Source organism: Gossypium raimondii, chromosome 8 (assembly GCF_025698545.1).
Source record: "Gossypium raimondii isolate GPD5lz chromosome 8, ASM2569854v1, whole genome shotgun sequence".
Taxonomy (NCBI): domain Eukaryota; kingdom Viridiplantae; phylum Streptophyta; class Magnoliopsida; order Malvales; family Malvaceae; genus Gossypium; species Gossypium raimondii.
In genome coordinates, this window is record NC_068572.1 from 22,446,008 (window position 1) to 22,518,096 (window position 72,089).

Genomic DNA, 72,089 nt, shown 5'->3' on the forward strand with positions numbered 1-72,089 from the left:
TTCAATCCATTTGTGCACACTTTCAAGGGACCTAAACACCATTCAAACTTGCATAAACATACCATTTCCAGTATCCTAAATTACCTAATTAATATGCCATTAAAAGGAACCACAAATATACCAAAATATAACATGCTAAAAACAAGTCAGCATTACCTTATTTCTAGCATCATAACCTAGTTCGATTACTTACCAAAACATACCACAAATTTACCATTATCAACCATTCTAAACATACCATAAATAGCCTTAATTACAAGCATTAGCAAGTAACTAAAAATGACAAACTTTGGTAAACACTAAAGTGCACCAACCAAACATAAATTTTCAAGTCATAAACATATCATAGAACCATTATAAAACATCCTATACATGCCATTATCAACCTTGGCCAAAATATACAAAAACTACCAAATAGATTTCTGGATAGTTTGATAAATCTCTGACGAGTTTCCAAACTAATCGAGCTTCTGATAATCTACAAAAAAGAAAAGAAAAGAAACTACGTAAGCAATGAGTGGTTAGTGAGCTCGTATAATCCTTAAAAATAACTTACCATTTTAAAAATGCAATACATAGATTAAACACAATTCAAAACCAATGCCATAAGCTTAGCAAAGCCTAATCAACATCACCAACTCACAAGTTAGTATATCTATCCATATAAATGAAATCAACTATAAGATATGTAAATTTCCATGTGTACAATATCATTGAGTTCATCAATCCTTTCATTAAGTCATGATTCAATCCATTTACATACTTACCATTTCATTCCCTTTTCTTACTCGTTGAACTATCTAGAATTACATCGGATACACAAGAAAGCTCATGCGAAGTGTGCCTTTACATATAACCGTAACCTTTCCTTTACATCAATGCTCACACGAGCTGCAAAATGGGCCTGCTCACAGAGCTATGGGTCAATGTAAGCTACACAGTGTTGCTCAAACAAACTGTGGATAATCCACAAGAAGTGTAGGACCTCGACCATCGGTAGGACATTCAAGACCAACTCTCGAAACATGAAATCCCTAATGACATGTTATTTGTATCCTAAGAATTCCTAAGGTTCAACTGGAACTCGGTATTCATCAATTTATCATAGCATTGATACATTAGTATATCGATTCATTTATATCAAAACAACATAATAAACATTCAATTTAAACAACGTTTAAGCGATTACAGTTCATAGGAACTTACCTCAATAACTAGGGGGTAGTAGTTAGATTGAACTAATCCAAAGCTTTAGCTTTTCCTCAATCTAAGTTTGAACGTGGTTTATCTTGATCTAAATAGGTAATTTCAATAAACTAAATACTTCGAGTATTCAATTTAATCCACATTTCATATTTATATGAAATTACCCATTTACCCCTAATATTTTAACTTTTCGCAGTTTAGTCTTTAAGCTCATAACTTAAAATCTAACCATTTTAACCTAAATCATTATTAATCAAAGATGCAAATAACCTATATTGACCATCATTTCACAATAAAACCCTAGAATTATACCTTTAACAAATTAATCCCTATTTCCAAAATTCATCAAAAAATCACTTAACAAAACTTGTTTATTTTTCAACAAAGATTCATAATCTACAAATTAACATAAAAAAATCATTCAAAAGCATTCATGGTAAGTCCCTCAACCTTTAATATTTTTACAAATTAACCCGCAGGCTAGCTAGATTATGCTAAAACAGACTAAAAAACATAAAAATAATTAAAAACGAGATCGAAATCACTTACCATGCAAGCAATTAAAGTGGTCGAACCTTAGAACCCTAAAATGGCTATTCTTTCTTTCAAAATATGTGGAGAGACTAAGTGAAGATGATGATACAAATTTTATTTTATTTAGTTTAGGTTAATTTATCAATTTACTATTTTAACCTTGATTAATAACTAAACAAAACATCAAATACACACACATATTTGTCCACTAATTCCTAAATGGTCTAATTACCATTCAAGTCCCTTAATTTAAGATTTCATAGTTATTAGACCCTTTTAGCAAATAAAACTCAACTTTTACACTTTTTATGATTTAGTCCTTTTCACTTAATTAACTAATTAAATATAAAAATTTCTTAACGAAACTTTAATTTGACCTTAATATATTCCCGTAAACATTAAAATTACAATAAAGTAATAACTTTCTTGTCGAAATTGTAGTCCCGAAACCATTGTTTCTGATGTCACTGAATGCGGGCTGTTATAATCCCATCATAGACATGTTTATTCACATTACCTTATCACTTCACTTTTTTTGATGAAGAGGCATTGAGCTTATTTTATTCATGCTTGCAGTATCTTATTTATTATGCGAAAGCAAAATATTAACTAAGAAAGAAATATAAATTCCTAAAAGTAAATAAATCCTAAGAAAAGAAATTTCTCTCCTTTTTATTCATGTCTCGAAAATATGATCTGGGAACTCAGGAGGAACAAAAGTGTTAGAGATATTCTTAAAAATATTTCGTATGGAATCATCTCTAATTTTTATATATCTCCAATAAGCTTGTTATTGGTTGTGCATGAATTTCCACATATCCATCATAGTTGAAAATTTTGACTTTTTCATAGTGTTTGAAGAAGATGGCATTGGAATGGTCAACTTAGGATTAAAACTCAGCTCCACTAGTTCAGCAGCATTTGGGTTCACCCTCGGCTCAAAGCTTTTTGGTTACTCTTCAGTTTCTATTTCTTCTATGGAATTTGTTAAGTCAGCTTCCGGTTAAGACTTAGTTGATGACTCATCAAATTCTGGTTCGTTTGATTCATTTGGCTCCACTTGGTTCAATAGTCCAACATTTTCTACTAACCTCTCAAGATCATGCCTTGTTATGAAACCTTGAACATGTTGACCCTTCAAGTTTGCTTTTGGTCTTACTTGGACCCTCAAGCAAAGCGAAGTAATCAGTGGTGAAAAGTAGGCACTTTCTGCCTTCTTCTTTGCTTAGTCTTAAATCTCCTTGAGAATAATTCTGCCAAAATTGATAGACCTTTTTGTCATAATCGTATACAACAAAAGCATTCGTTCCATCGAGATAGTGGAACTATGTGAGATAGGCATGAAACTATATTGAATAAAGTAGAACCATACCTTAGCCATTGGATTTAAATATTCCCTTCGGCAATAATGACTACCATACTTTTTTATAATCTATTGGGATCCTAAATCTATAACCGCATTAAGAACTTGTTGAAGAAAATCCCAATTGATATTTGTCATAATGGTAGAGTACTCATCTTCTTCATCATCAGGTAAGTTTAACAAATCATTAATGGATTTAGAAGTAAGGGGTACCTTCTTCTTATGAATAAGAACTTTATTAGCATCTGGCATGGTCAATTTGGCATAGAACTCTAGCACTAAATCTTCATTCAGAATTGATCGTGCATCACAGAATTGTTCCCAATTTAAAGCGTTAATCATCTTTCGAATTGACAATAGCATAACCATCTTGTCAATGCTCTCCAAATTGAAACCTTTTTCTGGCTTCATGGTTTGATTCTTGAAGATAGAATCAAATCTTTCCCTTACTTCCTCATCTTAAATCACAATTGGATTCTCGACAGAAGTCTTGGAAGATCTAGTTCTTTTGCGAGACATGGTGATTTTTCCCGAAAAATAGGCAAAGTTTCAACAAAAGGAAAAGAAATTGGCAATGTGTGGTGGCTGAAGGTTGTGGCGGCGATGGAATTATAGCAGCGATAAGAGTGTAGTAGCGTCAGGATTGTGGTGGTGAAAGCATTGCTCCGGTAAGAAGATTGTGGCGGCAATAGGAGGGTTTTGTGACAATAAGGGAGATTTTGGGGAGGTTCTTCAAGATTTGATACTAACGGGAAGAAAAAAGAAATAAATGGCTAGGGTTTGAAGCTAATTACTTTGAATGGTGTGAGGAATATGATGGTATAGCGAGGTTTATATAGTGATGGATTAGGAGAAATTTGTAGAAAAAGTTTAGCTACAAATAATTACTTGTGCAGCAAGGTAAGGAGGGAAGGGAAAAATGGTGGCAAAAGTAGGGTTTTTAGAGACCATATGGATGACAATGATGGGTAATTTCCTCTTTTTTGCTGTTTTAGGCCTCAAGCCCAACTACAATTATTTGTTGTACTGAGAAATTAAATTGAACTAGAAAAAAAAATTAATTAGTACTTGGGCCAAATTGACCCTCTTATTAAGCATGAACAAAAAAATTGCAAATAAAAATTAAAATTAAAATTTATTTTGGCTTACTTAGAAAATTTCTTCTCGAAAAATTACATTAAATTAATATCCCAGGAAAGGTTGGAGGGGTCATAAATGGTCCCACTTAAGTTCCAATCTCCTTAGACAGATTTAATTTAATGTATTAATTCAAGAAACATAATTTCTAAATATGTTATTTATTAAAAATAAAAATATGAAAAATCAAGGGTCTTCTAAATAGAACGAAGGTTCAACTTTCTCAACTTTACCATCCCAATAGTGTTTGAGACGTTGACCATTAACTTTAAACGTACCGCCGTTGTTGTTGTACAATTCTACGGCTCTGTATGGATAAACATTATGAATGAAAAAAGGTCCAGTCAATCTAGATTTGAGCTTCTTAGGAAATAACCTTAGACTCGAATTAAACAATAATACTTTCTGTCCTTATTTGAATTCTCGACGTTGTATACAATTGTCATGCTATCTCTCAATATTTTCTTTATACATCTTGACATTCTCGTATAAAAATAACTTCAACTCCTCAAGCTCATCAAGTTGTAACATCCTTCTCTCGTTGGCTTGCTTAAGATCCAAATTTAATTGTTTCAAAGCCCAGTGAGTTTTATTTTCCAACTCAAGCGGCAAATGACATGCATTTCCAAAGACTAACCAATAAGGAGTCGTTCCTAATGGTGTCTTAAAAGGTGTTCGGTAGGCCTATAGAGCATCATCAAGCCTCTGAGACCAATCTTTTCTATTAGGTTGCACCACCTTCTCAGGGATTCCTCTGATCTCTCGGTTTACCTGTTCAACTTGCCCATTTGACTATGGATGATATGCAGTGGCAATTTTGTGTTTCACATCGTACTTGTCAAGCAACAACTTAAGCTATTTGTTTACAAAGTGCGATCCTTCATCGCTAATTATAGCTCTAGGAGTTCCAAACCGTGTAAATACATGCTTATGTATGAATTGCATGACTACCTTAGCTTCATTCGTTGGGTATGCTTTAGCTTCAACCAACTTGGATACGTAGTCGACGGCCACGAGGATATACATGTTACATAAGAAGAAGGAAATAAGCCTAGAAAATTAATGCCCCATACATCAAATAATTCTACCTCTAAAATGCTTGTCAATGGCATCTGGGTCCTCCTTGATATGCTTCCGGTCCTCTGGCATCTATAACAAATTTTCACAAATGCATACGTATCCTTGAGCACTGTAGGCCAAAAGAATCCTACTTGTAAGATCTTCGCTGCTATGCAGGAACCAGTAAAATGTCCCTCACTTGGAGATGAATGGTAGTGGTACAAGATCTCATCAATTTCACTTTCAGCTACATACTTCCTAATTATGTTATCTGCACATTATTTAAACAAAAATGGATCCTCCCAAAAATAATTCTGACTATCATGAAGGAATTTCTTCCTTTGTTGGTATGTCATTTCTCAAGGAATTACTCCACATGATAAATAATTCACATAATCAGCAAACCAAGGTATTTCATGAATTTGGTTTAATATGCACAACAATTATAATACAGACTCTATTGAATTAAATGAAACAAAATTGACTGAAAAATATGGAGAATTGATAGAAATTCAGCAATCTGGAAGTACTTAAAAATATCTAAGAAAGCTTTAGAATGATCAATTGTGGATATCAAATGAATTAGCCAGCAATTTGCATGCACAAAATAAAACTTGAAGATTGCCATGGCAAATTGAACAGCAAAGGAACTGAATCCTCTCATGAAGGAAGTAGTTAAAAAAGATATTATCAAATGGTTGGGTGCTGGAATTATATACCCAATTTTTGACAGCTCTTAGGTGAGCCCTATTCAGTGTGTACCCAAGAAAGGAGGGGTCACCATATTCAGTAATGATAACAATGAACTCGTTCCCACACGTACTGTCACAGGTTGGAGAGCTTGTATGAATTATCGACAGCTCAAAAAATCAAAGAAGAAGGACTATTTCCCTCTGCCTTTTATAGATCAAATGTTGGACAGACTAGCAAGGAAAGCCTTTTACTATTTTTTAGATGGCTACTCAAGGTACAACCAAATTGCCATATCTCCTACTGATTAAGAAAAGATTACATTCACCTATCCTTATGGAACATTTGCTTTCAGAAAATGCCATTTGGGTTATGTAACGCCCTTGCAACATTCCAGCATTGCATGATGGCAATATTTTCTGACATGGTGGAGAAATTCCTTGAAGTATTCATGGATGATTTCTAGGTGTTTGGCGACACTTTTAAAGATAGTTTGAAAAATTTGGAGTTAGTACTTTGTCGATGTCAAGAAACAAATCTTGTGTTGAATTGGGAAAAATGCCACTTCATGGTTTATGAAGGCATTGTTTTGGGCCACAAGATTTCACAGCAAGTAATTGCCGTCGACAAAGCAAAAATAGAAGTCATTGAAAAGTTGCCACCACTCACTTCAGTAAAAGGAATCAGAAGCTTCCTTGGTCATGTTGGGTTTTACTGTCGCTTTAATAAGGATTTCTTTAAGACATCCAAACCTCTATGTCAATTTTTGGAACAAAACAGACCATTTCATTTTGATAAGTTATGTTTAAACCAGACTGGACTTTACCGTTCAAACTGATGTGTGATGCAAGTGACTTTACAGTAGGAGTAGTTTTGGGGCAAAAAAAAGCCAAGATGTTTCATGCTATATATTATACCAGCCGTACGTTGATAGATTCATAGCTCAATTATACCAACACTGAGAAAGAATTATTAGCGGTGGTATTTGCCTTTGAAAAATTCAGAGCTTATTTAGTGGGCACCAAAGTCATAGTTTATACAGACTGTTCTGCCATTAAATACTTGGCGACAAAAAAAGAGGCCATGCCCAGACTCATTAGATGGATATTGTTGATGCAGGAATTTGATTTGGAGATCAAATATAGGAAAGGCACTGAAAATCATGTGGCTAGTCACTTGTAATGCTAGAAGCTGGGAATAATTATGGTGATAGTCAAATGATTAAGGACGAATTTCTTGATGAGTAGTTATTTTTGGCTATGGCGTTGCCATGGAAAAAGGAAATTCCTTCACGATGTCAAGCAATATTACTAGGATGAGCCATTTCTATTCAAGCAATGTGCAGATCAAGTAATTCAGAGATGTATTATGGATGAGGAAATTCGAAGTATCTTGCATCACTGTCATTCTGTACCTTATGGCGGACATTTTGGAAGCATACAAACTACTACAAAGGTTTTCCAATCTGTTTTTTATTGGCCCACAATGTTTAAAGATGCTTATGAGTTCTGTCAAAGCTGTGATCTTTGTCAAAGAACTGGTAACTTATCAATGAGAAACGAAATGTCGTTGCAAAATATTTTAGAGGTGGAATTATTTGATGTATGGGGAATTGATTTCATAGGTCCATTTCCACAATCCTAGGGTAATATCTAATTCTTTTTACTGTGGATTATGTCTCCAAATGGGTTGAAGCTATGGCTTTACGAGCCATCTTGATACGAGTCACAAAGACCTTAGATGAGTATACGAAGGAAAAAAAAATCAAGATTCACTTTCTTATTTTCAAGAAAATCAAGAAACCGAATCTTGGTCCAATTTTGCTGTTTTGAGCGATTTCAAGAATCAAGAAAATCAAGATTTCAAATCTTGGAAATCTTGGTCCAAGAAATTGAATCTTGCAACTAAGGTGCATTGGATCTCAGTTATGAGCATTAACAAGCCAATTTTTGGAGAGAACGGATTACAAGCCTAAGTTCTTGAAGACACGTCCCAATAAGATGTTCCAAGCCCAATCCTAAAATTTAAATCAGACTTAGTTGAAAATCAAACCAAATTGTCAAAGTGGCCCAATTTGTAAAATTTTAATTCTTTAAATACTTAGTTTTAATTTTTAGACTTTATAAATAAATTTCTATGTAAAAATTCAGCCCAAAGAGGCTCATTAAAGGCCTTGGACGAAATTCCCTTGAAAGTAAAAAAAATTAGGTTTTTTTTTTTTTAGTTTTCCTATTAGGACTAGGAAAATAGTTAGAAGGCCTATATGTATGGCTTGGCCAGCCACCCTTATACACATTATACACTACAATTACATTGAAAATTTTAGATTTGTTTTGAGTGAAAATTCTCTTTGAGTTCTTCAAGAATTTTCTCTTGAGTTTTCTTTAGAAGTAGTTTTAACAATCTTTTTGATTGTGGGAGCCGTCTTCAGTCTTCTTCTTGCCATTGATCTTCATTGGAAGGGAGATTAGAGCCGTTTGAAGGGAGTTGTGAAATCTTTCGGGATTTCAAGGCTTCTTAGGACTTTTCTTTATTCTTTTGCTGTTCATTCTTCTTTATTAAATTCTACTTGTGCCGTTTTGTTGAATAATTTGTGATTAATTGTTCTTGTTTCGTTTCAGCCATTCCAAACTTCAAGATCTGATTCGGCACTTCCTTGGACATAAAGGAACATTTTTGATTCACAAAAATCCCCCTTTTCTTGCCGTCCAATCCCTAGAACTAGTGTTCATTGATTTCGCGATTTGTTTTTAATTTAGTTGCTGTTTTGTGTTCTTTGATAGTTTCGGCTGATTGGAAGTTAATCTTGGGGCTTAATTTTGTGTTCTTGGCTTCCAAGAACATCTATTCATAAGTTTTTTGATTCTTGGCTGTTCTTTATTGATTTGGGGATTTTTAGTTTCTAGATCTAATTGATTCTAATTAAGTTTTGTTGTTTCGTTTCAGATCCAAACGTTTAGAGTTTTCGTAGGAGTTTCCAGTGACTTGACAACTTGATCTTGGTCCGCGCGCAACCCTCTATCATTTGGTATCAGATTTTGGGCGTTTTGGGTGTTCTTGGTTGATTCCTAAACTAATATCTATTTTTTAAACTACAAACAGCAGTTTTACCCAGAAAATTTTTTCGAAACAAATTCATTTGATTGGGTAAACATTGTCTGATTAATCTGAAATTTTACATACATATTTTTGGAACTATGATTGATTATAAAAAATATTTCCTGCAAAAAAGTGAGTCGAAAAAGTCAAAAAAATTGAAAAAGACGAAATCCAATAAAAATTTAAAAAAAGATTCAGCGGGTTGAGTTTGGTGCCCAAAATTTCCAGATAAAAAATTTAATATTTAAGGACATTCCAGATTTAATTTTGTGATTTTTGGAGATCGGGAACACCTCGAACGAAGTTGTCAAGTTACTCTACAGTTTTCCAGGTTTTTCGATTTCAGCAATTTTTATTGATTCTTAGCTATAGGTTTTCATTTGTTTGCCTTTATTCTTCCTTTACACTATCTAACACCTTCTTGTTTCTTGTGTTAGTAGGATTTTAAGGTGTGCACAATTCTTCCTCGGTGCAACACAAATTAATTGGTGTCTCGTTAGTTTTTGACATCTTAGTGCAAATTAGGACTCTTTGGTAGTTTCGGTTCATACACTTTCTAATTGGTTGATATAGACTCTACTAAAGAACTCACAAGACTGAATTCTACCTCATTAAGAATTTGATTTTTCTTTTTGAGTGACTAACGGTGAGGTTTGCTAATTTTTCTTTTGAGTGTTGAGTATTTGTTTTACAGCTATTTCAAAAAAAAAAGAGAAAAAAAAAGATGATAGTCTGCCGTACCCTTAACATCCAAATGGGAGACGATTGTGATAACCAAAGGACCAATATTTTCCATTCTAGGTGTTTTATAAAAGGTAACTTATGTTCACTTATTATTGATAGTGGGCGTTGTTCGAATGTAGTTAGCACCTATTTGGTGGATTCCTTAAAGTTACCTTGTATCGAGCACCCTAAGCTGTATCACCTTCAGTGGCTTAATGAATGCTCAGAAGTTAAAGTTAAAAAACAGTCCTTGATCACTTTTAAGCTTGGGAATTATGAGGATGAGGTATGGTGTGATGTGGTCCCAATGCGTGTGGCACACTTGCTCCTTGGACGGCCTTGGCAATTTGATCATGATGTTACACACCAAGGCAAGCTTAATAGATACTCTCTTATGTTTAAAGGTAGAAAATCCACTCTTGCTCCTTTAAATCCCAGTGATGTATATAAAGATCAATTAAAAATGATGAAATTTTGTGAGGGGGTGAGGAAGAAAGGACAAATAAAAAAGACAGAGAGAAAAGAGGCTAGTGTGAAAAAAGTCAAAATTTAAATGGCCCAAAGGTGAGTGAATCCGCAAGTGGTAAAAATAGAGTGAAAATTTTAATTGCAACAAAAAAAGATGTGCGGAGAGACCTATTCAATGAACAGCCTTGTATCCTTGTAAGGTTTAGGCAAAATTATTTATCTCTATCTAACATTAATGAAAATTTGCCTAGTGTGTTTCAATGTTTTTCGCAGGATTATGAGGATGTTTTTAGTGAGGTCCCTAAAGGTTTACCACCTTTGTATGGGATAGAACACTTCCATTGGCCACATATGACAGATAACTTCCAACTTCAATACCATTCCGATGAAAGACGCTTTCATACGATCAACATAGGCAAAGATGAAATCACACTACATGAGCCCGAAGGTAAGCGAGGTAAGGAAATTTTATCAACTGAGTCACGTGCAGATTTGAAAATTATTGATAAAACTTTTGGTGACTTAATTCTTAAAAGATCCCCTCATTTTGATCCGATTAATTGTTATTCTTCGATTGTGGTTGATAAAGTCATTACGAAAGGAAGCGTGAGTTGTTATTCTCTTGATTTGCCTTGTGTAAAATCCACGAATTTGTGCAAATCTGTTTTGGTGAATAAAGTAACGAAATTTTCCAAATTTGTTTTCAATTTATATTCGTGCCTTAAATAGTTTAGGTGGTTATACATGAAGTTTGAGTTCCATTTGACAAAGGTTAACTCAACAACAGAGCTTCGACTACACTATGCCCCCGATGAGCGAAGGTTTGTATTAAATGGAAAAGGTAATATTGACCCTTATTCTTCTGCTTATAAAGGTAAGGTGCTTGAAACTTTTGAAACTCTTTTGTACTCCTCAGATAGTGACAAAGATCGTGTTGATGATTTAATTTTTGTAAAACACTTAGATCGAAACGTGCTTGACTGTCCTATTTTATTTATTGATGATCTATCTGTTTTGATGGTTGATAAAAAGATTCTTGTTTTTGATAATGCATGTGTGAGTGAATCTATAGACCATCGATTAATGCATGGTATGATTGTGCTACTCTGTGAACCGTGTGAACCTTTTCAAATACCTACTTGTGATGATTACGTTTACCATTTGATTTATTACTCGCGATTTATTCATGGTTTGTGGAAACAATTTGAGATGATTGAATGCCTTAAAACATGTCCATCTTTGTTTCGAATACTAGACGAGGCATTGGCAAGTAAATTAGCTTGTTTGCATGGTAATCTAAATCTGTCCATTCGCATGCGTTATACTTGTTTTGTTATGATTATGATTGGACTACAAGTTCTACTTTCAATGTGGCTGACTTATCTCTATTTGATTTTTCAGATTCGAGGACGAATCTTTTTGAGGAAGGGGGAATGATACGAGTCACAAAGGCCTTAGATGCGTATACGAAGGAAAAAGAAAATCAAGATTCACTTTCTTGTTTTCAAGAAAATCAAGAAACTGAATCTTGGTCCAATTTTGTTGTTTTGGGCGATTTCAAGAATCAAGAAAATCAAGATTTCAAATCTTGGAAATCTTGGTCCAAGAAACCGAATCTTGCAACTAAGGTGCATTGGATCTCAGTTACGAGCATTAACAAGCCAAGTTTGGGAGAGAACGGATTACAAGCCCAAGTTCTTGAAGACACGGCCCAATAAGATGTTCCAAGTCCAATTCTAAAATTTAAATCAGACTTAGTCAAAAATCAGGCCAAATTGTCAAAGTGGCCCAATTTGTAAAATTTTAATTCTTTAAATACTTATTTTTAATTTTTAGACTTTATAAATAAATTTCTATGTAAAAATTCAGCCCAAAGAGGCCCATTAAAGGCCTTGGACGAAATACCCTTGAAAGTAAAAAAAAATTAGGTTTTTTTTTTTAGTTTTCCTATTAGGACTAGGAAAATAGTTAGAAGGCCTATATGTATGGCTTGGCCAGCCACCCTTATACACATTATACATTACAATTACATTGAAAATTTCAGATTTGTTTTGAGTGAAAATTCTCTTTGAGTTATTCAAGAATTTTTTCTTGAGTTTTCTTTAGAAGTAGTTTTAACAATCTTTTTGATTGTGGGAGTCATCTTCAGCCTTCTTCTTGCCATTGATTTTCATTGGAGGGGAGATTAGAGCCGTTTGAAGGGAGTTGTGATATCTTTCGGGATTTCAAGGCTTCTTAGGACTTTTCTTTATTCTTTTGCTGTTCATTCTTCTTTATTAAATTCTGCTTGTGCCGTTTTGTTGAATAATTTGGGATTTAATTGTTCTTGTTTCGTTTCAGCCATTCCAAACTGCAAGATCTGATTCGGCACTTCCTTAGACATAAAGAAACATTTTTGATTCACAAAATCCCCCTTTTCTTGCCGTCCAATCCCTAGAACTAGTGTCCATTGATTTCGCAATCTGTTTTTAATTTAGTTGCTGTTTTGTGTTCTTTGATAGTTTCGGCTGATTGGAAGTTAATCTTGGGGCTTAATTTCGTGTTCTTGGCTTCTAAGAACATCTATTCATAAGTGTTTTGATTCTTGGTTGTTCTTTATTGATTTGGGGATTTTTAGTTTCCAGATCTAATTGATTCTAATTAAATTTTGCTGTTTCGTTTCAGATCCAAACGTTTAGAGTTTTCGTAGGAGTTTCTCGTGACTTGACAACTCGATCTTGGTCTGCGCGTAACCCCCTATCACATCTTCTCTCGTTAAAAACCTGCTCAAGTTTTAAAAGTTTCATTTAACAAAGGTAGTGCAAAAAATTGCTCCCTAAAAACAAGATTTCCTAAGTTTCATATATGTTCTGGCCATAGCAAATATCTCTTAGTTTACTCAGTTCATTTGTTACCCACACTCTAGTCACTCTTGTTCTAAGCATACTTGTATAACTTATTTACATTTGATTGTTTTTGGTTCTTTTTTTAGTCAAATATAATAGTATATTAGGGGATTTATCATGTCACAAAATTATTTGACTTGATAATCACAATGGAGCATACATCGAATTACCTAGTACTCAATCATGTCACAATTTAAACATAAATCACTCTTGCAGCTAAGGCTTTTGACTTAAAAGATATGTGGAGCAAAGAACTACCTCCTTAGCTACTTAGCCCGTTACTACAGTGGAGTGCCCCAAATTTATTTTCTTTCTATTACACACTCTTGCTTAAACTCACCTTTCTAATCAATAACACGATGGAGCAAACAAAATGGTGCTGACCTATTTGACAATTCTAAGTATTGGAGTGCTTACTATCTTTTAGTTAATATTGCCAAGGCAAAATGGCTGAATTTGGCTTCAAAAGTCCCTAAGTTCATTAGAAGATATTCACTACAACCTGAAAAAACTTAGTATAGAACATCTTATTTTTAGAAATTAATTTTCAAGCAACCAATCGTAAGCTTAATTCACCCAATCCACTATCACATGCTCTAGGCATATCGAAGAAGCAAAGCTCATCATCAAACATCATAAGTTCAAATTGTACTCCTCATAGGCAAACAGTATGTAAAAGTTACATTGTCGTGGCAAAACAAATTCAACTAAACTAAAATGATTATACAAAAGTGATAATATATACTAAATGTAAAATTCAACCTAGATGCACGACACCCCCCAAACCTAAGGGATGCATTGCCATCAATGCATGAATAAATATATAAGAGAACAACCAAAAGAAAAAAAAATTCTTCAAAAAATGCTATAGCAAAAGAAATGAAATGCAAGATGCATGAAAGAGAGAAAAAAACTTAGCTGGCTTGGATTAGCATGTTGATACTTCATTCTACCCGACGAGTGGATTTTCAGGCACTGACCTTGTATTGCCACTTCCTCTTTTTAGGGGTCATTTCTTCCCCCTCTTTGTCAGTCTCCGTTAACTCATCGATCAGACGATCAATGTTACGGTCCTGTGCAGATACAAGAGCTGGTGGCAATGATGGAGCAGGTTCCCTACCCTTGGTGGTGACAATGGTGGCAGTAGCATCCTTCTCTCCTTCTTCTTCCTTCTCAGCAGTTAGGGATGCCATCTTCAGGCTCTATAGCAGCAGTTTCAGTAGGTGTCGTGGTAGTAGGTTGAATGGATGCTTAGCACCAGCTTGAGTGGTTGCCTTGGCAGTATCAACAATGGTAGCAAGGTGGCTGGGAAGATAGGAAATTTTGGCATTGGCTTCGTAAAATTTTTTGCAGGGATTTCTTTAGAGCCAAATCCCTACTCCTTACATAAGCCCAATATTCAGCTTGCAGCTGTTGGGCCTGTGCCATCTCCTCAGCCAGATGAAATGCTAGATTTCAAAACGGGACATCCTTTGCTCTAATTGCTTTAAGGAGTGCACTATTTACTATTCTTGAAAAATGATCCTCCCAACATTAATCTTCCTCTCAGCTACCCGCATTCCTTTCAGCAATCCTATGAACTTCTTGAAAAATGATCCTTCCAACATTAATCTTCTTCCCTTTTATAATGGAATGCAGCAAAAGCATTCTTTTTTTTTGAGACAGTGGTATTGTGTGTAGACGACATAAGTCGGCTTCTTAGAAAATGATACCAAAACTTTCCAATAAGCTTCAAAAAAGCCCTCTCGATAGTATAACATTCCTGGTTGGAAATAGTCCATCGTGTTCCTTCAATACATAAATCTTCCAATACCTGATTTAAACCCTCAATAATAATACTTTCAGCAAATGGCGTGTGTTCGTCCTATGTACCTGTAAGACCAAAGTACGCATTAATATGGTATTCGTTAAAAGGAACGAAAGTACCTCTTACGAAGATAAAAAGGGATATAGAGAGTTGACATGGGCATAAAACTTTCAAACAATTTTCCTTAAAACATCTTCGGGGTGCAAACAAAAAATGTTCCACCCATGTTTTTCTACTATTGAAGACATATATTCATTGTATCCCATGTGTGGTTCATTTTTAAACAAGAACCTTTGCTTAAAATAGAAAGGACACTTCATGATGTTGTTGTTATATTTTGTGGCTACGGCAGTGTTAAAGAATGTCTTTGGCTAAGCAGCACCAGCCCTTGATGATTCAGTAATTTTAGAAGCAGTTTTAACGCAAATCTTGGAGTAGTGGAAGAAAATATATAAGAAATTGAAAAAAAAATCATAAAACTGAAAATTTTAAGAGAACTTAAGACACGCGAGCAGTTAAGGAGAGAAAAATAAGAGGATAGTGATGAAAATTCAACAAAATTGAAATGTGCTAGGGAAGTTGTGTGACATGGAGGAGCAAAGAAGAAAACTAAAAGGATTTTTTGGGGAGGGGGAGTGTAAAGTTCCCTGTAACACCCTTAACCCGTATCCATCGCCAGAATAAGGTTACGGAGTATTACAGTAAAAACATAACTTTAAAACATACATCTCATGCATCAACATACATATAACATAAATCATTCATTTACATGCATATCGTCCCTTAATCGAGCCTTCGAGGCCTTAAAAAAATTAGAAACAATTCGGGACTAAATTAGAAACATTTGGAAAATTTATGAAAAAGTTAAAATAAATTGCAGGGCTCGCATGGACGTGTGGCTAGGCAGTGTAACAATCGAAATAGGGACACACACAGCCGTGTCCCAACCCATTTCAAGTGCCTGTGTAACTTTCTAAGTTGGTTCACATGCCCATGTGCCAGGCCGTGTGACAACTTTACTTGCAAACCTTAAAACCTACAAGGGACACACGACTGAGTCACATGCCCGTGTCTCAGGTCCTGTGGACATGAAATTTCCCAAAAACAAGCCAATTCCTTCATCAAATCATGCACTCACTTAATGAACTTTTGTGCATATAACTAAGGTATTAAAAACATAACCAAAACCAACATAAATTGACCATTTCAATAGTTCATAACCATTCAACCAATATGCCATACAAGGCACCTCAATTGCAACGTTCAAACTTACCTAAGCATATGTATATACTTGACCACAATTCATTCATAAACATCTAGTTCAATACCATTTTCAAAACATACCATAACTTGACCATATTGAGGTCAATTCATCACATACCAATTTGGCCATCCAAAAATGCATTAACACGTTGCCAAAATAACACATACTATTATGACATCTATAAGTACCAAAATGACACAAACGAACCAACCAACATCAAATGGTACCAAAACAAGTTATACATGCCAATATCATCAACGAGCATTCGATTAGATACCAACAAAAATCCACCTATACATGCCATTATAACTTTGACCAATACATCGAAACTACCGATATAATCGCTGGATAGTGTGATAGATCTCTGATGAGCTTTTGATAATCTGTAAAGTAAAGGAAAGCAATTACATAAGCAATGAATGCTTAGTAAGCTTATATAAAATTTCATCATACATTCTATTTCAATAATGAACTTTATAGGGTAAATATAAACCTCTACCAATGCCACAATATTTATCAGACTATATAACCATCAACTCACAAATGAGTAATTCCATCAACATTACATATATTTTCATTCCTAATGAATAAGATTTATAAGACATGTTACACAATCGTTAAATTTTTCATAAGACTATGAACCACTCCATTTACTTACTTACCATTCCATTTACTTAGTTCTATTTCATTTACTTACTTTCCATTCCATTTACTTAGCATAAACTTAAATAACATTATCAATTCACAAATTAGTGTGTTTATTCGTGACATAGGTAAATTCATCCATAGCATAAGTAAATTTCTCACATATAAGTAAGTCCTTTCACTCATTAATCATTTTATATCATCATATTACATCTCAATTATGAACTTACCATTTCATTACCTTTTCTTACCCGTATCATTTGTATAATGCAATACATAAGTATAAACATCAACCAATTACACAAGATTGACACAAGCCTAAATATCATCATCAATACACAAGTTAGTGAATTTATACATAACTCTTTTGTGATCAACCACATGATAAGCCATTTCATTAGAAAATATATCTTTTGATTCATACAACCTTTTCATGCACATAAGCATATTTCCATTTGGACACTTACCATTTCGATGTATATCATTAAGATTAAACATGATATAATCCAACCATAAGCTTGAAATAAGCCTAAGCACCACCAACAACACATGTTAGCATATTCAAACATAATCCACATGAATTTAACATAGGCAAGCCATTACACATGACCATAATTCATTTGAACTCATCATTTTCCTTAGCATATCATACTTTTAATGAAACTTACCATTTCAACCTTTTTCACAAATGCATGACATAGTTCCTTTTGAACACTTACCATTCATTTTCTTTCCATGCCCGTTGAACCGTTTAGAATATCATTGGATTTGCAGATAGCTCACACGAAGTGTATTAAACATATAACCGTAACCTTTCCTTTCCTTTACATCATTGCTCACATGAGCTGTGGGTCGGGATGTAAGCTACACGATGCTACTCACACAAGTTGTGGAGTATCCACAACAAATTCAGAACCTCAGCCATCGGTAGGACATTCAAGACCAGCACCTAAAACATGAAAACCCTAATGCAATGTCATTTGTATCCTACGAATTCCTAAGGTTCAAATAGGGCTCGATAATCGTCGCGACATCATTGGATTTACATCATTTAGTTACATAGAAATCAACATATTAACATATAGATCAATATATAGCATTAAAGTGATATATAATCATATGAACTTACCTAGCTAATTTGCAGTAAAGACTAGGTATAGGGGCTATTTGACAATTTTTTCTTCTACTTAGATTTCCACTTGTTCTGGATCTAAATTAATAATTTCATTCAATTCATTAATTTATACTGTAAAACTAATTCATTTTATGCAATTAAGTCTTTTGACATTTTACAAAATTACCCTTAACTTTTCATTTTTATTCAATTTAGTCCCTATGTCTTAATCATGCAAATAAACCAATTTTATTGAAAATTCATACCAGCCGAATGTTACTAGCATCCATTATAGCCCACATTTGCAATAATTTCACACCAAGTCCTTGAATTATTATTACTTTAGCAAATTTATCTGTAGACATTTAAATCATTAAAAATTACTTAACAAAATACTTATAAATAATAACTAATACTTCAAATTCATCATTTAACATCTAAAATCACAAAAATTCATCAATGGCAACATTCAAAAATTTTAAAAGTTTCAAAAATGAAGGTATGAGCTAGCTGGACCTAGTTGCAATGATCTCCATAAAAATTACGAGAAATAAATAGTTTAGGGGCTTACATGCAAAGAAACAAACCTCCCATGGTGGCTCGGTGATGAACAAAATAATTAGAGAAGAAAACTTTATGTTTTCTTACTTTTTAACCTTTAATTCTTTATTTTTAATAATAATATAACATATAAAACATATTTAATTAAAGGAAATTAAAGCTTGAATTGTCCACCAACTTAAAAATGGTTAATTTATCCATTAAGGCCACCAACCTTTTGCCCTGGAAAACCTTTAGTTCTTTATTTCCTTCTCCATATCCTGCACCTATCGAACCACCAAACACAACCCTTTCACATGCAATTAAAAGTGTGTAACATGTAAACACAGTCCAAGCTCCTAATGCAAATGATAAAAATACTAATAAAATGTCCTAAAATGCCACTAAGTGTACCTAAGTACAAACATTTAGCTAGGTCTAAAAGCTTAACATATAACTCTTTTCAAGAGTTATCATTAATCAATTAATTGTAAAATTAGAGTTAACAATCTGGTGATAAAAACACAATATTTTTGAGTGGTGTGATGTAGAAATAATTTCTAAATGTAATATGATCCCTAATGCAATTTTAATCAAATGAAAAGCATGTGATGAAATGTATGAAATGAGTTTAGCAACACAAACATAAAATTCAACAATCAATAACATGAATAGGCTAGGATAATTACATCATTCAACTTAATTCATTTTTTTCATGCTTAACAGTGTTTGGCAAATACTCCATGGCAACTCAATCTTTCATGGGCTTGAAACCAAATTAAGTCCTTTTAAAATATTTTACTTAGTAAAAGATACATTTTATTGATTATATTAAACTATGGGTTTCTTATTATTAATGTGAAGTAATAGGGACTGGGTCGACTTGAAACAATTTAATCATATAAACCTAAAAGCCATGCAAGGTAATAGAGTTCAGTCAAGTTATTACGAACCTTAATTTATTCTGGGTTGGACATAAATTAAGCATGCACATTTCAATTATTGTGTGTATTAGCGATCGTCTAGTTCAGACCACTCAACTAATTCTAATGTAACCAATCATGTATGAATGATATACATACTTGAGTTTATTTGAAAACATGGTCGACTGAGGCACAAACATGATATACATGATTTAAACAAATTTCATTGAATTAATGTAATCATTCTAGCTAAAAAGATTTAAACTACCATTGTTGATGACAAGATAACAAAGCACAATGCAAACATGATTAAATTAAAATAAAAAAGTAAAGGAAGAATAAGTTCTGTCGAATCAGTAGTCTTGTGAATTTGATTGAAGATGTTCTCCTCCGATCCTTGTCTTGCTCCTTTGCCAATGGCTCCTTAAGGTGGTTGGTCAAGAGATGATCTTCTCAAGGTTTTGCTAGCTAAGGGAGAATGGAAACATGGGGTGTTATGTGTAATAACCAATATTTGCCCGACCCGTTGCACAAATAAAATAACAGTCCAAATACATAGGCCCAAGTGGCCCAACCAAATTTAACCCCACTTTGCCTAGACCCTGGCCCAATAACGAAGCAGGCCAACAAGAAAAATCAGAAACGGAAAACTTCTAGGGTTTCCAGAAATTTTCAGCACCGCAGCTAGCACTCTCCCCTCACGTGCGCCTCCGTACCCTCCACATCTGCCACGCACACCGCAACACCAGCACCGTACCTGCAACAAATGGAGGCAGACAAAACAACACAAAGAATAGCAAGAAATGACAGCAAATAATGTGAGATTTTTCTATAACTTTTCCTTTTTATTTTGTTTTTTTCGGCCATATAAAAGCCATTTTTCAGAATTTGTAGGGGACACACGATCAATACACACACAAAAAAAAGGAATAAAAAAAGGTTGATTTGAGTTTATATCGGTTCTATTTTTCTTTTTCTATCGATAGTTTCTTTTTTCTCCTGTTCTTGAATCTTTCTGTTGCTCATTACTAGACATAAAGAAACAATTAAGCAAAGGAGCAAGTTACCTGAATAGAACTGCCACGAAATCCTTGTCTGCCTCGCTGTGATCGGAGTTTGGCAAGGGTTTTAAGGCTGAAAATCGGCCGTTGTGCAGAGCGGCCCTGAGAGTATTATTTTCAGCTAGGGTTTTTAGAATGAAATGGTTACTGTTTTGGGATTATTTTTAGCCTATAAGCAACATAAGAAACGACGTCATTTGATACCGAAGCAATGGTTTCAAAACGGCGCCGTTTAAAGGCCTACGACCCGCGTGGTGACCCGATCCGGGGAAGGATCCGCGCATTTTGGTCCTTTGGTCTATTTGCGTATAAGGCCCCCGTTCCTTCATGGTGTTTTCTTATTAGTTTTTTTCTTTATTTATGAATTTCATGCTTCATTTTACTTTTGCTTCATTTTGGCCCATGTTAATGCGCAGCGTTTTGGGAGGGCGGGGATATTTTCCGCTTTACTCCCTTCTTGTTCCTCGCGTGCCCGATTCGGCCCCTTTTCATTTTTATTTATTGTGGATTGACCCCAGAATTTCTATTTTTCATTCTAATTTAGTTCTGATTGATGTTTTTTTGCTATTAATTAATTTATTATTATTATTTTTATTATTTATTATCATTATTATATTTGATTACATTTCTATTTGCCTATTTATATATATTACTTTATTATTTACCACTATTTTAAACTATTTTTATTATACATATATGTATGTACGTAATGAATATATTATTTAATTTTAAACTATTTTTTATACCTATTGTTATATACATACTTTACTTCTTTTAAATATCCGCATATATTTAGTTTATTTCACTTTTGCATATTAGCATATATTATTATTTACATGAAGCTTTCACTCCTATATGTTACTTATCTTAAATTAATATATTTATATTATTTTATGTATTTGATTTTCTTCTTATATAATATTTATTATAAAATTTATTTAGATGTTATTATTTTATGTAGTCTTTATTTTTAACCTTATTTTTAATCTACTTCAAATTCCTATATATATATATGATTTATTTTAAATATATAATTTCCCATCTTCCATATTTCTTAAGTTATTTTAAAATTTGTACAATTTCACATGTCTTAATTTGTTTGGTGCTTTGATTGACCTTTAATTCATTAGCCTTTGAATGTAAGCATGATATATGATGTGAGATTATTGCTCTTATGTGCATTGTATCAATTTTCTATATTGATTGATTATTTGTGTTCATTAATGTATATTTTGACTTACAAATTATCCTATTACGTTATACGTCACCATTCAATCACACTACATCTGTTTTAAAAATTATGATTCATCAAAATATTAAAATCATTTTGTTCGAAAGTTTTCAAGATAACGCAATGTTTGGTATTTGGAATCTTCGAAAGAATTAAGCCCTAACGTATTGGTTCCAATTTTCCTCGTCGAATCTAAATAATCGAGAATATCCCTTTTAATTAAAGCATAAATAAAAAGCTCATTCTTGATAATTCGACATTTTGTGTCCTAACGCATTAGATATGACATGTTGTTTTCTCGAGACGAGGATTTTGCTAAGAAATGAAAATAAAGGCAATATTCGATATTTAGGAATTTTGTGAAATCGAGCCCTAAATTACTGGGTCTTGATTTTCTCATTTAACCCAAATAACCGGATATCCTTCTCAAAATGCATAGGTTTTAAAAGTCAAGAGATAAACTTAATTTTGAGGATTTAAAATGTCGCACTCTAACTTATTGAGTGTGACGATTTATTTCTTCGAAATAAGTGAATCTCATCGTTCAATTCATTTTACTCAAGTTTTCTTTTCAAAGGATCGTATTTTAAAATCTTTTCAAAATTTTGGCATTAAGACATTAAACAATCGATTCGGTACCAATTTTGTGCGTTACGAGGGTGCTAACCCTTCCTCGTGTGTAACCGACTCCCGAACCTGTTTTCTCAAATGTCGCAAACCAAAATCATTTTCAAGGTGAGCCGATCACACCTTAATAAAGGGTCAGTGACGACTCCAATTTTATTTTCATTTTTTTAGTCGACAACAAACTTTTTTTTTGTTTTTCAAAAAAATGGTTTCGACATTATGTGTGGGGATGAATAGAGGAAGAATGCTTATAAAAATAAAGTTGAGGGAAATAAGTAAGTGATGTTGGGTATGGGGAATGAGTGGGGTATTTATACTTGAACTAGATGGTAGAGTTTACTAAAAATAGGGATTAGAATCCCTCCATTTTCTCCATTGCTTGGCCGACCACATTTTGTGGAAGAAGGTGGATGATGGTTCCTTTATTTGAGCATTGAATCATGCTATATTTAGGTATAGGTTGTTGGACGATTTCACAGGCAATCTTTGTGTGCTGATTTCCAATGATTCTCTAATTGTAGGGAACTCCAAATAATTGTCCCAAAAGTTTATTCTTGGCTACCCAATTACCTTTGACGAATTTGGGCCTCTCTTTTCTTGGGTTGGACGGTTTCACAATCCATTGAACTTGTCAGAATTGTCCATCATGTATCATCTTTTTTTTTCTGGGTTAAAGTAACATCTTGATGACCCATTTAACATGGTTTTTCCGTCCAACATAGGAAGAAAATAGCTTGTGTTCATGCAACATTATAATAGGCTTTTTTATCAAATCAACTTAATGGTCCCTTGCATAATAAAATATAACACATTAATAAATAACATGAAATAAAATTTATGCACCAAAATAATACAATCAAGTTCATATTTGCATTTTTATAAATTCATGCCCATTATTAGAATACAAACAAAATTCACTTTATTAATTAAAAAATACTCGGGGTTAGTATTATTTTTAGGTAAAAAGGTAGTAAAAACTGCAAGAAAAAACCTATACAATTTTGAGTTTATATTCATTTACAGATATTAATGATACCAACATTATGCTTCTTCCAAAGGTACGGAATCCTCAGAATATGACCCATTTCTGACCTATTAGCCTATGTAATGTGCTTTTTAAGATTATCTCTAAGGTACTCATGAATAGATTACAGAAAGTTATGCCTCATTGCATTTAAGAAGGGTAGAGTGCCTTTGTTTCGGGTAGGCTAATCACTGATAATGCCATTGTTGCCTTTGAGTTGCTGCACTCTTTTCAAAGGAAACGGTGGGGGTTTTTGTGGTAATTTTGTGATAAATTTAGATATAAGTAAGGCCTATGATCGGGTTGAGTGGCATCTTGTACAGGCGGTTATGGTCAAGATGGGTTTTGATGAGCATTGGGTTGTGTTAATCATGCGGTGTGTTCGAACGGCTTGCTATTTTTTGTTAGTGAATAGGGAATCCAGGGTTACTACTATCATGTCTTGTGGCTTACGTCAAAGAGACCCTTTAAGCCCCTTCCTATTTCTTTTTTATAGTAAGGACCTTAGTTATTTTTGTTGAAACTGGAGCATTCTGATGGACTTTTACAGGAGGCTCAGGCAAGTAGGGGGGACCCCTGATATCGCAGTTATTTTTTGCATACAACAGCTTGATATTTTTGAGAAGCTACAATTAAGGGTCTACTAATGTTGTGACAGTTTTGTGGGAATATGAACAATGTTATGGGCATCAAATCAATTTTGGTAAGTCTTTAATTTACTTCAGCTCTAATATCAGGTAGGACATGCGTATTGCCATCGAAAATGTCTTGCATGTTCAAAGCACTATGGACCCTAGGACTTATTTAGGGCTACCTATAATGGTTGGGAGAGATAACCAAAGGGCTTTTCGAATTATTAAGGACTATTTTCTCGACCGCATTGGGCGATGGTATAATTGGTGTTTGCCACAAGGCGGTAAGGCTACTTTTATCAAGTCAAGTTTGCAAGCTTTCCCAATTTATTCAATGTCATATTTTTTATTCCTTAGTTCCTTTTATAAAGAGTTAGAGAACTTAAGGTGTCGGTACTGGTGGGGAAAATCTTCCAGGAGGAAAGGTATCCATTGGTGCTCTTGGATGGTTGTGCGATTTGAAGAATGTTGATGGGTTGGGATTTCGTAGTTTGGAAAAGGTTAATATTTCCTTACTCGCTAAGTAGGGTTGGCGTTTAATGACTAATCTAGATTCGTTAATGGCGTGAGTTGTTAGCTCGATCAAACAAACTGAAAATGCCAAGAGGGGGTGAATTGGCCTTTTAAGTAATGGTGGAAGTAAAGGGAGAAAATTAAAACTATTGACACAAAGATTTAGAGTGGTTCGACCCCAATTGCCTGCTTCACTACCTTAGCTTTCCACCACTAAGGATTTTCCCAAATTCACTAATTTGTTCAACCTTTGAGGACAAGGTTTTACCTTACAACTCTTTAAGATTTCTTCCCAAATCTTAAGTTACAAACCCTCTCAAAGAGATACAAATAAGCAAACAAAGAAACAATCCTTACAAGATTAAACTGTTTACAAAATGAAGCTCAATTAAAATAAAATAAACTTGAGCTAAAGAAAAGAAATAAAGCTCACAAGTGTATGTAAGAAGAATATGAAAGTATTAAGCTCTAAGGTTCTTTGATTGATAAATTTTGCTTGAAAGTGCTTTCTATTTATTGTAGGTATTTGGAAGATGCTATTTATGCCCCCTAATTGATTTCCAACTGTTGAGGTTGTTGGTGTAATGAATATGGCCATTGGAGATGTAAAACCAGAGCATATATTTCACCTGCAACTACGAGTATCGATACCAAATAAAAGGGTATCAAAATTTTTTGTAATAAATGCTAATTCAGTGATCGTTGGAATTTATTAATCGATACCAAAAAGATTTTATCGCTACTTTTGGAAAAAAAGGTATCGATATTGGATTGATACTTTGTAAGGTTTGTAAGAAATAGAATGCTATTTTTGGTATCTTTTTTTAAAGAAGGTATCGATTATTTTCAAAAAAATATCGATACCTTAAAAATGGCATCGATAATTTTTTAGATTTCTGAAAATAGAATGCAAGTTTGGTCTCGATTTTTCTAAGGGTATCGATAGTTTTGAAACTATCGATACTTGGCCAAATGGTATCAATACTTTTTGGCCTGTAGCAATTCCGACTTGTTTGAAAATAATTTTGATGTGTTAAAATGATTTTAACTTGGTTGAAATCATTTTGACTTGATTAAAATTATTTTAACTTGATTTTAAAATTATTTCAAAATTTTCTAAGAGTTTAATGTAAGTATTCAAAATTTTATCTCTTAGACTATAAATTTAAAAATCATTTTGTCAGTTTTAACTTATAATAAAAAACACTTCAATTTGTTATACCAACATCTTTCATCAAATAAAGCTTGGATTAACACGAGCCTGAATGCTAAGTATTTTCCTTATAGTACATTTATGGAGGTAGGGTTAGATAGTCAACCTTCCTTTATTTGACGAAGCATTTAGGCCACCAAGGGCCTGTTGCAAATGGGTTGTGGCTGGAAGGTGGGCGATGAGCACTTGATTTCATTTTGAGATGATGCTTGGTTCCCAAGTATACAGCCCTCCAAAATTCAGTTGGAGAGGGTTAGCGGGATAAATAAAGTGGTGGACTTGATTGATTTTGCTCGAAGGGGTGGAATGTAGGGCTGTTGGAGGATGTTTTTCCCACTCAAGTTGTCCGTCTAATCTGGAGTATTCCGTTGGCAACCCATCCATTGTCGGATCACTGGACATAGTGCCCGAAGGAGAATGATATTTATTCGATTAGAAGTGGCAACAGACTGTTATTACAGGTTTGGCAGATTTCCAGCATAAATGCCATGGAAATTCTAGGAAGACACTTATGCGACACTCAGTCCTCGTCACTCTCAGCCAGTTGGATGTGTACCAGATAAATCAACCTTAAAAAAGAGGGAGAAAGAGTGTGTGTTGAGAGAGGGGACCTACCCTATAAAAGAGGAAAGAGAGAAGAAAAGAAAAAGAAGGATTTTACAAGAGAATTGAGGAGCAGTTCTTCATCTTCAACAAACTATTATGAACAATCTAGAGAAAAAAAGAGAGGGTAGTAGCTAAAGCATAGAGAGTAGAGAAGCAAGGAAGGGGACGAAGTATTCAACCTTTGGTCTTCCACAATATTACAACACTAGAGTCTGGAGCTAATTTGGCGAAAGCTTTCTGAAGTTCTTCCTTCATTATATTGATTAATTTCTGTGGATTTTTAGCTGTTAAATGATTTTGTTGAATGATACCTTTATTTTGGATGTTAGTGTCCAACTCATGAGCTAATCTCATCGGGTTGGAATTACTTGATGAATCTTTATTTCGATTAATGATTAGGCATTATCGTGACTAGATCTACTGTTTCATTCGATTTGTGTTATTTTGAATGCATACATGCAATCTCTAGACATAGATGGATGTATGGTATGTTCACAAACTTGATTTAATTTTGAAAAGGTTAGACTAGTTGGATTGTGATTGAATGATACAAGCGAGTACTTGAAAGAATATTCGTAGCACTCTAGACATAGAGTTGCGCTCTGTACAGATTAAGGAAAAAACATTGGGTACCATCTTTGAAGCTTGTAGACATACAAAGCCTTAGGAATTGTAGCTTGAAGTCTGACTCTCGAAAGAAACAGACTACTGTAGCTTGAATTTGAACAGTAGACTGGTTACAAATTTGCCATAGCATTATTGTGTTTTAAGGATGCAATCTGAGTAATTCCAACCTTCCCATTCAACAATGTTTTTCTTTTCAAATTTGTCTAATTACATTGCCATAACATTTTAAGCTAGTTATTTGTTTTTAATATTGCATATGTGATTATCCTTTTACAAATTTGTTATTTTGTTTTTCTTGCCATAGCCTGATTCATATAGTTCATAGTGATAACTCAACCAAATTAATCCTAACCAATCCCTGTAGAGACGATCTTACTTACTACTTTATTACTTGATTCGACGTGTACACTTGCACATTCGCATATCATTTGACACACGACAAATTTTTGGCGCCGTTGCTGGGGATCAGTAATGTGGTGAACTTTGGTTTGATATTACTAATTTAATTTTGTTAGTTTTAGCTTATTAAGTTGTTTTTGAATATTTTTTAGGATTGTTGCTAGTTTATGAGTAGAGGTATTACCAAAAACGAAGAGTTTTATTTTGATCCTGAAATTGAGAGAACCTTGAGGAGAAGGAGAAAAGAATCGCGAGAGATGCAAGGATTGGAAATGATCAATACAGAGAAGATCCATTATGTTTGAATGGTAGGGATGCTGATATTCCTCATATGATTGATGATAGAGACCCATTAGGGAACATGTAGTGCCTATCTTGGATGACTTGAATCTAGGGATTGTAAGGCTACAAATTCAAGCTCAACATTTTGAGTTGAAACCAACGATGTTTCAAATGCTACAAATAGTAGGACAGTTCAGTAGATTACCTACTGAAGATCCACGACATCACTTAAGACTCTTTTTAGAGGTTTGTGATTCATTCAGACAGTAGGGTGTTCCTAAAGATGCCTTGAGACTCAAGTTATTTCCTTATTCATTGCGAGATCGTGCCAGAGCATGGTTAAATGCTTTTCCATTAGGAACAATGACATCTTGGAATGAACTTTGTCAAAGGTTTTTGCTGCGATATAATATGCCAAGTTAAGGAATGATATTACATCTTTTCGGCAATCTAAGGATGAGAGGTTGTATGAAGCTTGGGAGAGATTCAAAGAATTACTTAGAAAATGCCCGATGCATGGTTTCCAACATTGGACACAGATGGAAATGTTTTACAATGGATTAAATGCACATACAAGGATAGTAGTTGATGCATCTGCCAATGGCACTTTGCTAGATAAATCATACAATGAGGCATATGAAATTCTGGAGAGGATACTTAACAACGAATGTCAATATCCGACTAAAAGAGTGGGTACAAGTAGAAAAGCTACTGGAACAATGGAGCTTGATGCGATCACCTCATTAACAGCTCAGGTATCATCCCTAGCTAACATGTGTTTACTGTGGGGAAGATCATGTTTTTTATGAATGCCCATCGAACCTAGCCTTAGTATATTATATGGGAAATTTCAATTGGAACAATAATCGATATTCTAATACGTATAATCTAGGGTGGAAACAACATCCCAACTTCAACTAAAGTAATCAAGGATTGGGAAATTCTAGTAATGTGGCTCAATAGAATGTCATAAGTGCACCACCTAGACATAATCCACCCATGCCACGACAAACTGTTCAAAAAAGTTTAGCATCATCTTTTTCATTGATGGAAGCTTTGTTGAAGGAATACATGGCTAAGAATAATGTTGTAATACAGAGTCAAGCTGCATCATTACGAGCTTTGGAAAATAAAGTAGGGTAGATTGCCAGTGCATTAAGTTCAAGACCGCAAGGAGCATTGCTGAGTGATACTAAAAATTCAATATCTCAAAGGAAGAAGCATTGGAAGGCCATTACACTCAGAAGTGGTACTCAGCTACTTGGAGTTATTAATGATGCTACTGTTGAAGAGAACAACTCAGATTTCACATGGAATGAATTCAGAATGTGTAGAGCAGTCCACAACTGAGAATGTCAAACAAAATAATGTTGAAACAGAACTAGCTCGTGTTGCCAATAAGAATGCCATGACAAAGCAACCGCAACAAGTTGAAGGAAGGTCACCACCACCTTTTCCTCAACGATTCTAGAAGTCTAAGCAAGATTTTGAATTCAAAAAATTTTTGGATGTCCTGGAGCAACTTCATATCAACATACCATTGGTGGAAGCATTGTAGGAAATGTCAAATTACGTTAAGTTCATGAAGAATATTTTGTCAAAGAAGTGACGATTAGGGAAATTTGAAACTGTTGCTCTCACTGAAGGGTGCAAAATAATGTTGATGAACAAATTGCCTCCAAAGTTTAAGGACCCAAGGAGTTTTACTATCCCTTGTTCAATTGGAAATCATTATGTTGGCAAAGCATTATGTGATTTAGGTGCAAGTATAAATTTAATGTCTATGTCTATTGTTAGAAAGCTAGGAATTGGGAAGGCAAGACCCATCACAGCCATGCTGTAGCTAGCAGATTGCTCTTATGCACATCCAAAAGGTAAGATTGAAGATGCGCTGGTAAGAGTTGATAAATTTATTTTTCCAATAGATTTTATTATTCTGGAGTGTGAAGCTGATAAAGAGGTACCAATTATTCTTGGTATAGCTTTTCTAGCAAGAGGTAGAACGCTAATTGATGTACAGAAAAGTGAGTTAACAATGAGAGTCAATGGCTAGCAAATAACCTGTAATGTTTTTGATGCCATGAAGTATGCAGATGAAAATGAAGAATTTCACGCCATTGGATTTCTCGACTCAGCAGTAGAGATATAATTTGCAAAGTTTTGTCACAGCAATTTTGATGATGATAGAGATCCATTTAAGCTGTCTAAAGCATAAATGACTTGTGAACTTGGTGAACTTATGGAGACCAAGCAATTTGAATGTCGGCAAGGGAAGAGTTTCAAATCTTTAGATTTTTCAAATCGTTATTTCAAGCCTCCTAGACCTTCCATGGAGGACCCTCCTACTTTGGAGTTAAAGCCTTTGCCATTACACTTAAAGTATGCCTACTTGGCAGACAATAAACTTTGCCGGTAGTCACTCTGCAAAATTTAGTCACTCTGCAAAATTGAAACTTGATTACGAGAATAAGCTATTAGAACTTTTGAAGAAATCTAATAAGGCACTGGGGTGGACAATTACTAATATAAAGGGAATTAGTCCTGCTATTTGCATGCAAAAGATTTTACTGGAGGACTGTCATGGCAAGTCTATTGAGTAGCAAAGAAGACTGAACCCTATTATGAAGGAAGTCATTAAAAAAAGAGATTATTAAATGGCAAGTCTATCGGACATGCGCGCAACTGGAGAAGATGATCAGGCTTCAGCTGCCTTTTGTTTTTTTGTTTTCTTTTGCTGGTGTTTTTTATTTCCTGTTTGCCATCTAATTGTTTCCTTTTGTGTCTTTTCTGAATTTCGTGGGATGTGACCAATTTAATGGGCTCTTTCCCTTATGTTTTGGCTTCTTTGAACTGTTTTAATAAATGCATGCCCGGTGTTTATTCAAAAAAATATCTTTATTTTTCATTAATCAATTTTATTTAACACAATTTTTCTCGTTTTCACCAAACGATGCAAAAATGTTCAAGCTATAGTAATCCTATTATAACGTCATCTCCCTTTGTTTCTAAACCAAAGGCCCATAAAGCTAAAGCGCTCCTCCAATTGCAATCTTGGCTAAAATACCAAAAAAATTAAAAAAATTACAAAAATAGGCTTAAATTTTACGGGAATAGGGCGATTTTGGTAAAATGCTTCTAACTAAAAAAGTTTTCAAGGGAAACCCAGATTCTTTGATTTCTTTCGAAAGTAGATGATTATTCATCTGCTTCTAACATCCTGTGAATAGCCGGGACATTGAGGAATACCCAAAAAGGCACTTAAGGAATCGATCTGATTCTATTTCCTTTCATTCCGTTTGAAGAAATAAAGGATCCCAAAGAATCAATCTTTCTTTTATTTGTTGAATCTCTCTTTGATTGATCAATGTATGATATTCCAAATCCTCATTACTAATGGAATTGAAACGATCTCTAGATTGATCAGAAGATCCTTTCAATTGGTCAGAATCTGTTACTTGAATGAAACTAGATCTTGTGGAATCATATTGAATATTTGACAATACATTCTGTACCTTGCTAAAAAATCGATCCCTGTTTACCAACCATACATTGTCTAACCAAATCTAATTCTCTCTCGATATGTTCCATAAAAAATCCGATTCATGTGGATTCTTCCCCCAACTAACGAAGAGATCTTGGCAGAATTGCCACATATGAAATTGAGCACAATTTTGCAAAGAAATAGCCCACCCTCTTGACAAGAGATGGGAAACATGCTCAATATCATTTGATTGAATAGTAGACCCAACTCCTTGTTGTTTGAAGAAACCTTGCACTTCAATTGGTAATTTTTCATGAAGAGCAAACATGAGATAACAAATCCAGACTTTCACTAAGATTTCGAATAGCTGTCCCGAGTTCAAGTTGATTATGTTTGGCCTCTTACTCGGAGAAAGATGATCAAACAATTCCCAATCATGGTCCTTACGGATCGAATCATCCATATAATATACAAAAAGAAACTCCAGATATTTGATATCTTTCTCTTTGAATGAGATCTCAATTCTAGCAACGATTTCATTAGATATCTACAACTAGAATCCCTTTTTTTTCTAATCCAATTCCTCCACCACTGCGAACCATAATTAGATTCAGGCATGATACACTTTTTAGTTATTGGTAGAAACCAAGTACTCTCTTTCGGATTGAGGAAACAACTCTTAGAGATCTTTTTTCCTTTTGGAAGATACATAAGCAAAACAATCAACCTATTGATATTGGAAAACCCAAAAGATTCTTCCAATGTATCATTTCCAGGTCCAATGGAATTCATAGGTATAGGAATAAGCCCTTTTAAATAAATACTTTTTCTTTCAACCATATTTCAATTGTTAATACGATATATAAGGACTGCTACTACAAATAGTACTACACCCTTTATCATGAAATATCAATTGCTTGTTGAACGCTGTAAATTACATGAAAGTAGGATACTCTAAATTCGGGGGTCCAAGAGTTTTATAAAACATTCTTGGTGGAAAAAAATTGAATGAAAGATCCCACTGAATTAAATTAGGTCCATGAATCTAAGAAATAGTGAGAATTCTTGATCTCTCTCAATTCGAAAATCCAGGATTTGAATTGATGTCCTTTCATTGATTCCTCCTAAATTTCATTGATTTATCCTAAAGATTTCATTTCAATTGGAATTTTTTTATTCACCATGTACGAGGATCCCCGCAAGTACCCATGGTTGAATGGTTAAAGAGCCCAACTCATAATTGGCGAATTCGTAGGTTCAATTCCTATTATATGCCAATGGGACCTCCAATAAGTCTATTGGAATTGGCTCTGTATCAATGGAATCTTATCATCTATACATAACAAATTGGTGTGGTATATTCATATCATAACATATGAACAGTAAGAATTAGCATTCTTATTGAGACTCAAACCCATAAGGAAGAAAACAGATTTATGGATGGAATCAAATATGTAGTAGTTACAGACAAAAGTATTCGGTTATTGGTGAAAAATCAATATACTTCTAATGTCAAATCAGGATCAACTAGGACAGAAATAAAGCATTGGGTCAAACTCTTCTTTTGTGTTAAGGTAGTAGCTATGAATAGTTATCGACTCCCCAGAAAGGGTAGAAAAATGGGACCTATTATATGACATACAATGCATTACAGGTGTATGATCATTATGCTTCAACTAGGTTATTTTATTCCACCTCTTAGAACGAAAAGAACTTAAATCAAAATACTTAATAGCATGGCGATGCATTTATACAAAACTTCTACCCTGGGCATACATAATGGAGCCGTAGGTAATCAAGTAAAATCCAATCCATGAAATAATTTGATCTATGGACAGCATCATTGTGATAAGGGTCGTAATGCCAGAGGAATCATTACCGTAAGGCATAGAGGGGGAGGTCATAAACGTCCATACCGTAAAATTGATTTTCAATGAAATGAAAATGACATATATGGTAGAATCTGGAACGATGGAAATGTGCAAGTGTACACAATCGCAACAAGTAATTAAGTGACAAGTAAATGTCGAGTTATCACACCCACAGGGACTGTCAAACGAATTATTTATGAATGCAATTAAAAACACTTTGGTGAAGAAAACTATTTTGATTTTGATGAAGTGATTAAAACTAAAATTTAATTAAGTAAAATAATAAAAATAAAAGTTCCAATGCACAATTTCAAAAGATGATTTTAATCAAGATGACATAATTGTGTTAGATTAATTACATTTCTTAACTTAATATTACTAAAATAATGTTCATGTTGTTACGAATAAATTCACGGCAACTTGGTAACTTGTTAACTATAACACATACAAGCTTATTAAATTAACTGATCTCTTGAACATATCACAATGCTAATTTAAAAAATTAATCAATTTAATTAAGCAAGTAAAAGATTAAGTGAGGTAACAACATATACCTACATTGAAACAATTTAGTCACAATAATCCTTCAAGTTATGCAAGGCTAATGTACCGTTTAATACAGTCGCTAATTTAACCCTCACCTACATTTGAAGATTAAACATGCAATGATTAAGTATTCTGCCAATTAATTACAATTTCAACACGATTAATAATTAATTCATTAGTTACCTCACATTTGTAACGTAAGAATAACATAATCATGGTTTTACTTAATAATCAAACAATTTACCAAGACCTATACCAACACAAACATAATTTTAATAACTTAAGTGGAAGAAATGCAATCAATCTAACACAAATTAAATTTAAGACATGTTAATTAAATTTAGAATAAAAAATATATTCATAGACATGTTCATTACAAAACAATAAAATTTAAAGGATAGGACACTAGAATCAAATCCCATGTTTCTTCGAAGTCTGACTAGTTTGCTCCGCTCCTCCTTCTCCTCTTGTTCTTATTGAACCGAGGCTTCTACAAGCACTTAAATTTTTCTACCAATGGTGGTTGAAGGGCACTTTTCCAATAGGGAAATTAGCAATGGAATGGAAGGGAAAAATTGAAAGCAAAGGAAGGTTTGGAAGAGAGAAAATAAGAGAGAAGTGTGGAATGAAATGTGGGAAACGTATGTTTGAAATAAGCAGAAAATAAGGATATTTATAGGTTGGATAGGCTGCTAAAAATAGAAAAAAATCAGCAGCCATTAACTCCCCCATGGCCGGCCACACATGTGGCAAGTTTGAAGCTTTCAAACTTGCTAAATTTAACTAGGGGAAAATCTACAGAAGCTTGGTAAGTGGAAGGGTTTGAATGAAATTTCAAGGAAAATTAAAGGGATATTTTGCAAGCTAAATAATCAGCTAAATAAGATGATTGAGTCAGCGTGTGGGACGGTTTTGGGTTGCCCATTTGCTCGGTTGGATCAATCTCTCGATTTAGCACAATTGGGCCTCATTTGTTCCTTTACTGGCCCATCACAGCTCTTATCGTGGAATCACTTGTGTCACACATCAATTCAAATGGAAATTCCCAATCTAATGTGACAATGATGGGTGCTGAAACTAACCGACTCTTCAAATCATTAAACGCTTTCAAAAATTCTTCATTAAAGTTGAATGTTGTGTCCTTATCCAATAATTTGCATAAGGGTTTACCAATTTTGGAGAAGTCCTTGATAAATCTTCAATAGAAATCGATGTGGCCCACAAAGCTCCTAACTCCCTTTACAGATGTTGGAGGTGGGAGTTTCTCAATGACATCTACCTTTGCTTTATCTACCTCGATTCCATGTCTCGTTATCTGATGCCCTAGAACAATACCTTCTTGTACCATGAAATGACACTTTTTCCAGTTGAGTACGAGGTTTATTTCTTCGCATTGCCTTAATACCTTGGCTAGATTGGCTAGGCAATCATCATATGTATCTTTGAATACTAAAAAAATCATCCATAAATACTTCCAAGTACTTCTCAACCATGTCAGTAAAAATAGACATCATACATATTTGAAATGTAGCAGGTGCATTACATAAACCAAATGGCATGCGTCTAAATATAAATGTACCATACGGGCATGTGAATGTTGTTTTGTGTTGATCCTCCGATGCTATTGTGATCTGATTATACCCTAAGTATCCATCGAGAAAATAATAATAGTCTTTCCCCGCGAGTCTATCCAGTATTTGATCCAAGAACTGTAAAGGAAAGTGGTCTTTCCTAGTCGTTTTCTTCAATTTTTGGTAATCAATGCAAATTCTCCATCTCGTAACTGTTATGGCTGGTATAAACTCGTTCTCATTCTCAATGACCGTAATACCTCATTTCTTTAGCACGCACTGGACCGGACTTACCCAAGAACTATCTGAGATGGGATAAATTATACCCGCATCTAACCATTTTATGATTTTTTTCTTTACCACGTCCTTCATAATGGGGTTTAGTCTTTGTTGTCCATCAATCATCCCTTTCTCGCCACCTTCCAGGATGATTATATGCATGCATACAGACAGACTAATGCCACGAATATCAGCTATAGTCCATCTGATAGCATTCTTGAATTGCTTTAACACTAGGATGATTTTCTCTTCTTGCTCTTGGGTCAATTCTATTGAAATTATGACAGCCAAAGTAGAAGTGTTACCTAAATAAACATATTTTAAATGTGAGGGAAGTACTTTCAGTTCTAATTTAGGTGGCTCCTCAATTGACGCTTTTGGTTTGACATAATCTCTATTTTCTAACTCCAAAGATTCAAAGCGAGATTGCGGATTAAATACCCTTTGATTAGCTTCTAGCAAAGCTAAGTAGTCCTCCTCCTCTTCATCATTTGGAGAGTCTAATGTCAAAATTTGCTCCAATGGGTCCTCAACATAGTTGAGTTCCTTTTCCATGACTAATTCCTCTAACTCGGATACTGCAAAACAATCATCAACTGTGTTAGGAAATCGCATAGACTTAAAAACATTAAATTTTACCTGATCGTCTTGAACACGCATAGTAAGCTCACCCTTCTGCACATCAATAAAGGTCCTTCCAGTTGCTAGGAAAGGCCTTCCTAGTATGATTGGCACCTTTTTATCTACTTCAAAGTCTAGAATAACAAAGTTAGCAAGGAAAATAAATTTATCTAAATGTACCAATACATTCTCAATTTTTCCTTCTGGAAGTGCTAAAGATTGATCTGCTAGTTGAAGTGTAACCGTAGTAGGTCTAACTTCACTTATCCCCAACTTTCTAAATATGGACATGAGCATCAAGTTAATGTTTGCATCCAAATCACATAGTGCCTTACCACAATACGTTGCTCCAATGTTGCAAGGTAAGGTAAAACATTCAGGATCTTTCAACTTTAGGGGTAGTTTGTCTTGAAGATATGCACTGCATTCCTTCATCAACGCTACTGTCTCAAATTCTCTAAGTCTCCATTTCTTGGACGCGATATCCTTCATAACTTTGACATAATTCGGTATTTGTTCAAGTGCTTCTACCAACGGAATGTTGATATGAAGTTGCTTGAGTACATTTAGAAACTTCTTGAACTAGACTTCCTACTTCTACTTCTGAAGTCTTTGAGGGTAGGGTGGTGGAGAATTTTTTACTGAAACTTGTTGATTCATCTTCTGTGGCAATTCTACATTTAACGAAATTGTTAGTTTCTCAGAATTGACTGGTTCAGAAGTTACCTTATCAGATTTTACAAATTCTGGTTCTGGTGAAGTTGGAATTTCAACACTCGGTTGAACTTCCACTGAGTCTTAAGCATCAGCTGGCTCTTCTTCAACCTCGACATTGTTGGGCTCTAATGTCTTTCCGCTTCTCAATGTCACTACTTTACAATGCTATTTCCCTGGATTTCTTAGATTTTATGTATCATTGGGCAAAGCACCTTGTGGTCAGTTCCTAAGTTCAGTAGCAAGTTGACCCACTTAATTTTCCAAATTCCTTAAAGTGGCATCATTCTTTGCCATATATGCATTCAATAGGTTATCTAAACTATTGGAAGGTTTAGCTTACGTTGGTTTCTAAACTTGTTGGGTAAAAACAGGTGGTTGGGTTAGTCCAGGTTGGGCATAAGTGTTATTGGTTCCAACCTCTTGGTTACTCCAGGAAAGGTTAAGGTGGTTTCACCAAGATGGGTTATAAAAATTGGATTTCAGTCCTTGCCTTCCTCGGTTCTGGTTCTGATTACCCATGTAATACACGGATTCTGGGTTTGATGGACATTCTTCGAAAAAATTTCCTTCCCCACAATAAACACAGGCTATATTTTCAAATTTATTGGGTGGTTGAGTTACAAAATTATTAAACTCATTAGTTGTAAAAGTTTTAAGCATTGAGGAAATTGAGGATACTTGAGATGCAAGTGAAGTGAGAGCGTCCACTTCAAGTACTCCAGTGACTCGTCTTCCTGACACTGCTCGATTGGTTGACCATTGATAATTGTTGCTGGCAATCTTCTCAATGATTTCATAAGCCTTGTTATAAGACATAGAAAGGAGAGCACTATTAACAGAAGCGTCCACTACCATCCTCGTGTGAGCATTGAAACTGTTATAAAATGTCTCAAGTTGGATACAATGAGGGATTTTATGATGAGAGCACTTCCGTAATAATTCTTTATACATTTTCCATGCCTCATACAAGGACTCGTCATCCATTTTTTGGAAAGTAGTGATCTCGTTCCTCAACTTAGCATTCTTGCTAGGTGAGAAATACTTCGTGAGGAATCTTTTTGCTAACTCTTGCCATATGTAAATGGAATTTGGTGGCAATGAGTTTAATCAGGCTCGAGCTCTATCCCTCAACGAATATGGGAACAACTTTAATCGTAGTGCATCTTCGGGTACTCTGGCTAACTTAAAAGAATCGCTCACCTCCGTAAATAGTCTTAAGTGAATGTAAGAATCTTCTATAAGCATTCCATTGAATTGGCCCACTTTCTGAAGCATTTGGAACATAATTGGCTTCAGCTCAAATTGTTATGCCTCGATTTTAGGTCTCCTAATACCCGGATTAAGATCATGAAACACTGGCAAGCCATACTGTCTTAGAGCTCTATCCCTATCATCAGCAATAAGGATAGAATTTTGAGTAGGGTTTGTTCTATTTTCTTGATTCAAATTTTTGTAGTTCATTCTTCGATCCTTCTCTAAACTGCTTGTCTTCTTTGTTGTCAAAAAGCTCTTTCAACCTCAGGGTCTATAGGGAATAAATTGATAATTCAATCCATACTCATAAACACCTGAAATAACACAGAAAAAAATTAATTAAGTTAAAATTGAACAGAAAAATAAACCAAAATGCAAAATTAACAAACTCACAAATAATGACTTTTAAAACAGTCCCTGGCAATAGCGCTAAGAACTTGGAACGATGGAAATGTGCAAGTGTACACAATCGCAACAAGTAATAAAGTGACAAGTGAATGTTGAATTGTCGTACCCATAAGGACTGTGAAAAGAATTATTTAGGAATGCAATTAAAAACACTTTAGTGAAGAAAAATATTTTGATTTTGAGGAAGTGATTAAAAACTAAAATTTAACTAAGTAAAATCATAAAAATAAAAGTTCCAAAGCACGATTTCAAAAATGATTTTAATCAAGATGACATTATTGTATTAGATTAATTACATTTCTTAACTTAATATTACTAAAGCAATGTTCATGTCGTTACTGAATAAATTCACGGCAACTTGGTAACTTTGTTAACTATAGTACATACAAACTTATTAAATTAACTAATCTCTTGAACATATCACTATGCCAATTCAAAAATTAATCAATTTAATTAAGCAAGTAAAATATTAAGTGAGGTAACAACATATACCTACATTAAAACAGTTTAATCATAATAATCACGCAAGTTATACAAGGATAATGTACCATTTAATACCGTCGCTAATTTAACCCTCACTACCTTAGAAGATTAAACATGCCTTTGGTTAAGTATTTTGTCAATTAATTACAACTTTAGCATGATTAATAATTAATTCATTAGCTACCTCACAATTGTAATACAAGAATAACATAATCATAAATTTACTTAATCAAACAATTTACCAAGACCTATAACAACATAAACATAATTTTAATAACTTAAGTGAACGAAATGTAATCAACCTAACACGAATTAAATTTAAGTCATGTTAATTAAACTTAGAATAACAACAAAACAGATATTCAGAGGCATGTTCATAACAAAACAATAACATTTAAAGGATAGGAAACTAGAATCAAATCTCGTGTTTCTCCGAAGTCTGACTAGTTTGCTTCTCTCCTTCTTCTCCATTTGTTCTTGTTGAACCGAGGCTTCTACGAGCACTTGAATGTTGCTGCTAATGGTGGTTGAAGGGCCTTTTTCCAAGAGGGAAATTGGAAAGGGAATGGAAGGGAAAAATGGAAAGCAAATGAAGGTTTGGAAGAGAGAAAATCAAAGAGAAGTGTGAAATGAAAGGTGAGAAAGGTGTGTTTGAAATGAGCAGAAAATAGGCGTATTTATAGGTTGGATAAGCTGCTAAAAATAGCAAAAATCAGCAGCCATTAACTCCCCCCATGGCCGGCCACACATGTGGCAAGTTTGAAGGGGTTTGAATGCAATTTCAAGGAAACTTCAAGGACTATTTTAAAATTCAAATAATCAGCTAAACAAGATGATTGGGTCAGCTTGCGGGATTATATTTGACTGCCCATTTTCCCGGTTGGATCAGTCTCTCGGTTTAGCACAATTGGGCCTCCTTTCATAATTTAATTAATAATAATTATTTAACCCAAAATAAATTGGATTAAAATTAAAATTAAAATTAAAATTAAAATTAAAATTAAAATTAAAATTAATTATATTATGATTTAATATTAATAATTTGGACTATCTTAGGCTGAAAAATTAATTCGCCTCGATGCTTCAAAAATTGCTTCTCGATTCTGAGCTTTTAGCAGTGTCTATCGAGCCAATTTTCGCCCTTTGTGCAAATTTGTCGAAAATAAATCAAAATTAACCAAAATTTATTATAAAATTAATTAAAATTCAATAGATTAATAATTTAAGTACAATTTAATTATTTTATAATTATATTATATTTTTCGACAATAATTACACCGAAACTGCATGAATTTGAGTTAAAAAGGGCATGAAAAAATATATATATTTTTGAGTTTCCAGAATCACAACCATAGAATACGACCCTAATCAAAATGCATACATTTATCTCAGACACTATGGGGATGGTGAGAAGAGATATAGTTTACATCCCAGAGGGGCTATAATTGGAGATACGATTGTTTCTGGTGCAGAAGTTCCTATCAAAATGGGAAATGCCCTACCTTTGAGTGCGGTTTGAACTATTGATTTACGTAACTAGAAGGAACCAATTATATTTACAGTGAAACCTAAAAATCGATCATTGATCCAATTTGAGTACCTCTACAGGATAAACCTAAATAGAAAACTGAAGAGTAACAGCAGCAAGTGATTGAGTTCAGTAGTTCCTCATATAAAATTATTGACTCTAGAGATATAGTGATATGGAGAAGACAAAATTGTTTCAAGCACTGACAGAACCAGAAGTGCCCCTTGTTTCAAAGAGAGGAGGGCGGGTTATTCACATTTCATTTGATGGTCAGAGGCAAATTGTAAGCTAAGCAGTGGTAATTCTAAAGATTCCAGGGGGAAAATAGATAAGGCAATTTTGGTAAAATGCTTCCAGCTAAAAACATTTTCAAGGGAAACCTAGAAAAACGCTTGAAAGCATCTTCATCATATTGACGGAAAAATGGTTCCAGCTAGAAGCGTTTTTTGCCACATTAGCACTAACAGTTGCAACACATATTTTTTTTTGGTGCCACCTATTAATGTAGAAATAAAATTTATAAAACAGGCCTTTATGTAGACCCAAAGTCTTATTTCTCTTGTTTTCTTAAGCAATGTGAGATATGAGATATGTGTATATATAGACTCATGAATAGGTTTGGAGCTTGTTCCTAGACAATGTGGGATTGCTTCCATAAATTGTGATATATAAACAATGTTTATATATAGACTCATGAATAGGTTTAATTATAAAAATTAAATTTAAGATAATTGTTCAATATAAATTGTGATTTCTTTTGAAGACATATAGGTTATGAAATTTAAGTTGTCAATATGTGAATTAAATTTTTCTTAAAATATATTCCTTAAAAATCATAACTCTTTTAAGAGTAAGTTATAAACCTTCAAATTAAAGTGCATCCCAACTATTTTAAATATACATTTAGAAAAAAAATTAAAATTATTTTTGAGTATGTCAAATATAGGTTTTAACTTTGTTTCTTTATTATATGATTTTAAGGAATATATTTTAAGAACAAATCAATTCACATATTGACAACTTAAATTTCATAAGCTATGTCTTCAAAAAAATCACAATTTATATTGAATAATTATCTTAAATTTAATTTTATAATTAAACATATTCATGAGTCTATATATACATTGTTTATAAATATCACAATTTAAGGAAGCAATCTTATATTATCTAGAAACAAGCTGCAAACCTAAAAAAATATATATAAGTACTACCACTTTTAATGTTGATGTGACAAAAACCGCTTCCAGCTGGAAGCGTTTTTTGTCAATGTGCTGAAAATGCGTCTAGCTGAAAGCGTTATACCGAACTCGGACTCATTCTCGTAAATTTTAAAAAATTTGACCTATTTCTATGATTTAAAAAAATAGCATTTTCTGGAATTTTAGTCTGCAATCTTATTATATGAACAAATTATTTAAGGTAAAACACACGCACAATATTTTATTTAGGCTATGTTTCGAAATTTGAACAAAAAAATAGTGAAAATCATGTAATAAATCACATACAAATGTATTATGGAAAGTAAGAAAATGATGTAATAGATATATTTATAATAAAATTATATTTAAAAAATTATTTTGGTTAAAATAGAAAAATTAACATATTAAAATTATTGTGTTTTGGATTTGAATCTTATCAAATGTATTTTATTTTAGATTTTACATCATTCAATTTGATAAAGTATTAATGTGTGCTATTTTATAAAAAGAAAGAGTTTCAATAATTACTCAACTAAGTTGAGATATAGTTGATAGGTGACATTAGCTTAATTAGCTATTAAAATATGGTACTAAATTATTTTTTTGAGTATTTGCGTTGTTTGAGCAACATCAAGTATTTTCACTAGGCACATGAAAGATAGTAGTATTATAAGCAACAAAGTATATATACATATAATTTGTACAAAAATTGACCCGAAAAACTATTTAAATGGAAAAGGTAAAATACATAATTGGTCACTAGAATATTGTTTGTGTTTTTTTGGTCATTGAATTTTTACTTTTTATATTATGATCACTAAACTATCAAGCGTTAATGAAGTTTGAAAATTAATGGAAGTATTGACATGATTTTTTATTAGTCTAATAACAAATTTAACCCTTTAATGTTTATTTATTCTATTAATTTGATAAAATTTAGCTTTCAATATTTATAAAATTTATCATTTTAGTTCAAATGACAAATTGTATTTTTTTAGATTTTGTAAATATTTTATAACCAGTCCTTTTACCATATCTTTCCTCCAAGTTCCAACCAAATGGCATAGCATGTTAAATCAAATATTTTCGATCATTGCCCTCTGTGTAAGATATAATTGAATTTTTAGACCCCATTTTTCTTTAAGAATTTCTGGAGATTTTGAGGTTAAATTAAACAAAATTTATAGGTCAATGAATTTATTTAGTTAGTTGTAAAACATGTAATTATCTATTTAAGCAACAGAGGAATTACAATAAGAAACAATAAAATTACCTTTTCTTCTCCAATTCCATCTATTCAGTCAACTCATTTTTCTCTGCTTCCTCATATCTCTTTTTCCTTTTCTATACCTACAGCCATAGAAGAGTAGACATGGAACTCAAAAGCAGACAACTGTTTAATGAGCGAAGCTTTGCTGCTTCCTACCATCTGCATCCTTGGTTGCCATTGGAGAGATGGCTCTGTTTACTCTGGACTCTTCCACACTGCTTCAGTTGAGAAGGAATTTGGTGGGTTTTGCTGCTTTCTTTTTTGTTTTGTTATAAAATATTTACAAATTGAGTGTTAAATTTATTTAATTTATTCATAATTTGAATTAAAATGATAAATTTTATAAATATTATGGGTTAAATTTATTTATTTTATATTTAAAATTAAATTGATAGAATATATAAATATAAAAAATTAAATTTATTATTAGATCAATAAAAAATTTTGTTTTGATCTAATAATTTAATGATGAAAATAAAAAAATTAAAAATTAAATAACCAAAATAGATTTCAAATAATACTTTAATTACCATATTGTACTTTACCCATAAAAAAAAGTGGCACTGTTATTTTGTATTCTCACGTTCGGTCTTTGGAAAGTAGATTCTGATAATCTTTTTAGAGCAAAATGCGCTGGAGAGATGAGGAGGTCATGTCCAATCATGTTTAACTATCATATTCATATATCAACATTGTTTATTTGAAAAGAAAATCAACCTTGTTTATATTTGTTTAAGATTAGTTTTCTCAAGTCAAATGTAATTATTTATTTTTTAATAATTTCTACCATTATTATTTATTAAAAAATATATTGAAAAATATTAACTTGGTGATTAAGTGTCTGTAAGAGTGTCCATTCCCTAACAACTGAAATTGTTTAATATAATTTTCATCTTTAAATTATTGGTAATTTATTGAATCGTGTTTATGGATTGTACTATACAACACCCTAAACTTGGTCGAGTAGATTTGATCCAAATCCGGTGTGTCATATTAACCACCGAAGTGACTCCCCCTTAACTCTCAACCTAACCTCCAGCACGCCACTTACTTGCGACGATAATGTGTTAAATTAAAACACTGCAGCGAAATTATTTTCATACATAGAATATAAACATGCGAGCTTACAAAGCATCAAAGAAAAGGTTCGCATGTCAAACAATAGAATGACTTAAGGGTTCGCATACATCAAATAGCATAAGCTCACTTAGCAACATTCAACATGAATTCACAACACACAAAGTATGAGTTCACACAACAACATAGGTTCGCATACTGTAGTATAGGTTCGCTGAATACCAATAGTTCGCATAGTACTTAAGTTTGCAACATACAATATAGTTTTACAAACAAACAGGCTTCGTAACAAAAGATATCATACATGCATGGGTTTTCATACTTTCATAGGGTTCACATAAATACATGGGTTCACATACATATATGGGTTCGCACAATTCACATGGGTTCACTAAGTAATAAGATTATCGCTAACAGGGGTACGCATGTAATTTTTGGAATCGCAAGCATACAGGGGTCGTAGAAAATAGTACTTAGCAATAAATCTAGCTTGCATACTTTAATAATAAATCAATGTAACACTCATGCATAAAAAACATCGATTTTATTCATAACAAAAGATAATCGAATATTCTAAGTCATAGTTCACTAAATAATATAACTAAGACTTTAAAGGAACTATTGAATAACATAATCAAAATATATTAAGTCTAAAATCCTCATAAAATAAACCCCATCGCCTATTTTCCTAGGTTCTCCAATATCTAGTCAGGAGTGAGCCTCGCCAAGTTATCTACCTCGCCACTGCTATTCACAACCTACTTACCTGCGAAGTAAGAGAAGAGTGGGTGAGTTCATTGTGAACTCAGTGTATAACCAAGAATCACATGGTATGCTTTAAAACAGAGCTTAAAATAGGAAAAAATACTCAGTCTTAAAAAATAGATTCGCATATGTTACTGAAAATTAATCTTAAAAACTTAGCTTCTGTTTTTTTTAAAACAAAACTTATACAGCATGAAAACATGCTCACATAGTTATCTTATCAGAAAGGCTGAGAAACATAAAATATGTTCTCGCACGTAACAAACTTATCAGAATGGCTGAGGAACATAAGATATTTTCAAGCCCACACTTATCTTAGTATCGTTGGATATGTGAATTTCCTTATAATGCATCAGAATGACTCAAAGAGTCTTATAACATGTCCCATAAGCGAAACTCTAAGCAATACACTCTCATATACACCAATATGTCCCAGTGAATGGAGCATAGCTCAACATTCCCTTATCTCTCTACATGTCTTAAGGCCTCAAAGCCTAAAATCACAAAAACAAAAAGGTGAGTACTCACAATCCTTTAGTATATCAATATATCCAACATAGGCTCACAAAGGAGCACACATAAAGACTTATCACAAAGAGCTTGCATAGAGAGCTTGCTTATCACAGAGAGCTCACATAGGGAGCTTGCTTGAAAACACTTGTAAAGAGCTCGCACAAAAGCTCGTAAAAAACACACTTTATAAAACCATTGTTAAAAACATACTTAAATACATCAGCCTGCTTAGGAGCTCGCATAAAACATATCTTTAAAACACTACTTGAAAACATGTTTTGAAAACAGTCTCAAAACTTAAAAATAGGGTTTTGTCAAAAACTTAATTTTGGAACTTAGTTTAAAAACTAAGTTCTTGAAAACCATCATAGTTCACACACAATATAAAAACCTTAAACATTCATACTAAAAAACATGATAGTGAACATACTTATAACAATCCAGATCACTCACCGAAAATTAAGAATTAAACAAGCTTGGTTTTTGATGTGAGCTCGCCTATGAACAAATAAGAGATCGAACAGAAGCTATCAAGCTGCCCATTGGTCTGATAACGAGAGCTAGAGCTAAACAATTTAAGGAGGCTATTTCAGCATTGTTGGGACGAACTTGGGAAAATGATAGCAAGGAGTTTAAAAACGAGCTGAATATTTTCAACTTGTTGGAAGCTGAATTTCGTCCCAGCTAATTAATTTGCTGTTGGAATTTTGGACCATTTAAATACGCATTTAATTAAGTCTTACTATAGCTTATAAATATGTTTTTAATTAGTACAAGTGTTTAATATGTTATTTTAGCTGATTGAATGTGTCTAGATGTCATTAAATTTGTCTGAATATAATTCATGTTTTAATTATGTCTAGCCGAATTAATATGTCTTGTTTAGTTATATTTTAATTTGTCCTAATGTTAATTAGTATGTTCATATTATGTTTTAAATTAATTAAGCTGAATTGAGTTAAATTAATGAAGTTCATTTGCTTTGTTTAGGTGCAGCCGAATTTGAAGAAACATTGGGCAAGTTCATGCATGTTGGATTCAATGCACCTAACGATACATGCATGGAGTGCATTAAAAATGGTGTGCTAATTTTTGAAGTCCTCCATGTGACCATTCGGCCAAAAGAGATGATTATTCATTCTCCAAAGTTGCCATTTATTTCCTTCACATTGCTGGATACATTTTGGCTATTGGGTTCATGGTGTTCACTCTCTAAGACTCTTCAAAGTTGCGTTTTCACACTCCAAATGGCTGCTCATTTTCCTATTAATTTCTGGTCACTTTTCAGCCAAAAGATGCAACTTAAATGAGTTATTTATGCTCATTGGCTGAACCTAGCTCATCCATGCACCATCCAAGATGTTCAAGGTTCATTTACCCTTCTAGAAGTTGACCATTGGAGCTCCCATTCAGCCGAACCTACATTGGTCAATTAAAGTTGAATTTTAGTTCAATGTTTGCTTAGAAATTAAACCTAGAATCTGTCAATTTGGCTACTAGGCATTAGACTATAAATAGCTGCTGATTTTCTTGTTAAAGGACTTTTTGCCAAACTTTTGAATGAACAATATTTTTGGTGAGTTAATTCACTCTCCTTATTCTCCAAAGCTCAATTGACTTATCTTCATAAGTGGCGCCAATCTGACTTTATTTCCGAACTTATCACCCTTGGTGTGGCGTTCAAATTATACCGAAGGTTCCTATTTTGCTAAATAGAGGGTCTCAGTTTTTATTTGAATCATCCTTTTTTTTTTTGAAACCTTTTAAGCCCGGGTCCTTATTTGCTAATAAGGGTTCAATCTTGTTTCATTGAATTACCTAATTTGTTATCCATCCATCGAATAACTCAACGAACATCATTTATCAAACACCTTGCTTCTTTAGCCATACAACTTTCAAAACGTAAAGGCCTGAAATCGATTAAAAACAACACTACCTAATTTCGATTGGGAACATATTACGACTCGTCATTACATCCGAAACGAGCTCGTATCAGTTGGTATCAGAGCTAGTTAAATTAGGTTCGTAAATTGTAGTTTCGAAAAAAAATCAAAAAAAATTCGAAAAAAAAAATATATATTACGAAAATTAAAAAAATTATATTATAAAAAAAGAATTTTGAATTTAAAAAAAAAGTTGCAAGTGTTGATTGCCGTTTCGAACAATTGATTCTCTTTTCAAGAAGTAACTCCTTCTTTACGCCACATCTTAAAACCAATTTTCTTTCTTTCGAGCCTACCTTAAACCATACAATTTTTCCTTTGTTTAGCCCCTTGAAGCCGACCCACAAGTTGTGGATAAGTCTAATGTAGCTTTTTAGAATATCGAGAGTTGGATTTGAGAGGTAAAAGGCAAGAGAGTTACATCAAGTTAAAAGCCAAAAATAGAGTGAAACACGAGTGGGGTGAATTCTTTTCTTGTGAGAGAATTTGTGAGGTTTTGTGGTGAGGATAATTTCTTATTCTAATCATCATGTCAAGGAGTCCAGAACGTCGAGCAACAAGTGGAAGAGCTTCGAATGCCGTTGGTGGAGGAGTAAATCTTCAACCAAGAAGGAATGTTCCCGGAGGCGGAGTGCCTGATCTTCAAGTTCAAGCAATTGTACGAGAAATTTCTCGTTTGTTCCAACCCCAATTTGATTCCCTCAATGAATGAATGGAGCAAATGGAGGAACAAAGTCAACATGCGAACACCCCTCCAATCCTAAGAAGAGAGCAAGAACGTCCATGGCAACATGCAAATGATTTATATGAACCAAGTGACATTGAAAGTGATCGAGCTTCGCGACAAAGTGAAAGGCGACGAGGCCAACGAGCACGGGGACAAAGAGATCGAGAGCGGCCTGATGATGATTTAAAGAATATTAAAATGGTGATTCCTGCTTTCCAAAGAAGGTCAGATCCCGAGGCCTATCTTGAATGGGAGAAAAAGGTTGAATTAGTCTTCGAGTGCCACAATTATTCGGAGAGCAAAAAGGTCAAATTGGCTACTATAGAATTTTCCGACTATGCTATAATATGATAGGATCAACTCACTTTAAGTCGACGACGCAATGGTGAACGTCCCATGTCTACATGGGCGGAAATGAAGGCAATAATGAGAAAGCGATTCATTCCGGCTTATTACCATCGGGAGTTGTATCAAAAACTCCAAAGTTTAACTTAAGGCCAACGAAGCGTGGAAGATTACTACAAGGAAATGGAAGTGGCTATGATCCGCGCTGATGTGGAGGAAGATAGAGAAGCCACCATGGCTCGATTTCTCACCGGCCTTAACCGTGATATTGAAAATATCGTCGAACTACACCACTACGTTGAGGTCATTGATATGGTCCATATGGCCATAAAGGTTGAAAAACAACTAAAAAGAAAAGGTACGTCACGAACTTTCCCTAACACTTCTTCAACGTCTAGGTGGGGGCAAGGAACCAACAAACGTGACACACCAAGCCAAAGCAAAGAAGTGAGTGGTACAACAAAGTTCAACAAACCGAATGTTAAAACTAGTAAGGGAAAGATGGAAGCCCAACCAAGTCGATCTCGAGACATAAAGTGCTTCAAATGCCTTGGAAGGGGCCACATCGCGAGCCAATGTCTGAACCGAAATGCGATGTTTGTTCGAGACGATGGAGAGATTGAATCCGAAAGAGAACAAGAAAATGAGGCCATTGAACAACTTGAAGATGAAGAAGAAGTTGAACAAGGCGAAAATGGAGAAATCTTAGTAGTGAAAAGAAGTCTTACTCTGCAAGGCGTTGAAAATGAACAACAACGCGAAAACATTTTCCATACACGATGTCAAGTACAAGGTAAGATTTGTTGTGTTATAATTGATGGGGGAAGCTGTACGAATGTGGCTAGTTCAATGATGGTGGAGAAACTCGGATTGGCTACCACCAAACATCCCCATCCGTATAAAATCCAATGGCTTAACGATGGTGGAGAACTCAAGGTGACAAAGCAAGTGCTTATTTCATTCACAATCAGAAAGTATCAAGATGAAGTGATGTGTGATGTTGTACCGATGCATGCGGGGCATCTTTTTTTGGGACTGCTCTAGCAATTCGATAAGCGAGCAATTCATGATGGATACACCAACCGTTTTACGTTTAAACATTTGGGACGAACGGTGACATTAGCTCCACTAACATCCAAACAAGTTTATGAAGATCAGCTCAAAATGAGGAGTTCTATTGAAAAATCAAAGAAAAATGAGCGAGAGCAAAAAAATGAAAAGAATAAAGAAAAGAATATGGAAAAGAAGAAAAACAAAAAAATGAGTGATAAAAAAAAAGAGAGTGAAACAAAAGAAAAAGAAAAAGAAACGAGTGATGAGAATGAAAAAAAGAATTTCTATGTAAAAGAAAGAGAAGTCAGGAAGTCGATGTTGCTGAAACAACCATTGTTGGTTCTTTTGTATAAGGAAAGTTTGCTTGGCACTAATGAATTTGATGACAAGTTACCCTCTTCTGTTTTGTCTGTGTTGCCGGAGTTTAAAGATATATTCCCGGAAGAAATCCCAAGTGTGTTACCACCTATTCGTGAAATTGAACACCAAATAGATTTTGTGCCGGGAGTCGCAATTCCAAACCGTCCTGCTTACCGGAGTAATCCTGAAGAGACGAAAGAACTACAAAAGCAAGTGAATGAACTTCTTGAGAAGGGCTATGTGCGTGAAAGCCTTAGTCCCTGTGCCGTACTTGTTTTGCTTATTCCGAAGAAGGATAGAACGTGGAGGATGTGTGTAGACTGCCGTGCTATAAATAAAATAACCATCAAGGATCGTCATCCTATACCGCGATTAGATGATATGCTTGACGAGTTGAGTGGCGCAAGTCTGTTTTCAAAAATCGATCTTAAAAGCAGTTATCACCAAATACGGATGCGCGAGGGTGATGAGTGGAAGACTGCTTTCAAAACGAAGCATAGGCTTTACGAATGGCTCGTTATGCCATTTGGCTTAACAAACGCTCCAAGCACATTCATGAGGCTTATGAATCATGTTTTAAGACCTTTCATTGGTAGATTTTGCGTAGTATATTTTGATGATATATTAATTTATAGCAAGACTTTAGTTGACCATGTATTGCATTTAAAAGTTGTTTTAGAGGTTTCGAGGAAAGAAACTTTATATGCTAACTTGAAGAAATGCAATTTTTGTACTAACAAGATTGTGTTTCTAGGTTTTGTTGTTAGCTCGGAGGGCCTTAAAGTTGATCAAGAGAAGGTCAAGGCGATCCAAGAATGGCCCCGTCTGACTAATGTCTCCCAAGTTTGAAGTTTCCATGGATTAGCAAGTTTTTACCGTCGATTCGTGCCAAACTTCAGCACCTTAGCCGCACCCTTGACTGGGGTTATCCGTAAGAATTCTAATTTCATTTGGGGAGAGGAGCAAGAAAAATCATTTCTGAAAATTAAAGATTGTTTGACTCATGCACCATTACTAGCATTGCCCAATTTTGATAAAACTTTCGAGTTAGAATGTGATGCATCAGGTTTAGGTATTCGAGTCGTGTTGATGCAAGATGGACGCCCTATCGCCTATTTTAGCGAGAAACTCAATGGTGCTATCCTAAACTATCCGGCGTACGACAAGAAGCTCTACTCATTGATTCGAGCCTTAGAAACGTGGCAGCACTATCTTTGGCCCAAGGAATTCGTAATACACACCGATCACGAGTCCTTGAAGTATTTGAAAGGGCAACACAAGTTGAACAAGCGGCATGCTAAGTGGGTAGAAATTCTCGAATCTTTTCCCTATGTTATTAAATATAAGAAAGGTAAGGAAAACATAGTGGCTGATGCATTATCTCGAAGGTATGCGTTGTTAAATATTTTGGATGCTAAATTGATGGGGTTTGTATTTCTTAAAGATTTATATGCCGAAGATGCTAACTTTGGAGAACATTTTAGGTTTTGCGAAAAAGGAGCTTATGAGAAGTACTATCGACATGATGGGTACTTATTCTGAGAAGGAAAGCTTTGTATACCCCAAGGGTCCGTACGAGAGGTGTTGATCGAAGAAGCGCATAGTGGTGGACTAATGGACCACTTCGGTGTTGCTAAGACTTTAGCTACACTCCACGAACATTTCTTTTGGCACAAGATGCGACGAGATGTCGAACAATTTTGTAATCGATGCATTGTATGCAAACGGGCTAAGTCACGAATAAAGCCCCATAGTTTGTATAAGCCATTGCCCATTCCCGAAACCCCTTGGTCTGATATCTCAATGGATTTCGTGCTAGGTTTACCAAGGAGTAAAAATGGCCGAGATTCGATATTTGTAGTTGTGGATAGGTTTTCTAAAATGGCACACTTCATAGCATGTCATAAAACTGATGATGCCGTTAATATTGCTAACTTATTTTTCAAAGAGGTGGTCAGGTTGCATGGCATGCCTAGGACGATCGTGCCCGACCGAGACGCAAAATTTCTTAGCCATTTTTGGAGAATACTATGGGGGCGCCTTGGAACAAAGCTGTTGTTTTCTACCACTTGCCATCCGCAAACGGACAGCCAAACCGAAGTGGTCAACCGAATTTTGTGTACATTGCTTCGAGCTATTATTCGGAAAAATTTGAAGGCTTAGGAAGAATGTTTACCGCATGTGGAGTTTGCGTATAATTGAGCTATTCACTCAGCTACTAAATTTTCTCCTTTTGAAATTGTTTATGGTTTCAATCCATTAACACCACTTGATTTGATGCCATTGCCTTCTAACCAACTTGTGCATGTAGATGGAAAACGCAAGGTTGATTACGTCAAGCAATTGCACCAACGAGTTCGAGACAATATTGAAGTCAAAACCAAGAATTATGAATAACATGCTAACAAAGGTCGTAAGCGAGTTGTGTTCGAGCCGGGAGATTGGGTTTGGTTGCATATGCGCAAGGAGAGGTTTCCTATGTAAAGACGATCTAAGCTTCTTCCGAGAGGGGATGTACCGTTTCAAGTCCTTGAACGAATTAATGATAATTCTTATAAGTTGGACTTGCCTGGTGAATATAATGTTAGTGCGACCTTTAACGTTTCTGATTTGTCTCCATTTGATGCAGATTGCGATTTGAGGACAAATCATTCTGAAGAGGAGGGGAATGATGTGAGCTCGCCTATGAACAAAGAAGAGATTGAACAAGAAGCTATCAAGCTGCCCATTGGTTCGATAACGAGAGCTAGAGCTAAACAATTTAAGGAGGCTATTTCAGCATTGTTGGGACGAACTTGGGAAAATGATAGCAAGAAGTTTAAAAACGAGCTGAATATTTTCAACATGTTGGAAGCTGAATTTCATTCCAGCTAATTAATTTGCTGCTGGAATTTTGGACCATTTAAATATGCATTTAATTAAGTCTTACTATAGCTTATAAATATGTTTTTAATTAGTACAAGTGTTTAATATGTTATTTTAGCTGAATTGAATGTGTCTAGATGTCATTAAATTTGTCTGAATATAATTCATGTTTTAATTATGTCTAGCCGAATTAACATGTCTTGTTTAGTTATATTTTAATTTGTCCTAATGTTAATTAGTATGTTCATATTATGTTTTAAATTAATTCAGCTGAATTGAGTTAAATTAATGAAGTTCATTTGCTTTGTTTAGGTGCAGCCGAATTTGAAGAAACATTAGGCAAGTTCATGCATGTTGGATTCAATGCACCTAACGATACATACATGGAATGCATTAAAAATGGTGTGCTAATTTTTGAAGTCCTCCATGTGACCATTCGGCCAAAAGAGATGATTATTCATTCTCCAAAGCTGCCATTTATTTCTTTCACATTGCTGGATACATTTTGGCTATTGGGTTCATGGTGTTCACACTCTAAGACTCTTCAAAGTTGCGATTTCACACTCCAAATGGCTGCTCATTTTCCTATTAATTGCTGGTCACTTTTCAGCCAAAAGATGCAACTTAAATGAGTTATTTATGCTCATTGGTTGAACCTAGCTCATCCATGCACCATCCAATATGTTCAAGGTTCATTTACCCTTCTAGAAGTTGACCATTGGAGCTCCCATTCAGCCGAACCTACATTGGTCAATTAAAGTTGAATTTTAGTTCAATGTTTGCTTAAAAATTAAGCCTAGAATCTGTCCATTCGGCTACTAGGCATTAGACTATAAATAGCTGCTGATTTTCTTGTTAAAGGACTTTTTGCCAAAATTTTGAATGAACAATATTTTTGGTGAGTTAATTCACTCTCCTTATTCTCCAAAGCTCAATTGACTTATCTTCACAAGTGGCATCAATTTGACTTTGTTTTTGAACTTATCACCATTGGTGTGGCGTTCAAATTATACCAAAGGTTCCTATTTTGCTAAATAGAGGGTCTCGATTTTTATTCGAATCATCCCTTTTTTTAAACCTTTTAAGCCCGGGTCCTTATTTGCTAATAAGGGTTCGATCTTGTTTCATTGAATTACCTAATTTGTTATCCATCCATTGAATAACTCAACGAACATCATTTATCAAACACCTTGCTTCTTTAGCCATACAACTTTCAAAACATAAAGGCCTGAAATTGATTAAAGACAACACTGCCTAATTTCGATTGGGAACATATTACGACTCGTCATTAAATCCAAAACGAGCTCGTATCAGTTTTGCCTTTATCCTTGCTAGTAGATGGTCCAACTGGTTCGTACATCCATAAACACACAAATTACTTAAATAGACAAAACTTACAGAATTCACACATGTAAGCGAACCTAGCTTTTCATAACAATCAACCTTAACAAGACAGAGGCTTACCTTAGTTGTTATGAACTTGGTTCATAATAGAGACTTGATGGTAGAAAATTCGATGAGAGAATTCTTATGGAATAAGGGTCGTATTTATAAACCTAAGGGTCTGTTTGATTGACGAAATTGATTTTTCGGAAAATCATTTCCAACTTTTCCAGCGTTTGATTGGCGGAAAACATTTTCCATTTGGAAAATAAACTCCAAAACAAGGGAAAATGGGTTACATTTTAGGGAAAATGTCTTACCCTTTCAATTTCCGTAAGACATTTTCCGTGCTCTCCTCTCTATCGCCTCCTTCATTCCTTCCTTCATTTCCGGTGAAAAGCGCTACATTTATCGATTTTCCAAGAACTTGTTTTTTAATTATTCAATACTTGTTTTTTAACACAATTACAAATAATTTATTTGATATTAGTTTTTTCAATTTATAATGATTAACATTGTAGCTTAATAATTGAGTATTATTATAAATAAATCATTGCAATATATGTAAAAATAATTTAAAATATAAAATTTATTAATATATATTAATATATGTAAAAACAACTTTTCCGAAAAATATTTTCAAAAATCGCAAGAGAAAATATTTTACAGATTCAATCAAACACCGAAAATATTTTCCGAAGAAATCATTTTACGAAAAGTAAAACATTTTCCAGAAATCATTTTACGGAAAATATTTTACTGGCAATCAAACAGACCCTAAGTGTCTTGGAAATCTTAGCATATCCTACTTGACTTAGGAAAGGCGTTACTTGCACGTAAAGTATTCCTTACTACACCAAATCTTTATTTCCTAATTTGAGACAAACTCAATCTTTAACTGGCGAACCCCCAGTTCGCAATTTACTTGGCGAACACCTAGTTCACAACTTTCATGGAAAACACCAATTTGCCAAATAGACTGGTGAACTCCCAGTTCGCAACTTACCTGACGAAGCCTTGCTCGCCAAAAAAACTGGTGAACCATTTTGCAATGAATGTGGAGAACCCTATTACTATGTCTTTTGGCGTATACTGCTTTGCCGAAACATTTGGCGAACTCCTTCCTGATACTCTTTTGGCACATACTGCTTCGCCAAAGCATTAACGAACACCTAGTTCGCCAAAGCATTAGCGAATACTCAGTTGTAAGGCCAAAACTTCTAGGCCAAATCTCGGGATGTTATATGCTATGTGGAATTGCAATTCGTTACACTTTACACTACAAATTTTTAATAATTTAATCAATCTTTTTTGGGTGAAACCCAAACTATATCTTTATCAGATTAAAAAAAAACTTTTGGAACTACAATATTAAAGGAAAGAAAAGAATTAAATACTATATTTCACTTTGATGTGCAAGCATAATAATGGTCTACATAATATTGGCTTTTATCATATTTTATACATAGATAGAATAAGACCATAAAATAAAGAAAGACAAGATGAATGAAAGAGAATTATTACCAATAGATCCTTTGAATAATGAACAAATAGATATGCTTTCATTCATAAAAATAGGATTACCTCTCATTGCGTCTAGCCCATCAATAAAGATCATATCATTTTGTGAAACATATTTAGAATATTGAATTGAATTGAATTACCCTATCTAATCATTTGTATTGTGGATATTGAATTGGATTGGAGCACTACATTCTTAGCTGCCAAGACTCCATGTTCACTTTTCATGTTATTATTATATTGTATTCAAATTATCTTATAGTTGTTTTAGTGGGACTGTGATAGATCTTCTTATGTAAGCAAGTCTTGAAATATTGTATATAATTAAGAAACTTTTATAGGCTATTGTACTAAGAGATTGGACACTTAATCTGTGCTTGTGAGGAACTTTATTTCATTAGTGCATATTAATAATAAATCCTTTAGTGTTGTGGTTTTACTTGTTGAATCACAAGGGTGAATTTAGTGGTGAGACTATCATTCTTCAAGGTGCAAATGTGAGGAAATTGTAATGGGAGTGTGATAGATTAAGATCATTTTGGAAGTATTGAAGCTAGTGAATATTTCTGATTAAGATATGATTTGTAGACATAGAGAACCAAATTGCGTAAACAACTCTTGTGTCTCTGTTTGTTTACTGTTTACACTGCATTGCTTGAAAGAGTGCCCAGCCCCTTGTCACTCCTTCCAAGCATATAGCTTTTATCTCAGCAACTGATATAAAGCCACAAAATAAAATATGTTAGAAAAATACAATTTTGCAATCATTGAGGCATATTTTCAATTGGTAAATGAGGAGTTTTGAATCATAAAATTATGATTTTATGTTCTACCCCATAAGACCTTTACAATAGGATATCATATTCTCAAAATGGTTTAGTGATGAATGAGAAATTGATGTTCAAAGTAAGCTACTTGTGAATTATGTCAAGGAAAACGAAAAGCATTAGTCCCACATTGATTGGGAATCAAGTGTGGAACTTGTATATATATGTAAACGAACTTGGTGGTTATTGAATGAATAAACTAATTCTCTCCCTCGCACACAAAGGGATGCAAATCCAAATCCATCGGGGTTGGGGGCACACTCGCACGACGTGGGCAACGCGAAACGTCTGGATCGGTCAAACCTTTCTAGGCCTGCGGATATTTTAGCCCAATACATATTTTATTTTTTTCTCAACAGATATTATACAAAATCTATTTTAAATGGACAAATATGATAATTTGGTTTTATTCTAATCAAATTTATTTTCAATTTGATTGGATTTTATTCAGATTGATTTAAAGGCTCATTTAATGCAGATTTGTATCTTTATTCATGGAAATTTCCAAAAGTCCTCCATATTGAATGACTATAAAAGCCTAAAGAATGCTGCAGATTTTTTTAGAGACAAACAACAAATTTATTTCACTCTCAAAAATTCTTTTCCTTTTCTGTCCAAATTTTCAGACGTTTCGGTGATAGAAGACAATGTTTGTTTGTTGATCACTGCAGAGGTACTACTGTCGCGATCATTTTGTTGTTGTATCTTGGGAGATAGACGACCAATTTTTCTCCAAGTACCATAGGAGCGGCGAAATCTATCTTAAGGAAACTGTGAAAACAAGCCTCAACATCTAGTAAAACTCGTTTCTTTTATTCGATTTCTGGTTTTTTTCAAGATTTTGTTCATTTAATTGTTTTTTAGATCTGATTCTTTTAAATAAATATAGATATTTATTTAATTTGTTTTTCTTAGATCTAGTGTTTTTTACATAAATATAAATATTTATTTATATTATTTGTTCGATCTTGTATTTAATATAAATATTTATATTTATTTGTTAACGTGTTTTGTCCTACAATCTTAAGATGATTCTTATTATTTTACAATTTTCTAATCCAAGTCAAATGAGGCACCAAGTCGAAAAAAAGTATTACATTTGAGAATAAAATTAAAATTAAATAAAATGCTTTTGGGATTTATTCCTACCGTTCAACAAATTTTATTATTTTATTATTTTGTTTTCAAACGAGAATTAATTGAATAATTCAATTTGAGATTTATTTCGCCATTTAATGATTTTATTCGATTTTGATTTTGTTTCCAAAAATATTTAATTAAATAATTTTATTTCGGATTTAATCCTGCCGTTCAATAGAATTGATTTTGATTTTTTTTCAGAATTTTAATTCTGCCGTTTAACAAAATCAAAGAGTAATATAAACTAGAAATTAAATTTTCTGTTTATTGTGGCCTTAATTGTGGCTTTAAATTGTGAAAGATTAAATTGTAGGTTTAAAAATTATGACATCAAAGAAAAAAAATCATCAACGGTGAATTAAAAAGACAATATGATAGTGCATGTCTAGGATTGGTTCTTTGAAAGACTTGGTATTTAAGCGTGCCAAGTGCACCACTTCTCTTCAAGGTTACCTACCTGGTGCATTGTTTTTCTTGTTTTAATAATTTCTTGACGTCTAACAAAATTCTTGACATCAAAGAAAAAAAATCATTAACGGTGAATTAAAAAGACAATATGATAGTGCATGTCTAGGATTGGTTCTTTGAAAGACTTGGTATTTAAGCGTGCCAAGTGCACCACTTCTCTTCAAGGTTACCACTTTTGTTTCGAGTTTTTATAAATTCTTGACGTCTAACAAAATTTGATAATTTTTCTAATTCCCATTTCGTTTCAAAAATCTTAACAAAAAAATGGAAACTCCCACCAATTCAACCAATTCACAATAAGAAGCTTTGGTTCAAACGCAATCTTTAATTCAAAACTCAGTGTTACCGGTGGCAGCTATTATAAGCCACAACGAGAAACCTGTAAAATTCTCGGGACAAAATTTTAAGACTTGGAAACAGAAAATGCTATTTAATTTGACCATGGTGAACTTGGCCAAATTTTTTAAAGATGACCCTCCTACTGTTAAAGAGGGCAAGGTAGATGATGCTACCGCTTTCACTACTGTTGAAGCTTGGAAACATTCTAATTTCCTATGCCAAAACTACATCCTGAATGGATTTTCAGATGCACTGTACTAAGTGTATAGTGTTAAGAAAACAACCAAGGAATTATGGACATCATTGGACCATAAATACAAAACCGAAGATGCTGGAGCTAAAAAGCTTTTAGTTACAAAATTCTTGAATTTTGTAATGATTGGTTCTAAACTAGAATCAAGTGCAGGAACTTTAACTGATCATTCACGAAAGTCTTGCTGAAGGGATGGTGATAAATGAAAGTGGTGGCTATTAGTGAGAAGCTACCCACTGCTTGGAATAGCTTCATGAATTACCTAAAGCACAAAAAAAGAAAATGTCAGTGGAAGATTTAATTGTCAAACTTCGGATTGAAGAAAACAATAGAGGTACTGGAAAAAAAACCTCAATAAAGTAACAAATAGTGCTAAGGCAAATGTGGTAGAAGTCAATAAGGACTTCAAGAAAACCTCAAAACGGACCTAAATTGGGACCAAAATGTGACGTTTCCAAGAAGAAAAAATTTCATGGGAAATGCTTCAATTGCAACAAGATGGGGCACAAGTCATATGACTATAAGCTTCCAAAGAAAGTCAGAACTAATGAGGCCAATGCTGTGGAAGAAATTTCCAAGGAAATGTCTGACATAGATTTATGCGCTGTGATTCTTGAAGTCAACATGGTTGACTCAAGCCCAAGGGAATTTTCGCTTGATACTAGTACCACACATCATATCTGTTGCGGCAAAGACTCCTTTTTTGAGTTGGTGCCTTGTGAAAAAGGGGAGAAACTCTATATGGGAAATGCTGCGACTTCCAAGATTAAGAGGAAGGGTACTGTGGTCTTGAAAATGACTTCTAACAAAGAACTCAAGTTTCAAAATGTATTGTATGTGCCTGACATACACAAGAACCTTGTTTCTGGGACACTCCTCAGTTTACACGGCTTTAAGATGATGTTTGAATCCAAGAAGTTAGTTTTGTCTAAGGGAGAATGTTTGTAGGAAAGGGATATGTATTAAATGACATGTGGAAATTTAATGCAATCTCTGTAAAAGCAAAAACTATGAATAAGAATGTTGGTTCTTCTTCTGTTTATATGCTTGAGTCATTTAATTTATAGCATGGTAGGCTCAGAAATTTAGAGCACATTCCTTCATCTCACATTAATTATAAACATAAATGTGAAACTTGTGTTGAGGTAAAATTAACAAGATCCTCTTTTCAAACTGTTAAAAGAAATATAGAACCATTTGATCTGATACATAGTGATGTTTGTGACTTAAAGTTTATTCAAACTAGTGGAGGGAATAAATATTTTATTACCTTCACTGACGATAGCACAAAATATTATTATGTATATTTTCTTAGGATAAAAAAACTAAGCTATAGAGAAATTTATTCTCTATAAAGAGGAAGTTGAAACGCAACTTAATAAAAAGATTAAGATGGTGAAAAGTGATCGTGGTGGTGAATATGTTGAACCATTTGGTGAATACTGTGCACAACATGGTATTATTCATGAAATGACACCACCATACTCTCCTCAATCAAATGGAGTAGCTAAGCGGAAAAACCAGACTCTAAAGGAAATGATGAATGCATTGCTAGGAAGCTCTGGGTTATCACAAAACATGTGGGGGGAAGCTATTCTATCAGTTAATTACCTTTTAAATAAGGTTCCCCACAAGAAAAGGGACAAGACACCATATGAGTTATAGAAAGGTAGAAAACCTTCCTACAACTACTTGAAAGTGTGGGGATGTCTTGCAAAGGTAATGGCTCTATTACCAAAGCAAATGAAAATGGATCCTAAAACAGTGGATTATATTTTCGTTGGCTATGCAGATCATAGCAATGCATATAGGTTTCTTGTGTATGAATAAAAGAATCCTGACATTCACAAGAATACTATACCAAAATCAAAGAATGCCTCATTCTTTGAAAATATCTTCCCTTGTAAAGTTAGGGAAGTTGATTCAAGTTCAACAGAACGAACTTCAGAGACTATAGATGAAAATAGTCAAGACAATGTTGAAACTAAGATAGAGCCAAAAAGGAGTAAACGAGCAAGGGTGGAAAAATCTTTTGAATCGGATTTTCTAACCTTTATGTTAGAGGTCGAACCTCAAACGTATGATGATGTTATACGGTCATCTAAAAGCATTTCATGGAAATATGCTATTAAAAGTGAAATTGACTCCATCATGCAAAATCAAACATGGGAATTAGTGGATCTTCTTCCGGGAATTAAACCACTAAATTCTAAATGGATTTTCAAATGGAAAATTAAAGAAAATGGAACAATTGACAAGTACAAGGCCAGATTGGTTATAAAAGGTTATAGATAAAAGGAAATGTAATGCCCCAAACTCGGCCTGGACGTTATGGCCGAATCGGCGATATCACAAGGTAATGTGTTTGAAAACCGTAGGTTGTGTTGGAAAACTGTAACTTTGCTTAAAACATTTTCCACTTAGAAACTTTTCATTATTACTTGTTAATTCTAAAGTCGTGTTAAGTAATCAGTCAAAAAATTTCAAAATGTTTATTCTATGCGGAAGCTTTTAAAACAGTTTGCATATTTGAGCGTATTTATTAAAACATTTATTTCGTTTTAAAAACTCGAATATTCCTACTATTAGCAATTGTAAATCAAACAATAGAAACCTCAAATTAAAAGTAAAAATCCAAAGAGGCAATAATTACAATAAAATACCCAAAAATAAAATCAAAATTTTAATTAAGTACTAAATCGAATTAAATAGGTCGTGTGGCCACCGCTGAGTCCTCTGTCGCACCGATCCGTTTATGTCTGGGGATTACCTGTATAGTTAAATCAGATGGGTGAGTTTACGAAAACTCAGTGTGTAATCCCAAAATAAACAAATAGACAAAAACAATCACAGTCTGGGCCTGAGCCTTTTTCAGTATAAGTGACAATATCAGTTTGGGCTTTAGCCCACCTCAGCCCAGAAGCAATCATTTGTTTGGGCCTTGGCCCATTACAGTAACAATAATCGATCAATAATAGATTATACTGATATCTGAGTCCTACCAAATGACCTCTACACTCCATTTCCGTCCAACCTTACACTCCATGTGGGGATATAATCAACCCACGATCCCTACACTCCAAGTAGTACCAAATGCGGCACCGTACAGTAATATGCAGCTGAGCTGCCAGTAAGTTAGGCTCCAAGCCTTTCAGTACACTTCCTCCGATCAAAATCAACCTATCCCCATTTGATGCATCATACAATCATGTCATGCCAAATCATGGTATCATACATGAAATTAGTACAGTTTCTAACAACATGCTCTTTATACAGGCATACATATATATAAATATCGTATATGGATATAACAGTCATTCAGTCAATTGGGGTTCTAGGTAAGCTTAGCAACCCTACAGTAAGTTCACAGTCGACTTGGGCAACCCGTGCAACCTTAGCAGTCAAACAGTGAAAATGGGCCCACGACCCATGTAGGCCCACACGCTCGTGTGGCCCACAGACCCAAAATGGCTTTGGCTGTATGGGTCTCATGGCCTGGCCCAATATTCCCACACACCCGTGTGGTTCACTTGTGTGGGACCCACGTGCCCGTGTGCCCACGCGTCCGTGTGGCCCTCACGGCCCAATCCAGCCAGGCCCATGAATCGCACATGGCCAACCTCGTTGATCACACGCCCATGTTTGATCAGACAGCCTACCATACGAGTGGTCCCATGCTCGTGTGGCGTCGTCAGTCCCATTTATCGACTTTTAATGACTAGCGTTTACAGTGATGTGATTACACACTGATGCGGTCGTTGAAAGCACCAAAAATATCCTATCCCTAATAAATAATGAAAAAGAATAGTAAAAGGGAAGTAGGGTCAAATCCTCAAGGATTAGATTTGCACAATATCTTGTTCCGTGAAATCCCAGGTAGAATCTTGCCCAAGAAAACCTACATTCCTGAAAAAAATAAGAAAAATAACAGAATTAAAGGTTTGGATCTGGAAACAAAAAATAAAATAAAAACAGAATTAAGAATATTGAATCGAAAATTTGAAAAATTAAAAATAGAGTTAAGATAATAAAATTCTTATGGGAGATTCTAGCCTCCAGTTGTCTCGTTCCGCCTTGGTTCAATCCTCGGCTTTTAGATGATCCTTCCTAAACCAAATAAGCCAGTTATAGTGGAAGAGGACGCCTACGACCACCAGCTCCAAGGATTTAGACTTACGATTTAGTGGAACCTGACTCTAGCCAACAATCGCTTCTATCGGATCGTCTTATGCTAGATCAACACTTCTCAATGGTGAATTCTACACCATTTTGTATCTTAGGCTCGCCAACCTCTGACGCAGTAAGCTAACGAACCGACTGTGTAACCTTCCCAAAACATACAAAGCAGCCGCCTTTGCATACGTTGAAAAGCTTACTTCTTAAGGGACATGGATGGAAACATCAGCCCCATAGTGCGGAGAAACGATGAATACTCAGCGAGGAGGCTTAGTACGGACTCCAAGCCTCGAGAACCCTTTTTGGGGAATATCGACAAATTTCGGCTCGATGGGTTTAGTGGCTCATAGTTGTGGTGGAAAAGAAAATAAATATAATAAAAATAGAGATTTTATTGAAAGGAAATATGAGAAGAACAAAAGCCTAGACTTTTGGGGAGAGAGTCTTTACAGAAAAAGATCCATTTCTTTTGAGTTACTTCACCCCCTATTTATAGTGCTAGGGGAGATAGTCTAATCCTACTTAAACTGCCAAAAGATAAATACATTTAATTGAAGATAAATAAAAATAAATAAAATAAAATCCTAAAATTAAATAATCATTAATAACTATCTTAATATTAATTATCCTAATATAATTAAAATAGAGTTTGATAGATTAAAATCTTTTCTTTTTGCATTTCAACCCTTGTGTCCTCCATGCTTGCACTTTTGGCACCAACTTTTCCTTGTGTCGCACATTGGCCCATTTTATCTCTAAATTCACACTTTTGGCCCTTAATTTTACTTTTGCCTCAAATTTAGTCCCTATGAGATAAAAGATTATAAATAGCTCAAATTAGCAGGATCATACTCAAAATAAATACATAATTAATACATAAAATATGTTATTCTAGAGTGTTATCACACACCTAAAGCATTTTTTATGCTAATGTCACCACGATAACTCTAACACCCTAAAACGTCAACTAGAGTTTAGAACGGATTTAATCACAATCGAAAAGCGGTAGTCAAATAGACAACATCAATGATTATACAAAAGATCACTTACCCTTAACACTTCAACGATCCAACCACAAATCAATGCTATAACAGCCCCAGTCCACTCAATTCCTTGTTGTCAAAATAGAAAGTAACCCTCCAATCAATTACCTTTAATCGATAATTAATCAAAATTCGGTGAGGTATACCAACTATAATCATAAAAAAAACCCTTACCTTCGGTTAATCAACAGAGATCCTAAACACTTAAATCGTTGAAGACCACTGTTCAGCCTTTCGATTAACACCTAAAACCAACTGAAATCCCTCTTAGTCAATTAATAAGCAAAAGAATCGATAGTCTAACAACAGTTCCAGGCTTACCAACCACGTACAACACAATGATATGCAATCCCGAACAATTGAATAGAAAAACGCAAGTGAAAGAGGAAAAAAGAATAGCAATTAAAATTTTGGCAGCAACAATGGGGAGTTGAGGGAAGAAAAACGATAGAAAATGGGGAAGAAAAGAAAAAGAAAACGGTGGAGCAAAAAGAAAACAAAAAACTATGCCAAATGACAGAAATTGGGAGAAAGATAACTCCACAATCCCATATTTTCCTCCTAAAATCACTCCAACACTCCAATCCCATATTTCCCTCCTAAAATCACTCTAACACTGCCCTACCACGCCATTACTACTCAGAAACTCAGTCAAAACATTATATTGCCGAAACAAAGAGCAAAAATTATCCTTTTTGCCAATGCAGAGACTCAAACTCCAGACCTCTTGTAACATTAGCACTCCACTTAACCACCAGACCAGCAGGCCCATTCTGATATATTCCACCAATATTTATTTATAAGCCTACTGGTTAGAGATAGACGTTTATTCAATTAAAACAAAAAATTTTCCCAAGTCAAGGCTTTGAACCCAAGACTCCTTAGACACTCCCAGAACACATAACCACTGAAGCAAACATATGTTTGTGTCACAAACATACAAAAATAAATATACAAAAAGGATTTTTGGGTCGTTACAGGAAAACCTTAACTACTTTGATACATTTTCTCCATTATTCAAGATAACTTCTATAATGATGATACTTGCAATTGACACCTTTCGAAATCTAGAAGTACATCAAATGGACGTTAAAAGATCTTTCCTAAATGAAGATCTTGATGAAGAAATTTACATGGAACAACGTGAAGGTCATGTAGTTCCAAGACAAGAAAGGAAAGTTTGTAAATTGGTAAAGTCTTTATATAGACTTAAGCAAGCACAAAAACAATGGCATGAGAAGTTTGATAATATCATGATGACAAATGACTTTAAGATTAATGAATATGACAAATGTGTGTATGTCAAAACTATTGATATTGAATATATAATCCTATGCTTATATGTTGATGTCATACTCATTATTGGAAGAAACAATAAAATGGTAAAACGTACCAAAGACATGTTAAATTCAAGGTTTGACATGAAAGATATAGGACTAACTGATGTGATTTTGGGCATCCAAATCAAAAGGTTATCTGGAGGTCTCATATTGACTCAGTCACACTATGTCGACAAGATTCTTAGGAAATTTAGCAAGGATGATTCTGGTATAGCCAGAACCCCAATAGATACAAGCCAACATCTGTCCAAAAACAAAGGTGAGAATGTTGACCAAGTGGGATATGCAAGGGTCATAGGCAGTCTAATGTACCTTATGAGTTGTACTAGACTAGATATTACTTTCACCGTGAGCAGTTTAAGCAGATTCACAAGTAATCTAGGGGAAAACCACTGGAAAGTGATTGTGAGGATACTGAGATATCTCAGATATACCCAAGATTATGGATTGCATTATTCTAGAGATCCTACTTTTTTATAAGGATTCTCCGATGCCAGTTGGATATCTGATATTCAAGATGCCAAAAGCACAAGTGGATATATTTTTACATTAAGAGGAGGAGTTGTGTCATGGAAATCCTCAAGACAAATGATTATAACCAAATCCATAATGGAATCTGAGTTTGTAGCTCTACACAAATCTGGAGAAAAGGCTAAATGGCTTCGAAACTTCTTGGAGGATATTCCTGACTGGCCAAAGTCTATACCCAAAATATGTATATATTGTGACAACCAAACAACAATTGGTAGAGCACAGAATGTAATATATAATGGTAAGGCGAGACATATGCGTTATTGTAATAGCTTGATTTTCAGTAATGTCGAAAACAGTGGTTCGAGACCACCAAATCTGATGAATAAGCTCGTAAATTTTATTATTTAATATTTGTGAGTCAAATATGGTTTTAAAAATATTTTTGAATTAATAACTTATTTCTTATAATGAATTATTAGATTTGAGTGATAAAACCCTAGTTCAAGTGGTTTTGAAAAATGAGGTATCGGGACCTCGTTTCTATAAATCGAGCCATAAATATTTTTATAAATATTTATGGAGTGTCATTAAGGTGGTATTAAAGTTTTGTCGAAAAATTTTAACATTTTGATAGTGAATTAAGAGTAATTAGGTATAAGGACTAATTGCATAAAGGGTGAAAGTTGAGTTATAAATTAAAGAAAAATTAAAGGGATTAAAGAAGCAATTATGACATTATTTCTTTATGAGACGGTATAAGGTAGACTTTTGTAAATTTATTATATATATCATAAAATAAACCTAAGTGTTAAGTATATATCTTATATTATATAATAATATATTAATATATAATAAAACAAAAAAGAATTAAAAAGAAACAAAGCAAAAACGAAACAAAAGGAAAAAGAAAGAAAGAAAGAAAAAGAAAAGCGAGAAAGAAGGAGATGAAGTCCTTAGGGGTTTCAAAGTTCCAAGTTCAATTGGTTAGTCAATTTAGTCCCTTTTTTGTAATTTTATATTTTTGAGATTGTTACAATTAGGTCCAACTAAACATTACCTTTGTTTTTATTTTGTTAAAGATTTTAGATGTTGCCATTGATGAATCTATATGATTTTGATGTTAAATGATGAATTTGAGATATTATTTTTAATTAAAAGTATTTTGTTAAGTGATTTTGATGAATTTTTCGATTAAGGATTAATTTGTTAAGTTAGTAAAAATACAAGGGTTTGTTGCAAAATTATTGCAAAAATGGGCTGTATTGAATGCAATGAATATTCAACTAGCATGGTTTTCTATTAAAAAGGTTAATTTTCATGTTTTGGGTTCGGGACTAAATTGAATAAAAGTAAAACTTTAGGGCAATTTTGTAAAATTTAAAAATGATCAAATTGCATGAAATAATTTTTTATCGTCTAAATTAATATATTGAATTAAATTATTAATTTAGATTAAGATCGGGTGAAAAATCGAGGAAAATAAAAAATTTTCCAAAATGCCCCTAAACTTTGTATTTCTGCAATTAACCAGGTAAGTTCGTGTAATTAAATTGTATATTTATATGTTTTAAATTGAATGTTTTGTATGTGATTTGTGTAAATTTTCATGTATGAAATTAATCACATATATGACGATGATCGACAAATATTAAGTCCCGTTTGAATAAATGAAATTCGATGGATATCGGGTTCCTGAATTAGTTGTGGTCCTGCATGTGTTGCGGACACACCACAGCTCGAAAGAGCGTCCCGTTATTAGCTCTTATGAGCTTCCCATTATGTGGTTATTGCGAGCTTCTCGTTAATAGCTCTTCGAAGCATCCCGATTGGTTGTGACCCTACATTTGTTGTGGACACACCGCAGCTCTTATGAGCGCCTCGATATATTGCTCTTCGGAGCTTCCCGATTAAAGGCTCTTTCATGAGCTTCTTGAAATATGGCCCTCTAGAGCTTCCCGATATTGGCTCGCTTGAACTTCCTGATATTGGCGCGTATGAGCTTCACGTTAATGGCTCTCCGGAGCTTCTCGTTATACAGCTCACATGAGCTTCCCGTTATATGGCTCAAAAGATTTTCCCGTTTATGTGCTTGTATGAGCATTCTCAAATATGAATTGACGGATTTTAGATTTGTACACTTCATGTGTACTACTTGTGTATCCATCAATATTTTAAATGATTCAACGGGCAAAGTTCTGAAATGAGACAACATGAAATTGAAATGTACTATACCAATATATACCGAAATATATGGAATTGATATATGAATACAAGATGTGGAAAGTTTATGAACATGGAAATTTGATTATTATTGAGCTAATACATGTTTCTTGATATTTATACAAAATACATGGAAATGATGGTACATGATATATTGATATAATGAAATGAATGATATATGATTATGAAGAAATGGTAAGAGAATAATATGTATCACGATATGTACATATATGAATATTTTTATATGACGATACAAGGAAATTAAGTAAGTTGAGACGAGTAATAAACTCAGGTGTGACATGTTGAGAAAATAATATTATCAATGTTAAATTTATATAAAATATGTTTAAAACACTAACAAGTGTTGTTGTTTGATGCTTAGGCAAGTGCCAAGCTATTGGTTAAATGGTAATATGTTTATTTATATGATGCATTTAAAGGTTAAATACTCAAATGAAAATATGTCAGTACTTATGAAAGAGTGGTAAGGTTTAAGTTCTACAATTTCTTATGAAATGACTTATCATGTGATTAATTCGAAAAAGACTATGTTTAAATGCACTAGCTTGTGGCTATGGTTGAATGATATGTTTATGACTGGTGTGTTATGCATATGGAATGAGTGTGGAAAGTAAAGAAATGCAAATGAAAATAAAGAAATTTGGAAGAGTTAAAGTTGTTTAAAATCCTACTATGCTAGGAATAATATGTATAAGTGATGTTGTAGATTTATTCACCTTATGAGTTATTGAATATAACTTCACGAGCATAACTTCACGAGTTATTGAATAATATGTATAAGTGACGTTGTAGATTTATTCACCTTATGAGTTATTGAATATAACTTCACGAGTATTGCGGTGTCAGTATTGGATTATTCTTGATATGTATAAATTTGATATTTGAAATGAATTGATATGATTAAAGTTTATACAAGCTTACTAAGCATTCATTGCTTATGTAGTTGTTTTCCTTTACTTTCCAGATTATCGGAAGCTCGATCGGGTTGGAAGCTTGTCAGAGATATATTACACTACCCAACGGTTCTATCGGTACTTTCAGATGTTTTGATTTTGGTTATAATGGCATGTATAGGTATTTTGGTTAATGTTGACCTATATGTGTTTTGTTAAAATTAGTCACTTATTTGGCTTGTGTGTTGGCACATTTTGGTTTGGTGCATATTTGCTATGATTGATTTGTGGTTTGGTTAATGATTGTACAGTAAAAGGGTAAAATGTTAGCTAAAAGTGCAATTATATACATGCGGTTTGGCATGTGATGAATTGATCAGGAATCGGTACCTTAATATATAAGGTATAAATATATTTAAATATATTAGTATATAAAATACATTTTGGCACCAGATGGTATGTTTTGGTAGGTAAGTGACTTGGTTTCAAATAATGCAAATTAGCTTGGTAAACCTTGGGTACAATTATGCATATACATTAGTTGTACATACGAATATATTCAATACAAGAACACACATGTTATAATCTGCATCCGAGGTACCTAAAGGAATATTGGTTGTATGTTAAGATATTATATATTTAAGGCTTGATTTTTACTTGTTTTGGATGACATAATATGGCTTGTTTGTATGTATGATGATAACTATAGGTACATGCCTTGTTGGGTGAGAACAATGGCTTATAAAATAGCTTATTTTCGTCTACATGGGCATGTGTCTCAGCCGTGTGTAACACATGGCTAGGTGACATGACCGTGTGTTCCCTATCTCTTTTAAAGAGTGCAAATCAGTATGTTCACACGGCCTAGCACACAGGCGTGTGGCTTGGCCGTGTGACCCAAGTCAGAGAGCTTCCAAGTTTGGACATGGGCTGAGACACGACCGTGTGCCCCTATTTCGAATGCTCATATGGCTTGAGATATGGGCGTGTCTCTTGACCTTGTGAGACACACAGCCTAACCACACGGGCATGTGTCCCCTACAACTTGGAAAAAAAATTATTTTTTCTGAAAAATTCTCTGAGTACCTAGTTTAGTCCCGACTTATTTCCAATGTGTATTTTGGGCTTCGAGGGCTCATATAAGGGACTTTATGATTGACTTCTGATATGAATACTACATGATGTGAAATATCTATTTACTTGATCTGTAAATTCCGGTAATGCTCCGTAACTCTATTTTGGCGACGGATACTAGTTAGGGGTGTTATATTCGTCGACACAATACTGTTAGACGACTGATCTCAAATGGAGTTATATCTATTGATTTTGTAAGATCAAAATATAACATTGTGGATTCGCTAACTAAAGGCTTAAATCGAGTTCAGGTTGATAAAATATCGAAAGGAATGAGACTAAATCCCATGAAAATTAGAGGTGCTATATGAAGGAAAACCCAACCTAGTTTACTGGAGATCCCAAGATCTAAGTTCAAAGGGACAACCTAATTGCATAGAACTTATGAGGTCACTGTCGGGGTTCTTATCCCAAGTCCGTTCCTATGATATAAATAGTGATTTAAAGTGAGATAGGTTAAGCAAAGCTTTTAACGACCATTATGTGTTTCGATAAGCCGAGCAACATAAGTCACTTATGTGAGAACGAAGTGGGGCCGTTTCGAAGAGACTACTAGGGCATAGTTCTCTCAAACTCTTACAAAACCATGAAATGTTCATGGCCATATGAACATACCCATGAGAACGAAGACCTTTCTAGGGAGGTAGTTGTGTGAGGTATATCATTGTTTACACAAATGGCAGAACAGTTCAAGGACATCATGTCTACTGCTTAGCTAGTAAAGTAAATATACTTTCACAAGGGAAGGTTCAAGGGTTGATGCCTACCTGTACTATGCAACTATCAATCATAGAATCTATCACCACATCGAGTCCATGTTTTCATTAAAATTATCAATTTCATTCATGTCGGGGATTTTTGTAAAAATATGATTTTAGAATCTTTGATGCATATTTTCGATTGGTAAATGAAGAGTTTTGAATCATAAAATTATGATTATGTTGAGGAAAATAAAAAGAATTAGTCCCACATTAATTGGGAATCAAGTGTGGAACTTTTATATATATGTAAACCAACTTGGTGGTTATTGAATGACTAAACTAATGCTCTCCCTCGCGCGCAGGGGGTGCGAATCCAAATCCACTAGTGTTGAGGGCGCACCCGCACGATGTAGGCGATGCGAAATGTCCGGACCGGTCGGGCCCTTTTACACCTGTGGATATTTTAACCCAATGCTTATTTTATTTTTTCTCAGTAGATATTATATATAATCTATTTTAAAGGACAAATATCTCGATTTAATTTTATTCCAATCAAATTGATTTGATTTTATTCAAATTGATTTAAAGGCTCCTTTAATGCATATTTGTATCTTTATTCATGGAAATTTCCAAAAGTCCTTCATATTGAATGCCTATAAAAACATGGAAGTTTCCAAAAGTCCTCCATATTGAATGCTATAAAAACCAAAAGAATACTATAGAATTTTTTAGAGACAAACAACGAATTTATTTCACTCTAAAAAATTCTTTTCTTTTTCTCTCCAAATTTTCAAATGTTTCGATGATAGAAGAAGGCAAGATTTGTTTGTTGATCACTGCAGAGGTACTACTACAGCGATCATTTTGCTATTGTATCCTGGGAGATAGACGACTAATGTTTCTGATGCGATCTCATACTCGTTTGTTGTTTGTCAAAGTATGAGATCGCATCAGAAATAGGTAGATGGTTGTCAAAGGCTGAATTTGGACAAAAATAGGTTTAACAAAAAGGGTTACTTGGTTGATATGGTAGATGGTTGAGTTGAGGATGGGCTTAACAGCTGAAGAACGAACCAATATTAGAGAATATCGACCCAATTCTTAGAATAGCTCTTAAGTTGGAATGGATGATAGTTTGAACCGTAATCCACTATCTATTGGAGATAGGAACCAAATGGTATAATTGGAATGCCACACTCGTTGGAGTGATAAGTTCACAAAGAGAATCAGATTGACACCACTAGACTAGCTAGATAAGTCAACTTGACTCACAAAAGAACAAAAAGAGTCGAACAACTCACAATTAGATTAAAATTCATCAAAGGTTCAAAACTTCCAAATACAAGATTTGAGCTTAGTATTTATAGCTCTACAAAAGTCCAGCCAAATGGACTAATTTAATTCATCTTAATTGAGCTGACTAACTATTGAGTTATTCCACATGACTTTTGAAGACTCCCATGCATAGGTGACACCAAAAGCCATGTCATTTGCACTCCCCAAACAGCCAAAACGTGTAGCCTTTAATTTGAGCTGATGGTTTAAGTAGATGATCAGTTTTGGATGGTGTGAACATGGTTGATGCTTTCTTGGGAAGCCGAATGTGTA

The 72,089-nt window shown here is 34.0% G+C and overlaps 2 non-coding genes across 2 annotated transcripts; one reads left to right on the forward strand and one right to left on the reverse strand.

The window, feature by feature from the left end:
- Nucleotides 1-28,088: 28,088 nt before the first annotated feature.
- On the reverse strand, nucleotides 28,089-28,195 carry LOC128032215 (small nucleolar RNA R71). The gene has a single exon (XR_008188343.1). It is a non-coding gene; the product is annotated as a small nucleolar RNA R71 (small nucleolar RNA).
- A 9,473-nt stretch (nucleotides 28,196-37,668) lies between these two features.
- LOC128032239 (small nucleolar RNA R71) lies at nucleotides 37,669-37,775 on the forward strand. The gene has a single exon (XR_008188367.1). It is a non-coding gene; the product is annotated as a small nucleolar RNA R71 (small nucleolar RNA).
- Nucleotides 37,776-72,089: the final 34,314 nt, after the last annotated feature.